At 35.6% G+C, this 72,089-nt stretch overlaps 3 protein-coding genes and 2 long non-coding RNA genes across 7 annotated transcripts in view; 3 read left to right on the top strand and 2 right to left on the bottom strand.

Moving 5' to 3' along the window:
- LOC123310001 (major facilitator superfamily domain-containing protein 6-like) overlaps positions 1–1,581 on the bottom strand; it is a 7,789-nt gene extending 6,208 nt beyond the window's left edge. The window contains exons 1-4 of one of the 2 annotated variants that reach the window (XM_044893355.1): positions 1,254–1,581; positions 912–1,198; positions 526–829; positions 299–477 (exon numbers count right to left, since the gene is read on the bottom strand). In XM_044893355.1, the coding sequence (XP_044749290.1) occupies positions 299–477; positions 526–829; positions 912–1,198; positions 1,254–1,308 (825 nt within the window). In that variant the 5' untranslated portion in view covers positions 1,309–1,581. Of the gene's footprint in view, positions 1–298; positions 478–525; positions 833–911; positions 1,199–1,253 lie in introns of both variants that reach the window. The other variant, XM_044893354.1, reaches the window with a different exon arrangement.
- A 15,344-nt stretch (positions 1,582–16,925) lies between these two features.
- LOC123310370 lies at positions 16,926–18,206 on the top strand. The gene has a single exon (XM_044893836.1). The coding sequence runs from the start codon at positions 16,926–16,928 to the stop codon at positions 18,204–18,206; it is 1,281 nt and encodes a 426-aa protein (XP_044749771.1).
- Positions 18,207–25,976: 7,770 nt separating this feature from the next.
- On the top strand, positions 25,977–32,675 carry LOC123309969 (ATP-dependent RNA helicase glh-2-like). Of its 2 annotated transcripts, none has more exons than XM_044893288.1 (2): positions 25,977–26,566; positions 32,432–32,675. In XM_044893288.1, exons 1-2 carry the CDS (start codon positions 26,044–26,046, stop codon positions 32,605–32,607), a joined length of 699 nt encoding a protein of 232 aa, XP_044749223.1. In that variant the 5' UTR covers positions 25,977–26,043; the 3' UTR covers positions 32,608–32,675. The 2 variants fall into 2 exon arrangements, with proteins under 2 accessions (XP_044749223.1, XP_044749222.1); XM_044893287.1 differs by having other exon boundaries at positions 25,981–26,578.
- A 2,819-nt stretch (positions 32,676–35,494) lies between these two features.
- On the bottom strand, positions 35,495–39,037 carry LOC123309540. The gene is made up of 2 exons (XR_006537267.1): positions 38,633–39,037; positions 35,495–35,581 (listed from the first exon to the last, which is right to left on the bottom strand). It is a non-coding gene; the product is annotated as an uncharacterized LOC123309540 (long non-coding RNA).
- A 9,950-nt stretch (positions 39,038–48,987) lies between these two features.
- LOC123310535 lies at positions 48,988–49,923 on the top strand. The gene is made up of 2 exons (XR_006537370.1): positions 48,988–49,054; positions 49,435–49,923. It is a non-coding gene; the product is annotated as an uncharacterized LOC123310535 (long non-coding RNA).
- Positions 49,924–72,089: the final 22,166 nt, after the last annotated feature.

Raw genomic sequence — 72,089 nt, 5'->3', positions numbered from 1 at the left:
AAATCAAAAAATAGAGTAGACCTGCCTATTATTCTTTTGTTCTAGCAGTAAAGCAAAAAATATTCTCAGAAATTTTAGATGTGCTGTAAGCTCAATCATACCCATGTTCATGGAGAAGCATTTTCCCAAGACCAACTCCAACTTCTTTGTAGAAAGGAGTGTTTAATAGATTGTATTATGTTTTTTTATTCAGAGATATTTCCAGTAGGAGTTTATAGTGAACAATATGTCTTTTCAAAGGATAATAGCAAACCCATGAATTGATCAATATCATGAATTGTTGGAGAACATAACTTACATCTAACTTCACACATGAGAACAGGTCGAGTGTAGCAAAAATCAGCATAATACACACAGCTGGTCCATAACCTTCCATATTTATCAAAAAATTGTCCATAGCATAACCTGACAGGAGAGCTGTTAATCCATAGCCGATTGAGCCCCATATTCTTTGCTTTCCATAGTCATATTGGTCACCTTCAAGATATATTGATATTTTTCTTAAGGATTTTTCAATCTACTTACCAATAACATCGAAGCAAACTGCATCACTTATGGAATTTACAACATTAAAAGCAATGGTTCCAACAGAGAGCAGAATGATGAAAAACCAAAAAGATGCAGTCTTCAACAAAACCTCATTAGGAATTTCGATGGATTCCTTGCATCGAAATGTACATGGAAGTTCTCCAATTTGATTTTCATCTGTTGTATCACATAAAGATGCATTTGATGTAGTATAAGTATTTAAGTAAAGCTGATACTTTTCCATTTTTGTCAAGCATTCTGAAGTACAATCTACATCAATGAAATCAGTGCTGCTTGTATTCTGCTGAAGATAAACCAAACAATAATTCTAATTCTATTAGTATGATATTTAACGTAAAAAAATTAGAAATTTTTTACATTACCACTACATTATCACACCTATAGATGACATCCTCAATATTAACATTATAAATATTGTAAGTCCTTAGAGGTATAAAAATTATGCATCCATAACAAACTGCCATTATGAGTATAAGACCCATAAATATTGTCTTCCTGCAATTTCTATGTACATCCACTATTATCCCAAACAAAGGTTTAGCCAAGAGATAGATAAAGGGAAGTATACCAGTTACCATTCCCATAACAACTGAAGAAATACCCAACTCTTTTCCAAATACTTGGAGTTGTGGTAGAATAGGACCAAGTGCTGAAAGTAAACATACATGAATAAAAGATATTTCAATCGATTCTCGAAAATATACCAGCCATGAAAAAGAAAAAATGAGCTTTAATAGGTATCAATTTCTTTTCAACCATTGTGATATGATAATAAAAAAATATCAAATAACTTAGCAACACTTGTGGAAGAACTAGCGAGCAATGGGTATTCAAGGGGAATTCACCCAATGATTCATGTAATACGTCTCTATCATGATATCAGTTACTCTCTCGGTGAATTCTGCATAGTTATCAAAAAATTAATCATAATGAGACAAATCTCTGACTTATTTATATACTTCCTTTATTAATAAATAAATAACAATGTTGCTCATGCTCATTCATTTTATCAACGGATGTCAAAATAAAAAATAACATATAAGAAAAACTTAGGTTAACTCTCTTGATGACAAATATATTTCTATGGAAGGCACAGACAGACTTCTTCTTTGCGGCTACACGCTCTCGCGAAACCAGCACACCGACAATAAGGCCACTTTACTGAAAAGTTTTTCAACAAAATAATGTTGAAAAATGAGAGAGAAATGGAGAAAAAGCTCCAAGAACTGTTCGGTAAATTGAACTTAGAACTAGGAAGAACTGCCTCAAGATAAGATAGACTGGAACATGAACGGGATCAGCACTTAAAATTCTAGATAGGAGAAATAATATTAGATGAAAAACCTGTTTATTATAGCCCTGCAAGAAAATACAATCAAACCAAACAGACCGTTGACTTGACTCTCATGAGACATACATTCAGAGATCTGAAACATGATTTCAAAGGAAGATCTGACGTGTTGCAAATTGAAATAGTGACGATTGTCGCTGAAATAAATCGGCAAAGAGCATTTCAGGCGTAAATTTTTGTCAATAATCTATGCGCTAACCACCTGGTTGACAAGGTTGGACAGGAAAGTCAATAAAAATCCTAACGGATAGTCAAGCTACCATCAAATCTCTTGCAGCTGACAAATTCAATTCTGTACAGGTACTCGAATGCATGTCTAATCTCTCAAAATTAGGTCTGGACTTTATTCATAAAGGGCACATTGCAGGGTCAGAGCTCACTTACACAAACTCAGTATCGTCAAGTATCGTCAATGAAACACTCTGCCTAGAGCAGGACGAAACTATCCTCTGTGACTGCACGGCGGCAGACAGGGTCAGACTTAGAATCTTTGGGTCTCTTAAGCTGAATCTAGAGGAAGTCAAGAACCATTTCCCCTCTGACAGCATCTCTTTCTTTAGTAAGATGACACTGGAGGGAAAAGTTTAGCTCTCTGAACTTGTTTGTGTGGCACAATAGACCGCGGTGGCAGGTCTGATGGGTCCGACCAACACGCCCAACAATCTGTAATCCACCGAGCTTTCACAAATCAAAAGTGATTAGTCATCACAGTACAGGCATTCATGGACACTATCTGATACATGGATAGAGTCATTCGGGGCAACTGTGCGCACTTTTGCCTTTCAAGCCATACCTTGTTTCAAATGTTGAAGCTAGGAAAATTCAAACATATTCATAAGATAGAGAATTTTCTAATCTATAAGAAGACATCAAAAAGCAAACAAACAAAAACGTTTTCTTTCCGCAAAAAAGAATTTAATAGAGAAAGTCGGAGTGCGTTCACATGCCCCGTATTGCGGGTAAGTGTGCGCACCCTCACGGGGTAAGTGAACGCAGTGCTTAGTGAACCACACAATCAAAACAAATCACAAAATAATGTCATCAAAATGTAACAATATTAGAGAAATGCTGTTTGTTGTCAATACAGAAGCGCCTTTTTACAAGCACTGCATTATTGTTCGTGCCACAATTCTTGGTGAACACAACACTTGATACATTCCCCTGTTGGTGGCTCTTCATATTTTTCTGAACAAATAGGACAATATTGATCGAGTCTTAACCAAGAAAATCAACAATGTCATAGTTTATTCCTCACTGAACTAATACCCATATAATGAATCTATGCGCACACTTACCCGCGCACACTTTGCCCAGTAAGCCAAAATTTGAATTGACGTTCTTATAGAGTTGAGCAGCTAAGAGAACCTAAAATTTTTTATTATATATTTAGATTAATACGAGCATGATTGAATAATATATTGTTTAACACTGAGGGACTCGGAACTTGGACCTGGCAGAATGTGCAGAGATGCTAAAAATTAACAAGAAAACTAGTGAATTTGATTGATTGCAAATAAAAAGTTAAAGAAACGTGGCACGGCGCACTCCTATGAAAAACTAATATGGCGATTCTGCGCCCTTGCTTCACCCAAATGAACCCCTCTTTCATACATTGCATAGTCGAGATATACGCACTGCGCACACTTACCCACTCCGCTCAGTTACCCCGAATGACTCTATATTGGAAGAAGAAACAACTTTTTAGATCTATAATATATTATATTATAACAAACCCGAAAATATAAGAAGGCGTTGAAGGACCAAGAAATCATTCTATTGTCAATCCCGACTCTATAATAATTATAGACTGTCGTGAAATGCTCCAGATTGAACCTCATTCATAATGTAATAGTAAATTAAATTCCTTTTAGCTTCACAAATTTTATTTCATTTATGCTTGATGCGTTTCGGTTATCAAACTATCATCATAGGCCAAAACTGTAAGTTTATATAACGACTACACCGCGCCAGAAATGTTTCCGCTACGCCCTTCGAGCCGAAGAACTAAAGCGCAATTTGGTCTCTTAATATTTTATATAGAGGACTAGTAAGTCCATAAAATCTACCCTTATTGGTAGCTCTAGCTTTATTGGTAAATTTACCAATAAATAATAAATAAAGGTTAGCTTCGGCGGTACTGATATCGCAACCATTAATTTTTTGTTAATATTTTTTTCATATCAATTTCCTTACTGGCTAATACTTTTTTCGTTTTTCTTCTCAAGAAATGCGCACAGCGGGCTATATACAGCAAAAGGCGCAGTGGCGGGCCGGCCACAGTGCTTTGCTGTGTTTCCTTATGATTACATCAGTAGTGTGAATTTGTGAATAAATTGTATGGAACATGTCTACCACCCATTGATAACAAATGAGCAAAATTGAGCTCTAAAGGAATAAGTGGGGAACAATATATGCATGCTATATATCTAACTATAACTCGTTCATATTCAATTATTAATCTTTGAAGAATTATATGATGTTATATCTTAAAATTTTAAAATGCCTTTAGCTGATTTGGTAGAAGTGCATAAAGGGGCATAAGGTTCTTTGTGGGACTCCTATTAGGATCTCTTTTTCCGAAGAGAGAATTTTTTCCCCATTTTCACATAAAATGACTGATTGTTTACGATTTTTCAAGTAGCTTTCAATTAGTTTGAAGGGCAATCCTCTGATTCCACATACCTCCAGCTTTTCCAGAAGTATATTGTGGTCACAGAATTTTTCCTAAAGGAACCTATCAGCCAGGAACACATAGGTGAAATCTTATAGAAACGAAGAGCAAATGCTATTTTCATTGAACTCCAATTTAAATTAAACGCCCATGAATGGAACTCGTTTCAATTTTAGCTTCATTCAAAGTGTAACGCTAAACAAAACGACAGATAATTTCAAATAAAATGAGGGGTTTTTTCTCAGTATTTTTTAACACATACCTACCTTATATGAACGCCACTGCTTTTGAACAATTCCATTGCAAAGTATTCCTTGACGCACATTTCTCACAAAATTAGTATTTTTTCACAATACATGTTCACTTAAGATGAATGTCATTCCTAGGACACTCTTACTGTTAGCCCAACGAATAATTTTTAATAAGTAGTGGGTAAGTATATTTTGAAGACTGAATAATGAACTTTTGCGAACCATTTTGAGCGTTTTCTTTTTCGGAATCGATTAAGAAGAACAGTACGAAGCATCTATAGAAAGAATGATTCTTCTGTTCTCGTTTATTATTTATCCATTGAAAACGAAATCACTCCAAACGGCAACTGCAACTAACATTATTGTAGCATTTGAAAATAATCGAAACAGCAAATTTTGTGCATTCAATTTATTTCAACAAACAAATAGCATTACCAGGGAAACCGTTATGATAAATCATAATTTTTAGAAAATCAGTAAATATCTCTGCAACGTCCTCTGCTGTCGGCGGCCTGTCCTTCTGGACAGTTAGAATGTGCAGAAATTATGCGCCTTCCTTCCATCTTGGGGTTATTCTCACTATCATCTGTAAAATCAATCTGAGTGTTAAAGAAATTTCAAATTCAAAGGACAACAGTTATTGTATATAATAACTGTTGTTGATCAGATGGACTCAAAATATTGATATTTTTATTTTGAGTTAGGAAAATACACATGATATGATCATATTTCGTGAATAAACTATAGAGAATACATTATGAAGTATATGTCACATGAAATAATTGCATGAAGATGCACAAAACTTCCGCCGATATAATCTATCTATATTAATAAAAGAGGATTTATGGTTTACTTCAAAATGCTTTATTGTTCAAACGATCGCACCAAATTGGACAATTCTTTTTTTGTTGTGTTTATTATTGTTAGGGCAAGGTTTATATAACAAAATATTCCCAAAAAAAATTGTACAGAACAGAAAAAAAGGCATTCCTTTTTCTTACGACCAATCGAGCAATCACGATGAGTTAGTTATTATTATCTACCCTAGAAATAATTTAAATGGCAAAACTAGGTTTGCCGGGTCAGCTAATTATTTATAATTTTTAACAATTAAACTGATAGGCTTCAATGTTTTTTGATGACATCTGTCGATCTGTCTGTTATGGGTGTGTTCATAAACTTACTCCGAGAGTAGAGTATGAGTTAAGGTTTATGCAATTTTGATTTGCTTGTCCTTATTTGTGTTCCAAATTCATTCCGCATAGAATTTCTCAAATTTATATAAATTCTTGTTCATTCAATATTTTACTGAATATGAAGTATAAAATATTCTTACCATTCGCCATGGCGAATCCCATGAAAGAAACTAAAATAACAGCAAAGAAAGCAATAACGGCGGTGAACTTCATTTCGATAGTTTCGTGAATGAACCTTTGCTGAATACGAATATATTTCTAAGCTGATTAGCTAGCTGACTTTGTTGTTTCCGTTTTTTGTTAAGATATTTATAGGGAAAAATCCAGGAGTGAGATAACTTGAGCAATTTTTCATTATAATTCCGCGAATTTTATGATAGGAATGTTTTCATATCAATAATGAGAAAATTCAAATGGGAATTTCAATGAGTTTTGTTATAATTTGCAATGGAAAACTGAAAATAGTAGAACCGAAATGGAAATTTTAATGGCCTCTCAAAGTAGACAATATATATGCACATAGATATTACTTCAGTTCATTGAACTGGAATTTATGATTTTGAAAATTATGTACAAATGAACTAGGGCATAAAATGTGAACATGGGCTCCGACTAAGAATCTCATGTTTTGTCAGTTTCATTTAGAATATGACTCTCGAACAATGAATTTTCACATCAAACATATTTTTTTTTTAAAGCGTGCTCGTTCAACCTCTTTTTTGCACGCATTCCAAGTTGCAAAGAGTCACTTTTCCAAACGATGTCTGCTATTTCAGGGAAAGAAATACCAGGAGTTTTTCCCGCACACAACTGTTAAAAAGTTATGGTCCATTTACACGGGTATATTATCTCTTCTCTTTTTATTCGAGAAATGGTATGCTATACTCGCATGCGATAGAGGATCTGAAATAGTTGAGTAGTAGTTGACGATGCTGAATCGGGATTAACTCGAGCGTCGTGGAGACCTAATGGATTTTGACGATTAGAAGGTAAAAAGCGGTGGAGAAAGCATCTGCAGGTTTCGAAAGATGAAGAAAAAAATCGTTAGGCCAAAAAAAGAATGCAGTCGTACTTATAATAACGAAGTTGTTTTTTTTTTCACCCTTAGTACAAGAGATAAAAAAAAGTTAAATATGGTATCGTATTTCCAATGAAAAAGTACCTTTTTGACTAAAAAGGTAAAAACGAAGAAGTACCAGAAACAGCCAAAGTCAAGCAATTTGGTATACGCTGTACAGTACATTCATCGCCATATATGTCAAAAACTTTCAAACGTAGAAAAAATTACTTCGGACAAAATTTTCAGAAAATGTTATGCCCTACAACTTTGATAATGAATGCGAAAACAATTTGAAGCCCAGGAGAGGAGATAATTCAAAAAAACTGATTTTTTAACCTTTTATGGCCAATTTTTATTGTTTCGGTTTGCTGAAACTGTCAGATTATATTTTTTGTTATTTTTGAATCATTAGTTTCAAAATATAAGAAAAGAAGCCACAGCTCGAGAATGTACACGTGACTTTTTTTGCAAGTTTGGCGCCCTCAAACATTTCGTCACGCTTAAATTGTCAGATTAAGAGAATATATACTTTTCAACATGTAATTTACCATATATATCTTAAACTGACACGCTCGAGTATGTACAGGATGAGCAACAACTTTTGAACACAACGAGAGGAAAATGAATGTGCCATTCATGTCGTCATTTTTCCAGAAATTAATAATCCATCAACTGCATTCCTCTTTCTTCTTCTGTTTTTGAGTAATAGGCCAAAATTTATATTTGGGCGATTTCAACTTTGCTCATTATCCCCGTTTATGTTTGTGCTAAGATGATGAAAACATTGTTGAGACACATTTTTGATAGCAATCCAGTGGCGTACTATGATTTATTCCAACAGGTTTATTTGATGAGCTATAACATTAAGTTGTGTTTTTGTATGAAAACTGTAGTTTAAAATGACTTAGAAAGAATCGTCATTTTTTTACCTTTTCAAAAATATATCATACATCGCCCACAGTCTTTCTGATTCATTTTGAACTACCGTTTTCATAAGAAAAAACATATCTTTATATAGCTGAGCAAATATACCTGTTGGAAAAAATCATAGTACCCCACTGGATTGCTTAAAAAAAGTGTCTGATTAATATTTTCATCTCAACATCCTAGCACAAACAGAAACGAAGATAATGATCCAAGTTGAAATTTTAATTGGGCCCTATAACTCGAAAATAAAGGAAGATAGAGGAATGCAGTTGATGACATTATTAGTTTCTCGAAAAAAAAAAGAGCGTAATGTGCCATGCATTTTCCATTGGGTTGAAAAAGTTGTAGTTCAGGTACAATGATTTTTTTTTACTAGTCTTGACAGGCTGTCCTAGACAAATACCCCTATATTCAGGTCTAATTTTTGGTAGAGGTACATTACAGGGTCCAAGGTATGTCCCCTTATATTAATCTGACACGCTCGAGTAAATCCCGAATTTCCCTCTTGGGCTCCCCAACTAAAACTCGGAGTTGTCATTTTTGACAAATGTGAAATTAATTGAGAGAGTATAACACACGCCGATAATTAAATCAACCAGAGTTACGATCTAAATCGAACTAACAAACTACCATCACTCAAGGTATCAACAGAAATTTCATTTCGTCGACATGCAAAGAGTAGATACTGACCATGGTTTCGGTCTCATTTGACCTCGTCAGAGTAACATACTCCTTCGTCAACGAAACTGTAATGAATTGGTGTATTTATACATCATATCTGCCACTGATATCGAATAAAAAGAGCCGGCATTCTATAGTTTCGTTGATGAAGGACCAACATCTACTCTTTGTAGACGAAATGAAATTTCTGTTGATACTCTGAATGTGATACAGCGAATTTTGCGACAATTAATAATAGTTGTCCTCTGGGCAACTAATAAAAATTATGAACCCATCATCAGAAAATAGCGTTTCATGGCAGACAATCAAAAAAGAGAAACTTTCATCTCTTTCCCCTTAATTATTGGGAAATCATAAGTAATATTCAACATAATTCAATTGAGTTATTTTCGTATTCCTTCCTAATATTATTGTTCAAATCCATTCCGATCCCACGATTTGAACAATAATTCAACATAATATTCACACCAATCAGTAAAAACAAGGGAGAGCCTATCGAGTGGTCATCAAACGGAAATTGAAAAATCAGGTCAAAAAGTGAGGAACATAATCAACATAAGAGATCACACGAAAAAAAATCCACTCTCTCAATTTCATGTAGACTTGGAGTCGAGGGAAAACAACAAAAATATTTATAAGATGGAATTACTTTAAAACAGAAAAATCACAATAGTGCCAAGAAGAAAACGAGATATCATACAATGTACTAGATGTCAAGAATATGGCCACAGAAAAACCTATTGCAACAGTTCATTCATGTGCGTTGAATGCGGCAAACAACACGATTCGTCGAAAACATGCTCCGAACCAAAAACAACACCACCTTGTGCCTTATGTGAAGGTAGTCATCCTAGAATAAAACAAGGCTGCGTGTTAGCGCCTTTACTGTTCAATATTTTTGCCATAGCTGTCTCGATAATTTCTGACATGAGTATGCCTGTAAGAGGTGTTGGAATAAGATTCAGATTTGATGGAGGCGCTCTGAAGCGCCTCAGAGCAAAAACCCGTTCAAAGTTTATCACGGATCTTCAATATGCAGACGACTGCGTACTTATCCCTAGCAGCCCAGAGGATCTACAGATAATGCTAGACACCTATAAACATATATACGAAACTTTAGGCCTTAGACTCAATAGCGATAAAACCAAAATCCTGGTAAGTCCCCCAGAAAGCCTTCAAACACATATCAGAGGGGAGAATGAAACCCTAGAACAGGTCGAGCAGTTCAAATACTTGGTAAGCTTCATAAATACTAGGGCTAACCTAGACACGGAAATACACAACCGTATCAATTCGGCATCATGGGCATTCTGGAAGCTAAAGGACAGAGTGTTTCAAAATCACGACCTCAATGTGAAGACCAAGACAGCTGTTTACAAAGCAGTCGTCCTCCCAATGCTTCTTTACGGAAGCGAAAGCTAGACGCCCTACAGGCGACATATTAAACAGCTTGAACAAACGCAACAACGTCATCTGAGGCAGATAATGCACATCAGATGGTTCCACGAAGTTTCGAATGCAGAAGTCTTGCAACGCGCGAGTTGTACAACAATTGAGACTCAAGTAACGAGGACCCGACTCAGATGGAGCGGCCATATTCTGAGGATGCAAGGCACAAGACTCCCCAAAATAGCTCTGTATGGCGAATTCACAGAAGGAACCCGGAAACCAGGAAGCCAGTATAAGCGGTTTAAGGATACACTACATAAATCCATAAAATCAATTAATGCCAATAATAACTGGGAACAACTAGCGTTAGACAGGTCACAGTGGAGGTCTTTGGTACAAAGTTATAATGGAGACTCGAGAAGGATACATCGGCGGCCAGATCTGGTTGGTGACTATCTATGTCCGGAGTGTGGAAGGATCTGTAGGTCACGGTTGGGGCTCTTCAGTTACAGGAGGGCACACAGTCGCAATTAGCCCTAAGAAATTATAAGTCTGTTCTTTTTTTGTCTTTTTGTAGATTTATTCCCGGTAACGGGATACGGCAATGAATGAAGGTAGTTATCCTGCAAACTGCAAAGGTTGTCAAGTCTACAAACAACTTATACGAACCAAGAATCAAACTATTCGAAGGAGTGATAGACAAGAAAACATATCCGAATCCACTACCCCACACCCAAAATACAACCAGAACATCGGCGATATCCTACGCAGTTGTCCAATTAACATATATCCCAAAAATCGGAAACGCTTGAAAAAATTTACTAAGAATTTATTTACTATTTTCAACTCTTCCGCCAGCCCCACCACGCAAACTGTCAGATAGAGTATCTTAATCTAACACGCTCGAGTATGTACACCTGAAGATTATTTTCACATGTTTGAGAACCTGCAAATGCTTTCCCCACCGCTGAAAGTGCATTCATCATAGAATCTTTTTTTCTTTCTACCATTTGGGTAATCATCAAAATCGACTAGGTCTCCTACCAAACTCGAGTAAATCCCGATTTATCATCCTCGGCTCCTCAACTAAGAGAACTATACATATAACTATATAGTTCTCTATAACTATAGAACTATATGAGATTTTCATCAAGTATTGGGTACATCAATTAGATATTTTTAGAGAATTAAACATACCTACTGAGTTTTTACTTTGAGTTAATCGTATTACTGAAATAAGTAGATTCAACCTTTTTATAAACCTCGATTCAATCAAGATTCGTGTCTTTGACGTATGAAAATTAGAATGAATTTTGGTTAAATCTTCGATAAGAATCGCCTCAGATTGTCTGGATTCTCGTAATCTAACTCAATGAAAGGAATGCTTTTCGACTGAAAAAAGAATTATACGATTTGCACTAGGACGAGTCCTTAAACCACGACACGTGTTTAGCTATCACAATAGCATCTTCAGGTGCGTGTCGTGGTTTAACAATGTTAGCAACAAACATATACCAAATTCAAATTCAATTATGAATTTTCATTAAGTATCGAGCCCATTAACTCAATTGGCGTTTTTTTCACGACATTGGAATACATCATTACCGAATCTGCTAGAAACTTTTTTTGAAAGAGTATACGTCAATGTCATCAATCCTTACATATTTTCTTTTCGGGGACATGAAATGATTCAAGGAAAATATAGGTCCTTTCGTTTGCATAGAAAGTGTAGCACTTTTCTACACTCGGTGTAATTTACACTCGATTTTAGTATTCGTTTGCTGATTGGACTTACACTAGTGTAGTGTTGTGTGGTGTGAAATGGAAAATTTTATATTAATGACACGGACGTCACAGTAATCTACTTCAAAATGGATATGATTAAATTTAAAATTTGCGATAAGTTCATCACTTTACAAGAGGATGAAAAAGTAACACATCTGAAAAACGTAACCATATTTCGAATTCGAATTGTTAGTCTATGAGCGTGACAACCTAACGTCAGTGTTTTTTTTTCCATTGAACTCTAGAAGAGTTCAATTTTTTTTTTCATTCGTTGCGCAATTACACCGAAAATCAGCTGATTTAAAGTGCAGTGTAGATTACACTACACTGAGAAACAGACGAAAGGACCTTATTACGTTCAACTTCAGTCACAGAACATTATTAACCTTCAGGATTCCATAGGCTACTAGACGATGAATTAATTTGAAGGCACGGTACGTCTTGGAATTGTCATAAACACAATTGCGCTGCAAAAGTGTCAACAATAGACTGTGAAGATTCACCAGTAATACAAATTTTGTCCTTCTTGGAACTCACGAATTGAAAAAAACCCACAACTCACGACAATTCTCTATTGAGTTGTATAGTCTTCTTTTTCTCATAATTCCTCTCAGATTGCTGAAACGCTCAAAATGAAAATTTATAGATATCTATATACTAGGTACTGAGCACGTCAACGCGACAATACCTGTCAGAGGCTACATCTCGGAAGGTTAGGCGATTTCGAAAAAAAAATATGAAGTAACCCTACAAATTTTCATTCAGGAATCCAAATTTTTTCTCATTTAGGCTACTATCGAACACTCTGGTGTTACGATAGTTTTACCTACATTTGGATACATCTGAGATCTATTACTCTGGATCTAACGCACTGATAAAACATAATTTCCGAAATTTTAACGGCTTTTTAGGCGAAATATTCGGTTTTATTGAATGATGAATTCACAATATAACTCAACAATTTCGATTTTTTTTAATAATCAGTATTTTTCCATACATTCATTATATTCTCTAACGAAAACTTGTCCTGGGGAACAATTGGGTCTTATATCAAAAATATGCTTTCCTGTTTTTGAGGTTTTATTCATTCTTACTGGTTTGAAAGTTTGTTCAACATATTTCGGTGTTAATGTGGTTGGATTCAATTTAGAGGGGAAATTATTAGTAATAGGCGTATCTATAGTTGAAACCCTAGAAATATTCGAAGATATATTTTGGTTGATATTTGCGAAGTTAGATTTAGAAAAAAAAATTATTTTTTTGTCCAGGTTTTGTTGAAGACAGTTTGATTTCTTTTTCGGTCCAATTGAGGATCCAGTTGTACTCAGAATTGGGCTCTTTTCAGTCGATAGTTCAGTCGACAGTTCTCTTGAGAAATTGATAGATATCAACTTAGGTAGCACTGTCGTAAATGTTGGTTCTGTTGAGATATTTTCATGTTTTTGTTGTGTTTTATTGGCTGACATCACACCGTCTACAACTTTTATATTATGGACTTCAGTATTTTCCGTTACATTTTCCATCATTGATGCCGATCCAAGAAGATTCTGGAAAAGGGAATAAAAAATCAGCAACTCTAGTATCGAGATCATTTTAACACCGCAAAGTACGCTGTTTACTGTGAAACTGATGTTTGCTTGTGGATACATTATCTCTGTGACCTCGAACTCAAGTGTTGAATATGAATTCATTTTGGGAGTGACGCAATTTATTCATTTATCTGCGTTTAGATGAAGGAAAAAAGGAGAAATTCGAAAGTGATGTGAATTAGGTATAGGACAGCCAAACATGAATGAAATTTTTGACTGCTTACGAAGGAATATTCATAAACAATTTGAAATATTTTGTTTCATTATGTTCAATAAAAATTCCGAAAAACGAATCATGAAATTTGACGTCCTGGAACATTTTTAGAAGCATACACGAATATCTAGGAAGGCGTAGAAGGCCTCATAATATTTTAAAAATACTGTTCGCGCAATTCCGACTTCAAACTCGGAATATTATTTTATTCACGAAATATTTTCAAACATTTTTGTGTGTGCACTTTTGCAACGCCAAAATACGTATCTTTCAAAATCTACGAAATATTTTCGAAAAATGTTCACGCCAAAATACACCTTTGTTGCGATCTTTTACACTTTTCTACGTTGAAATGAATCATTTCCCGAAATACAGGTTGTTAATTTAAGAAATATTCATATTCATGTATCATACCTAGGTATAGGATTTATGATGAATTGATGAATATTTAAACAGAGGTGTTCCTTGATGTTATTGGAGTTTTCTTCTATGAGAGGTCGTAACAGCTATGGAGCTATGTATATGACAACCTTATACAGAGTGCTCTGTAACGACTAGTATAATTTTTTTATATTCCAGATGTTTTACAGAAAAACTTGCAGAAACTAGAGCAGTGGACAGTTTGTCCACTATATTTATAGAATAATGTATATGATACTCACTCAATAGTGATTATTTCACCTCTATGCTGACTTTGCCTTGGATATGTAATCCAAAATATATATCTATATAGGTACCTATATATTTTTTAAGAGCTATTTTTTGTAAGATATGAAATAATAAAAATGCATTCGTAAATAACGAAGTTGCTTTTTTTTTCATTCTTTGTAGAAAAGATTTAAAAAAAATGAATATAGTGTCGTATTCCCAGTGAAAACGTGCCTGCGAAGAAAGTTTTGATCTCGATTGAAATTTATTCTGGGAGGATTCTGCATCTCTTCATAAACTTTTTAGGGTTTTCACTCCCAATCTCTGAAACAAAATCAATTAAAATTGAAATCAACGATTTGCTCCTGCGTAAATTCTTGCACTAATTTGTCAGGAGCAAATTAACTAGAAAAAATTGTTGCCTGACAATGAACTCAAAATAAATAACGTTGAAATTATAATTCTAAGTTGTAACGTTTCGGAGTCTATATCAGACTCCTTCATCAGACGGAAAATCTATTTTTGAAAATCTTCTGAATTGTGGCTTTTGTTTGACATTAATTATCAACACACAGAAACAAATCGTTGATTTCAATTTTAATTGATTTTGTTTCAGAGATTGGGAGTGAAAACCCTAAAAAGTTTATGAAAAGTTTTGATCGTTTTATATATTTTCGAAAATGAAGATATAGCACATTTCCGAAATCGACAAAACATTTTTTCACAAAAATCGAGTCCAGGACTCCTTTCAACGTTTTTACCTATCTAGTCTACACTTTTTCGAGTTTAAATTGAAGCTAATCAGAATCAAAATGACACTGGTCAAAATCAAATTGGCAACATCAATTTCAAACTGGCATTAGTCAAAATTGAAAATTGACAATGAACAAAATCAAATTGGCGATTCTGAATTTGAATTCTCCATTGGAATGAAAAAATTTTATTGAATGATACCTATATCCAGTAAAAACGTGATAGTTAATTAAAACCATTCGAGAATAACGAATTTTCTCAAAAAATTATATCTTGCCTATCCAAAGCAGAAGGAATGAATCTTTGGATATGATTGATGAATTTTGCAACAATTAACAACCGTTACCATGCCAATATTGTTATATGACAATATTCTCTAATCTCTGCAAATTCTGGATTTCACCATTTCGTTTCATCTACAAAACAGACAGGAAAGATAACCACAATTGAGCTTTTTTTCAATAATTTATCATGAAAAGGGACTAGGTACTTCAGACCCTCATTGTTTTTCAGAATCAACGTTTATTACTGTCTACTGTTGTTTGGATAATTATACACTTCATTTCGCAAACTATGCAAAGATTAGAGAGAGACTCTGAATACACTAAGTAATAATTTGATTTTGACCAATGTCATTTTGATTCTGATTAGAGCCAATTTGAACTTGAAAAGGTATAGAAGTACCAGAAACACCCAAAATTAAGCAGTTTGGGATACCCTGTACTTGTTAAATAACTCATCCTATGGTGAAAATCTTGTGATTTAGTTTCCCATTAATATTGCATATTTTGATAAATATCACATATCCTGCATTTTTAACCATCTTTTATGCTCATACTAAGTTATACAACTATCTATATTGTTATCGATATTATCATTGAGTTAATACTCAATGATGTTATGTACCTACGTCATAAAGTTTGTCTCAATATGAGTGAAAACATTTCATTGTTGGTTTAGGTCAGAAATTCTGGTTGTTAAAACCTTGAGTCGAGTGTTTCCCAGCTTCATAGACAAATATGGCGTAGTAGAATTAGAGCACGTGTGTGCATTTGACAATTTACCATTAATTAAATATTCATAGTCTTACATAGCTTACAGTCAATTAGTTCTTATCGCTCAGGGCGCGGAATTGTAGGAATTTGAGTAAAAAGTTTGGAAGATCTAATTTCGGTGGCTGACGATAAGAATATTCGAATATAATGAAAATCGATCGATAAAATTGTTTTGAATGTCAGCAATACATTTTCATCTATCAAACAATATAGCCCTCGATATAGCCTATATTGAATTAATTAACAAGGAAATAAACAAATTATCACATGAATTAAAAAACATCTTGCCTTCCAACTTATTACAAAGTTGGCACCTGACCATAGACACCCATGCAGATAAGATCTTTAAAAGAATAAAAATTAATAATCAAAAAAAACTCAAGAACCTAATAGAAATGCAAAAACCATTTACAAAACAAGAACTGAATAACTGTGTCAAAAACATGACCGACATTAAAATACCAAAAGATGTATTGAACATCATAAGTTTCGGTCCCAAATTTGCATATCCTCTGACTAAAACAGAGTTTGAACAGATGATCCCAACTATAATCAAGGATACTGAGTACATACTGCTGAGGTCAGACATAGAGTACACGGAACAAAACAAAATCCGAGCTAAACTAATCACGGCCATCAATAATCAGAAGCATTATAATGATAACAATAAAAATAAAATAATCCCAATCAATAGAGAATTGAAAAAAACCAGACAATTCTTGAAACAACACCCAGAAATAATAATTACCAACTCGGACAAGGATAAAACCAGCGTTATATTGACAACAACTATGTACAAAAACAACATGCATGACATCTTGAATGACCCTGCAACATATAGAAGACTAAATAACGATCCTACTCTGAAAACACAAAGATTAACTAACAACTTAATATCTCAGTTGCACATACAAGGACACATAAGTGAATACAAGTCCAAAAAACTGAAAAGGTACAATAGCATTCCAGCTAAAATCTACGCCCTGCCGAAGACACACAAAAAAGGTCCCTTAAGGTTCCGTCCGATCGTGTCAGCAATAGGATCTCCAACATATAACATCTCTAAATATATACATGACATCCTTGTACAAGTAGGCAGCACATTACCCTATAATCTGAAGAACAGCTGTGATGTCAGAGATCAAATAACACGAGTCAACATACCTGACAACTTTATATTGATGTCTCTAGATGTTGTGAGCCTCTTTCCATCAATTTGCAAAGATCTAATAATTGAAATAATTAACATAAAATGGAGTACAATAAAAGCGTATACAACCATTTCCTCAAAAAGTATGTTCCGACAACTTATAAAACATATTTTTGAGAATAGCTTCTTTCAATATGAGGGTGAACACTTCCAGCAGCTGGATGGATGCAGTATGGGAAGTCCAAGTAGTCCAAGCCTGGGTAATCTCATAATGGACTACATAGTGCACAAAGCCTTGGAAAACAAAGAGGACATCAGAATTGAATGGATCAGATACTATGTAGATGACACAGTCCTTATAGTTCACAAAGATGACATCCAAAAGACAATGGACTTGTTCAACTCCATTCATGCCAAAATTCAATTCACAATGGAGCTGGAAGAAAACAACAGTTTACCTTTTCTAGACCTGTTGCTGATAAGAGAGGATAATAAAGTCGTTACTGACCTATATATGAAACCTACCAGTTCCGGCAGAGTTCTGAATTTCCATTCCACTTGCCCGATGTCTCACAAGGTCTCTATCATTACCAGCGCAAAATACAGAATCCTTAAACTCAGTGACAAAAAATTCCACCATAATAATTTTAATAAAATCAAGAAATTACTGAAAATGAATAATTACCCAGAACAGCTCATTAACAAGATCTTTTACTCCAGCAATCAGATAAAGTACAAAGATGATGATGTCAAATATTATAAATTTCCTGCAGTGGGCACAGTTGACAAGAAAATACAAACAGCTTTGAAGGGACATAAAATAAAACTAGGCTTATATAACCAGAAGAATAACTACAATCAAATATACACAAAGCTAAAATCTAAAACAGATAACATGCAGGCACAAATCAGATGTAGTTTACAAAATATCCTGTAAGCAATGCCCTATAACATACACAGGTAACACAAGCCAATACTGCTACATGCGAGCGAAACAACACGCTAATAACATTAAAAACAATCAGTGGCGTAGCTTGCCTTAGAGGGGCCCTGTATCAAAATCTGTTGAGGGGCCCTAAGGAAGGGTGAAGTAAAAATAAAAGTGGCAAGAAATGTTCGATTAGTATCGAAATGATTATATGTGCTTATAATTGAAAGTTCTAACTCATACTTGAGCCGGTAGAGAAATAATATACAAACAAATAACATACAAACAATATAAAATAATATACAGACAAATAATATACAATAAACAACATAAAATGATAAACAAACAAATAAATTGGCACTAAAACACCAACTTCTAACTTCGAAAAAGGTTCCTTATTACAATTACCATCCGGATGCTGTGCTGGAAAACGAACATCACAAGCTCTACTGGGATCGCACGGTTCTCACAGACCGAAAAATAACCCACAATAGACCAGACCTCATATTGCTCAATAAGGATGAGGACAGAGCACTATTCATAGACGTGGCAATTCCAAATAATACCAATCTTCTGGATAGGCACACTGAAAAAATTTCAAAATACAGAGATCTCGAGGAACAAACCAGAAGACAGTGGAAGCTGAAAGATATCAAAACCATCCCTATTGTCATTTCATCTACAGGCCTGATACCGAAGAAACTACTAGAGAACTTGAGGAAACTTCAGTTGGACGAAAATATCTATAGAGTCATGCAGAAGGCGGTACTGCTCGGAACGGCGAGAACTGTACGCAAGTACATGGGAAATTCAGAGGAACACCGTCTGCTCCGACAGGAAGTGCGGGTGGAGCAGGAATCCAACCTACAGCAGGGAGGCGAGGAGCGACCCGGACCCGACCACCACCACGAGCCCGAAAACCTGGAAAGGGCTCCAACAGAGCTTAATCCTTTTGATATCTGAGATATCTGGGATAAGTGAATTTTCCTCTGGAGAGGAGTGTAAAAGCCGCAAGGCTAAAGTCATAAACAAACAATACAAAAAATTTAAGATACATTCTTCTACCATTTATTTCACCAAATCTATTTATCAAATCAGCCATAGCTGATGACGATTTCAGTTTTTTAAGTTGTTCCCACTCTATTGACAATAACGACATGTCTGAAATCTGTTCCTGTCCCATAAAAGTCCTCAGATAATTTTATATGAGTTTTAATTTTGAAAAACTCCTTTCAGCGATTGCAGTTGTAACCGGAAGGGTCAAAAATAAAAGGCATACAGTAATATCGTCCGGAAAACTGGATGCAAGGCTATTGCATTTTATCAGGACTAATTCTAAAAGTTCTTTGATGGCACGAATTTTCTGAATAGCAGATTTTAAGTATTCGTATCTATCTGAATGATGAATTCGGTGTAACGAACGGGATTTTGAAATGAATGGTTATCTTAGCAGTTATTCTCGAAAATGCTACTGTAAAACCTGTAAGAGGTTTTGGATAACATTTTCAGGAATTTTTTGCTTACAGACATTCGGGGGCCCCTAATGCCTGGGGGCCCCGTATCACTGATACCGCTGATACCGCGGTAGCTACGCCCCTGAAAACAATAAAGAAACCACAGCACTCGCAAAGCACGCTAAGGACTTCCAACACGAGTTTGATTTCGAGAACGTGAAGGTAATGGCAACGGAACACGTCCTAGAAAAGAGAGAAATCTTGGAAATATTGGAGATTCACAAAGACAAAAACAGCTGCAACTTCAAAACAGACACAGCGAAGTTGAACACATTGTATAAAGTCCTACTGAGTTGACATTTCATATAGTAAAATATAAAGAAGAGAAAAAGGGTTAAATAGAAAAAGATTGTGAGGGGTGATCGAACATACGTGGGCGGCATCCAGCGGGCGGAAGTGGAAGCGACGGTGTACTGATCGTATGACAACAGCCAACTGTTTGAATAACGACCTAATAATGACATTTCATTAGGTAGAACGTAGTCTGACTGCATAGCGATGAAAAATAAATCCTTAATTTAAATTAATATAAAACTTACTCCGTGTACTCGATTCATGATTCCGAGATTAAGAATTTTGACAAAGGTGAAAAATAAGAGACTGTAAGTGTTTCCCAATAAAACCTTGTAATACCGTTGTACCTGTGAGGATGTTATTTTGATATAATTGTGTAATTGTGTTGTCGTGTATTTTAATATTGTATGCTTTAATGACTTAAATTTTAATGTTGTACATGTTAAATTTCTGCAAGTTTGTAATTTCCGTATTTTCAGCCTCTGATGGAGCCAAAATAAAGTTGGCGAAACGTTAGGTGAACTCCTAGTATATACTTACCTGCTACACCTGTCCTAGCAACCCGCTACAATACTTTCATTATATTGAATTAAGTTCAATATATCAATGAATACACCGGCTACTTCAGTGTGGGATTTTATTTTTGAGTCGAAAACCAAGCGCTTTCTGCCTTATTAGAAGTCCACCATCATATACAGGGTGTACTTAAAGGTAAGGCTTTTTTTTAAAGGTAAACTGGTCAAAATAAAGCTTTTTCATTAAAAATCGCCCATATAGAACTGAAAACAAAAAATCGAAAATGATTAGTGAAATACGACCCTAGATCATTCGTTATCTGAAGTATTACGAAGGAATGGAAACAAATTATCTCCTGATTCTAACTCAACCATGTGGTTTCGTTTAGGATATTGACCTGTTCGATTTTCCCGTGAGAATGAAAAGATCATATTTGGTTTGAGACCGAAAAATTATTGCAGGGATGTGTTCAAGAAATTGCAAATTTTATGATTTATCGCGAACAATTTTTACTCGTGTATCGTCAGGGGCGCGCCCTGACGCCCTGACGCCCCCGCGTCCCATCCGCGGATGGGACCACCGGCGGGAAACCGGGAAAATTCCCGGTGGGCCGGTCGATTGTTGGGCCAGAGGGCTGGTCAGTTCGTACCATTTTTTTGTCTTCGGCGGAACATATATTACGTCGATATTTTTATTTTTTACAAATATTGAAAAACAATTCAAAATGAATGTTGGGAAAACTACCAATAAATATATGTTTCAATAAGTTTTGGAAATAATATTGATAAAATTAAATTTTTCCTGAACAACTGTCATAAACAGGGTGGCTTGAAACCTAATGAAATACAGAAGTTGCAAAAAACTCTACAAGTGATTGTATGATTATTATGCTGAACTTGCCTTATACGAATGTTTTAAGTTGTCAGTCCATGGGACACGGGGTGTGAAAGTTAAGTTTAGTTATGTGATATTAAACCTCTGTTTTTAATATCACACTACCAAACTTTACTTTATTACTTTATTTAATATTATTAACAGTAGCAGTTAATCATTCATTTCAGTCGGTTCTTGCGACGCTCTACGTGTTTGATAACGCATATATAGTTTAAAGTGTGTTAACGAAGAAAAGTGAACATGGCCTCTTCGAGTGACGGCGAATATTCGGAAATGGAAGTTCTAGATGATGGTATACATGGAAAAAGGTACAATACAAATGAAAAAGAGACAAAAATCCTACATCTCCAACGCTGAAAAATCCGAAGAAGAAAACATTATCATCTGCACAGGATGAATCAACATCGGGAACTCGCGTGAATTATAATATACCACATGAAGGGAATCCTAAAGTAGATACACATGTTCGTGCGAATCTCCCGCTGAAGATAACAACACAAAAAACTTCCGAAAATTCTAACACACAATCAAATAGTACACAAATACAGGAAAGCATTAAGCAGCCCACACACCGAAAGATTTTCAAAAATCTTTTCCACATTAAAATTGAAGCAAGCACAACAAGAATTCAGGTAGCTGATATGTGGACCTCGATTTTCCCCGACAGCCAAGACATAATCATACAAACAAAAATGGGTTTTTTAATTAAATCAAACAATGATAAAACGAATCTTATGAAAATCTTAGAACATCTCAAAAGCCAGGACAAAATACAAAGCTACACAGAAACCACAAACAACATAATGGTAAACAAAAACCCAAAAACAACGGAATCCTACTCGGCTGTAATTTCTAATGTCGAAACAGAAATTAACGAAACTCAAATATGCCAACTACTCAGCAACCTCAATATTAAACATCGATACTGCAAGCGGATAATTTCAAGGAAAACCAACAACCCATCATTATACATCAGAATAATAACAGGTGACGTACACTCCTACGAAAAACTGATTAATGAGGGTATATTTTTTAAATGTAAATACTACAGAGCAAACCCAAGTCTTCCGCCAGACCCACTGCCGATTCCATGTAGTAGGTGTTCGCAGTTCACTCACAAAACGGAGGATTGCTCTTCCCCCATAAAATGCAGCAAATGTAATGGAGAACACAGAGACCACGAATGCAAAACTAATCTTCCCCCAAAATGTGGAACATGCGGCTCTCCAGAACATGTAGCATGGTCAACTAAATGCCCCAAAAGACCCACCAAACAAATAGAAGGTATTCCTAACGTAAAAATTCGGTCAATTAACAAGAAAAGTGCAGAAATAGACAAAAAAAAAACGAAAAACAGTAGAATACATTCTTACTACACTATACATGACCACATAATAGAAACATTCATAAATAAGATTAATAAACCTAAGAATACAGATAGACAGCAACTTATATCAAAACTCCAGTACAAAATAAGTACCATTCCAATCTTCGTTGGAAACCGGCTGTACATTTTGATGTTCGATCTGGAGGCAGAAGTTAAATCAGTAGGCACAGAACCTACGGAGGGGGTTCAAGCAGAAAGAATAGCACACGATGATTAAATGTTTATATGCTAATATAAACAGTTACAACAACAAAAAAGAACTTATTAGGCACTACATAGAAAATAACTCCATCCAATGTATGATGATGGTAGAAACCAAGACTAAACTGAAACACAATGTAAAGTATAAAAACTGGGACACAATAATCAAACATGGTAATATATTGAACGAAAATACTAGAGGAGGTAGCTTAGTACAGGCAGAAAAGTTCATATCAATTGGGAAATCTAACCCTGCACACCTCAACAATCCCTGGAATGAAGTACTACACTTCACAATACCATTCAAGGCCGAGCGGATACATATATTTCTGGTGTATAGTATATACATCATTCTAGCCAGTACATCGAGGAAAACTTACTGGTGAAAGCATCTCAATACAAATACTCCATGATTATTGGGGATCTAAATGTAAACAATCGAAGAAAAAAACAGCTGAAAAACTTTACAAGCAACTCCGACTTTGTAGAGATATGCACTCCACCTACGTTTTTAATGGAAAATAACAAGGGCACCACTCCAGACAGATTCCTGTGCACCAAGAACATCTTACAGAATATAAAGAATGTGCAACTTACTCCAGACTTAGGCTCTAATCACCTGGCAATCGAATTCTACCTAGACCTTGAATCTAACCCCCTAATATACCCAACGGAAACCAGGTACGACTACTCTAAGTGCCATATCGGCAAAGTTAATGCCGAAATGTGTCAACTGTTGAAGTCTGGGCTACCAATCACCACGAATTACATCACATCGTTTACTCAAAACCTCTCGGAAATAATCAAGAAGCACTCTCCAAAGATTCAAGTCAAATATTACAGCCAGAAAATTCCAGCCTATATATTGAGGCTAATCAAGGTTAAAAAACAAATTTATAGGGAAATAACAATAAATGAAGATCCATCCATGAAGGCTAAATACAATGCACTAAATAAAGATATTCACAAACTCATCAACCACTACCGCTCACATAAATATCTGGAAACCTGCAGAGAAATCAAAGAACAAAAGGGGAAAACATACTGGAAAACCATTAAGAAACTAACCAAATACAACTTTCACAATACCACAGACACCATTGAAATAAACGGTAACGCCATCACAAATGAGCAGGACATAGCAGACGCCTTCGCAGATCACTTCCAGAAAAATTTCAAAGTTTATTAGTTAGTAGTTATTATTTTCTCAAATGGTCAAATATCCATAATGGTTGGGGAGCCGACGATGCTAAATCGGGATTTACTCGAGCGTCGGGGACACCTAGTGGATTTTGAAGATTAGCTGGTAGAAAGAAAACAAGGTTCTATGATGTGTGCACTTTCAGCGTGTCAGATTTTTATATAATGAATCTCGGCAGACATTTTGACCCATTGATCTGACACTAATCAGGGGGGGTTTCTTAATCTGACACTTTGAAGATGATAATAATGCTTTTTTTTCGAATATTCCCCGGCCTGTAGCTTGAATCATTTTTGTATTCATTATAAAAATTGTAGATAATAAAATTCAACACGACTTTTGTCTGAAGCAATTTTACCTACTCTTAACCGTTCTCGAGTTAGAGGGCGATAAAGGCGAGGAGCTTAGCCACACATGCGAAAGGGCAAGGTCAATGTAGAATCCCAGTCTAATTTACATTAATCCAATTGTCAAAATGACAAGGTATTTCTATGATAATAATTTCGAAATTAGTCACGAAAATTTCAGTGTTGTCTCTGACTGAACCTTAGAATGTAGTATTTTCCAACGAGTGAATTTTCGCTTCAGCATATATCGCTAAACACCTCTCATTAATCGATATATATCTCAAAAACGTTTGAACGAAGAAAAAATTGTTTAGGACAAAATTTGTATATAGCAAATGTTATGCTCTACAACTTTTATAATGAATGCGAAAAAGATTTGAAGCCCGGGGGAGGAGATAATTCAAAAAAACTGATTTTTGTTACCTTTATGTCCAATTTTTATTGTTTCGGCTTGTTTTAGCAAGTCAGATAATATTTTTTCCGTTATTCTTGAATCATTAGCTTCAAAATAAGAAAAAACGCTACCGCGCTCGAGAATGTACACGTGACGTTTCTTTTTTGCAACTTTGGCGCCCTCCGAGGCGCCCTTCCACACATTTTCGACACGCTTAAATTGTCAGATTAAGAGAATATATACTCTTCAACATGTAATTAGCCACATATATCTTAATCTGACACGCTCGAGTATGTACAATGATCGTTTTTTTTTTTACCATTCTGACAGGCTGTCCTAGACAATTCCCCTTATATAAAGGTCTAATTTTTGGTAGAGGTACTCTACAGGGTCCAAGCTATGTGTTCTTATATTAATCTGACACGCTCAAGTAAATCCCGAATTTCCCTCTTCGGCTCCCCAACTATTAGTTAGAGTTCAAGTAACTGTTGAGAGTTGGGTTCTTACTGTGTATTCCGAAAATCATTCCATAAGGAACCGTTTTTAAGATATAACTCATATTCAAATTTTTTTAAGGAATTTCAACAGCCTGTTTCCTGTTTCTTTTCTCTAGCCGAATTGGAAAAATGGTAAAAAGAAAAAGTGTTACTTTTAACCTCACTATGTATAAAATTAGAAAGACCCTGCAATAATTAAATAATAAAAAAAACAGATCGAATTTGAGAAAATTTTGAACTTCATATCTGATTTTTACATAAAAGTAAAGCCCCTTGGCTTAGAAACGCCTCATATCTAATCGTTCATTTTTCCAAGATCTATTCTTTCGTAGAATCGGATTATAATAAATAATCAACAAAAGAAGGATGTCATTGCCATGCATAACGAATATGCCACCAATATTTTCGACGAACACAGATTTGTATTATTTCTTGAATTTCGATTAACCATGATCTATATCTTATCTTCCATTTAAAGTAAACAAGAATGCGACCTAATGAACTCACTCAGAAGAAAATAAAATTACGTCAAGTCATATAAATATACACTACAATTACACACAAAAATCCTCAGTTCTCACTCACAATTAAATCATTCAAAATGAATTCACAATTACTCATTTCCTTTGCATTGTGTGCATTTCTTTTTCAATTCACTAGTGGCGGAAAGATTATAGAAACAGTTAAGGAGGACATTCATAAAGCAGGCGAAAATATTGATTGTGCTTTTCGAGATATTGGAACATTTTTGGGAATTGGGAAAAGAGGACCATGTGAGAAGGGATCGGATCAAAAAGGTAGTACTGATAGTACTGGATTAGGACAAGGAGGTACACAGCGTAACAATATTGGACAAAGTGGATTCGAACAAATTGGTTTTGGTCAGGGTGGATTTGGGCAAGCACCAGGCGTAGGTGGAAATGGATTTGCACATGGACATGGACAAGGACAAGGACAAGCCATGCATACGTCGGGAGGTTTTGGACAAACTGGCTTCGGACAAGGATATTCTGGGCAAAATAATAATGGATATAATTCATTAGGACAAGGAGAAATTGGTGGACTGAGCAATACACAATTGAATGGATATGGACATAAATCTGAAAGTACTACAGGTTTAGGAAGTAAGGATGATCGTGAGTACTCATTGTCAAGATGTAAAATATAAATTCATGAATGAGAATACAGAAAAAATCATAATCATGCTTTTGTCCAAAAGAAATTCTAAATAATAGACTTTATTGATAATAATTTTCTCATTTTGGGTAATTTGGCATGAATAATGATCGTTCGTTCCCTCTAATACGTAGCCTCTTTATAAAAAGAATCTGAGAAAACCCTTCATTAAAGACATGCTCTTTATACCAGAATTCCGTTCTTCTTTCTTGCACTTCTATCTTCTCTCTTCTTATCATCTATTGAAGTTCTTGAGTTGGCATTTATCCCGTCTTTTCGTACATTTTTCTTGTAACATAAGAGTTGTTTGTTTTCTCAACAGTTAGTTGAAAAATTCTCCCACGAATATTCATAATCGTCCAACAACTAATCATCTGGGAAGGCAATTTCCTTTTCTGTGATAAATATAAAGGACACCAAGCCAATATATTAGTGAACGATCATTGAAGACTATATATAATTAACTGGGCCATGTACAGGTTGTCCCAAATTCGGTATCGTCTGATGAGATCTCGGAAACCAAGAAAGCAAGTGCCAGCAGATAGCACTTTTCCAAGCTGGTATGTGCCTGCCCTCCTACGATGCTTCGTTTTTATCAGGACTTTTTACGCGATTTACGATTTCTGATTAAGCAAAGTTATATTTTTTCATTCCATTTTGACGTTCAAATACTGTATCATTCAACCCAAAGCAATAAGGCTAAGTTCACATTTATCCATTCAGCTAAGCAATAGTTATTTTCCTATCAAGTCCTGAAAGTGATACTTGCCACACGAATGAGCCGTTGAGCAGTTGAGACTCGAACTTTTTTTCCAGCCCTCGCTATCGCTAGGGCGCAAACTCGTCCCCGACTGGTAAATGTTACTTACATCCCTTATAGTATAAATAACTATTAATTCACATGTGAAATGAAGTAACATAAAAGATTATAGAGTAGAAAGATAGGAAACGAAGCGACTAAAGTGATGTGAGCGCCATCTGTGTTTCAAAAGTGTTTTTAAGTTCCTAAGGCCGGTTAAAATATTTTGTGAGATTTCAGATGGCCCTTTTGATCAGAGGTTTCGAATGTTTTGATTCTCGTAGAACCGCCTTTTTGTTTATCAAGCTCGTTCTAGTTGGTGATATTGAAATTTTTCGTCTAATTTCTTTGTGAAAACATCAGAATATCGTTCGAAAATTATACCTGTGTGAAGTTTTTTTAATTGTGGTTCCAAAAGTTCTGTAAATAATATGTGAGTAACTGAAATGTGTATGCCATGATGGTATATTGAATATTGGTTCATATTAATTTCTGATATAAATTGTACAGATTCCACTAAGTTTATAATACCTATCAAAAAAACGTATTGCGCACAAATAACATCTTTGTTCTTTAGCAGATCACAAGAGTTGTCCTAGTCAAAGCTCTATTCATTGTTCATAATTTCAAATTTTGTAAATGTTTATAAGTTGCAAATTAAAATATAGCACATCCGACAGAGTATTTCATTGACATCAATTGATTTCAAGCAATGTTCAGATGAAAACTATCATCCTAGTCGAAAAACAAAACCATACTTTTGTTTTGTCGCTCAGGATGTTTATATTTTTTCTTTGTGCAGCTTCAAAGCGTCTGGCAAGAGTTTTGGCCCATGGAAAGTGTCTGTCACTTATGATATAACTTCGGAATAATATTCTTCAAAACATATATAAAAATCAGCCATGTGAAAATAAATTAAGTAACACTTATTATTAGTTACCTTTGCCACCTGGTATCTGCCCAGGTGTCACTAGGCAAGCTCTACAAGTTCGCAGGTATTCAAAGCACATGAGACTCTACTGAGAGCCTAAAGTTTCATCTGTCTGAAAATAAGTTATGTCTGGCCGCTCTGGGATCTTGGACTAACTGGATAAATGTCATATTGCTTTTTTTGCTATGGATTGAATAATGCCTTAGCAACAATAATCAATTGAAGCGATACTTTTCATATCATTCCATAAATTAGATAATTCTCTGGGAATCCTAATCAAAATGAAATTAAATTTGGTATACAAAAGTTATAAACGTTAATGTTAATTTTAAAAAGAAAAAACCTACTCCCCTACTCGCCCTTCGAGTTTTATTCGTATATCGTAGATTTCAAAAATATATAGGTAATCTACTGTTTACTTCTGAACGTGGTTGCAAATATGAATTGCATATTGAGTTAATTAATCATATTGGGATACTTCACCAATATTGATAGAAAGCAATAAGAGAAGAATTGAATTATATACATAAAAAGAAGAGTTTAGAATTCTAAGCATGGATACTCCTAATAATTATTGACAAATATAATAGTATTTTTCCCATATTGATTGGTGAAGTTATTCTCCAACCATCTAAATATTTTTTTTTCTGGTCTGGCAACTTTTTCAAGCAACAAAAAAATAATATTGACTACTTGTCCATTATTTTTAATTTCTATGCTTCTAATTCAAAACTGTACTTTATTCGCATCAAGTTCTATGCTCACCTAACTCCTATCGGTAAAATCAGATCTGATTTTGATATTATCTTAATAAGATATATTGACTCGATAATTCATTTTTGTAGTCACTATTTCAAGATGATAATAGTTTGTTTTTAAGAAAACATGCCAGTTGGTTCTACGGACATCTAATTTGGGACATCCTGTACATATCTGTGAGTAGATTGTAGATAGCTGAAACTCTAAATTATCGTGTATCTCAGAAATGGATGAGCATAAATCAGCATCCTCTAAAAAATAATGGTACCTATCTATAATTGCTTGAGCTCGACTAAATTATTGCCTCTTACACATGGTGTTCAATTTTTTCTGGATTGGTCCCAACTTTCATGTGGCAGCCTGTATTCTATATTATTACTTTTCGGTATTTTCAGCATGTCAGTTTTATTCTTTAGATTTAGAATATTCCCATCCAAGAATATGATGAATATATATTAAAAAATTATAGAACTTAAAACGGACTATACGATTTTCACAAAATGACTTTTTAAACCAACGACACGTGTTTGAATTTCATAATAGCATCTTCAGGTGGGGGAAGGTAAACACCTTCACCCACCTATATGAAATATTTGATAATGAAACAAAACAAACAAGCATTTTTTTCTACTCCTGAGAATCTGGAGGTATAATAATAGTTTCCGGAACATTCGGAGAAATTTTGGGGCAGAAATCAGACTAGAGCTAGTAATGATGGTAATTTCCGGAAAGTTAGGGTAATTCGAGGGCAGGTAGCAATCGGAGGATCGGTCATAAAACAATATAGAAAATGAAACTTTGCATTAACTTTTTATTAGTTTATAAGAGCCTATTTATCCCTCAATGTTATCGAAAACTATCAGCTGCCCTTAGATTTTAAGGAAGTTTTTTATTTTGGCCTTTTTTTAAATTCAAATTTTATATATTTTTTTGTTTATTTTATGTTAGCGTCTATACTGATCAAAATACTACTAATAGTTGAACACAAATATCCAAAATAAATTCATTAATAGAGAGTTATTGAGGTCAATCTGGTCATTGAGTAAATCCGGTTATAAATTACATTGATTGATTTTCAAATTTTCTACAAGATCCAGCTTCTGACTTTTAGTTTCTATACGTAAAATTTGGAAGTCTTCGTTGAAGTTGTGCTTTGCATTCAACAGATGCTCAGCAAACGTAGAATTTCCAGTGCCTTTTATGAAACAATTTCTGTGTTCTAATATTCTCTTCTGAAATTTTCCACCTGTTTGACCTGTATAAAAAGATGGACAATCACTACGACAAAGTTTATAAATTCCACATTCATCTCCCTTATTTGTTCGATTTTCATTATTCTTTATGTATTTTCCTAGAGTATTTTCCGTTTTAAAAGCTAATTTTATACTGTACCTCACCAAAAGTTTGGTATTTTTTCAGGAATCTTCCCTAAAAAATTATAAAGTTGCTCCACTGGAATTCTTTTCACTCTCTAAAACGATATATTTAATACTGATGCTTCCTCATTCAATATAGAATACCCAGTATAATAAAGATTTAAACAGCACCAACAAAGGTTCTACAAATTTCCTGAATTATTTCCTATTGTTAAATTCGCAAGTTTTTCTTTTTTTTTCGAAAAAGGCTGGTCCGGAAAGTATGCAAGGGAGTATCTATAGTGGCAAGAATGACAAGGGAGTCGTCACTACACACCCACTATTTTTACCACTACACTGGCCAGATCTATTTCAGTCTGCATGATCAGGCCCGGATCTACGATTTTTTCTGACCGGGGCAAAAATTCATGATGGCGCCCCCCCCCCCCTCTAAGGTTCGTAGGAAAAATCTAATTGCACATTCGTCATCGCTTTCAACCCGAATTATTTTTTTCACTAGTTCGAGGTCGTATAGATTACGAATATGCAATTAGATTTTTCCTAAGATGAGTACTTTGGAAAAAAAATCACTCTTATTTTTTTCCCATTGTTCCATCAAAAGATATTTTTTCTCATTGTTCCTTTAAAAGTTATTCTTTTCCCAAAATACTCCCAAAAATTGCATATTCGTAATCAACGACCTCGTACTAGTAGAAAAAATGACGTTCGAAAAATAAAAAATAATAATAATAAATTATTCCGAACAAAAATTTATTTTTTCAGCTACACATATCGACCCGGATCATTTTACATATTAATTCAAGGTCGTAGATCACGAATATGCAATTAGATTTTTGGAGGATCAGTATTTTGAGGAATGAATCACTTTTGGTGCAAAATTTCGGAAATATTGGTCAACTTTGAGGAGCTGTAGCAGCCTAGCAGCTAGAATGGCACTAGTCATATGCTGTTTTTTTGGTGATGAATTGGTTCTTTGCAAATATAAAAAAACCACACTTTATTCATCTATCACGAACAGTTCAGATTTTATGAATTTTTCCGCGACGGTCCAAAATTTCCGATTTTCCATCGACCATAACTTGAAAAATGATTTCTTTTTAAATATCTGTTTGCATATTCGTGTTCTACGCCCTCGAATTAGTGTACAGAATGAATTCGGTTTTGATCGGAGACCAAAAATATTCTTCAAAAAATCGCCCACTCTGTATATATTTCATTTTGTGAAAACATTTTAAAAAACTCAATTTCGTGAAACTTTTGTATAAAACATTTTTTTGTACCTCTCTTAGTAACAAAGTTAAAGGGGGGCTCAAATTATGGTGAAAAACTCGGTACATCTATGGAAAATTTGAAAAAATTTCAATCTTACCGATTTCCACCAAAATTGGTGTTTTTACTAGGGCATAGATTACGAATATGCAAACAGAATTATGCTGAAAGGATTAGTTTTTAAGTTATGGTCTATAGAAAATCGGAAATTTTGGCCCTTAGTTCCAGATGAGAAGGCGATGAGTCGGCAGGCAAAGAAATTACTGCTTGCGAAGCAGTGTGAACATATCAGATCTTTCAACCTATTTCACCCAAGTGTGGCGGTCATTCGTAGATGACTGAATAATATGAAGTTAATTGATCCCTCATTGATTTTAAAGATTTTAGGCATAGTGATGGTTTATCATGTTTCCATTCTACATTTTCCATTTTAGCACTATTAATATTTTTTCTGAGAAAATCAAAAGTGAAAAAACTTTAACCTGTGGTTGATTTTGGCGCCCCCTTGAGCTGGCGCCAAAATCCAACTACTCCGACCAATTTTATAATAACCCTGTAATATAATTAAATTGTTACAAAGACAATTATGTTCTTCATTCAATTATAACTGCCCCAAGGAACACCCTTGTCTCTATTTCATTATATTCCTCCTTCACTAAAAAATTCATTCTATTTTCAGCTACTGGAAAAAGTGGTTTGGATATGAGATTCGAAAGTGGATCTAGTTCAACAGCATCACCAGAATCATCTACTAAAAAGCTTGAAATAAGTGGAAGACGTATTATATCAGCTCACTCTAACTGTCCTGCTGGATACGTCGCAGACTCCAGAGGACGCTGTAGAGAAACATTCTGATTTTTAAATTTTTTTGATTTATTTATGTTTATTTGTTTTGTTTTTATATCATAATGGTATTATGAATACGAAGGATTTTAATTTTTCTCCTATCAAAATGAGAACTAACGAAAGTGTTTTTTTCTTTCTGGATCAGCTATATAGTACCTATATACAAATTCAAATCGCTTTCGAGAATGGAAAGTGACGAAAAAGATGAAAATGATAATCGTACAAAGTTATGTCACACTACTCACACTAAAACAGAATAGAGATAGGAAATTTCAAACACTAACTACGAAGTGAAGTCATGAATTTCTTAGAATTCTTCAGGATTTTTCATGACTTCAGGTTTCATCAATCAAAAAACTCTAATTTTACAACAAAATAATAATGTTTCTAATGAAACACACGTCTTTAGGACTCACACACACAGGACTCAAAATTGATACATCATATTAGAAAATGTATGGGGCATTCTCAAGACAAAAATTAATTTTAGAATAGAAGATAGCTAGTGTTACATTCTGAAAACCAATATACAGGGTGGGCCATCCATAACTTTCCACCTCGAATTTTGAGCTTTGAGATGGAATAACGAAAAAACGCTCAGACAAGTCAAATGTTGTTGAAAGGGGTACCAATGAGGGTGTTCAAATGAAACTGATATCACTACCCCTCTAGCCGCAACCCCTATCAGCTCTCATTTTTGAATAGGGAAAAGGAGTCGAGCAGCACCTTATTGGAAATTGCAGGAAATTTCCTGCATTTTTTTTTCATCGCTTTATTATTATACAGGAGAGACTCAGTATTCTATCAATAAGTTTCACACGCCGAATTTGGATCTTTGAGGTGGAAAAAACGCTCGGACGGGTCAAAAAATGAATTCGATATCACAACCCTCTAGCCACTACCACTTAGAGCAATTCTTTTTGAATAGAGATAATAGGTCGTAAATCGTGCGCTTTCGTTAAAATTGAAATAATTGCTGTTAGGGTAGCGGCTAGAGGGGTATCGAATTCATTTTTTGACCCGTTCGAGCGTTTTTTCCATCCCAAAGATCCAAATTCGGCGTGTGAAAGTTATTGTTATTGATAGAATACTGAGTCACTCTGTATAATAATAAAGCGATGAAAAAAATATACACTCATGCAGGAAATTGAATTGCCTTTCCAACAAGGTACTGCTCGATCCCTTTTCCCTGTTCAAAAATGAGAGCTGTTAGGGGTTGCGGCTAAAGGGGTAGTTATCATAGACCTATAAAACACATGGACGTGCCCTTCCAGTAAGTTTCAATAGCCACGAGTGCGGCCAACATGAGATGGAGCTAGTATGGGCAAAAAAACGTTCCTTAGAACGCCTTAGTGCTAAGCGCATACGATTTATTTCGATTTTTTTTATAATATAGGGAAAATAAGAAATGAAATTTGCTTAGAAATATTTCGATCATTGATTATAAACATAATTCTTTTAATTTAGGTATTAATTTCCGAGCTATATTTGTATATTGGCGCTCGTTAGAGATAAAAACAAGTACCTATAATCGAATAAAAAAAATGGAACGAATATTAGTATCGTTTAGATTGCGTTCAATGATCCAATTAGAACTAAAGAGCACAATTTTTGTTTTCGCCTATTCCTCGGAAAATACAACAGATAAGTTCATGAAAAGTTTGTGAATAAATTGATTTGAACAAAAACAATTGAGCACATTTTTAGCCAACACTGATTTCTTGTTGGTTCAATATCTGAAAAAATATTTCATTGATCAATATTGATCAAAAGGTTGAAAAATAGACATTACAATCAGCATACTAAGTAATTTTTCAACTGAGGATAATTTTTAGGAAGCATATTTATATTTTGTCCCAATGGAAAAGCTCGCATTTTGGGCTTTTATTTTCTCTTCTAATCTCAAGTGCTTCTTTAGTATTATTTTATCTAGATGAGAAAAGAATTGACATACATTTATTGATTTGAAATGAATATTTCAACTATGATATATAATAAATCGATTAATACAAGTTACTATACCTGTGAAATTTCACTTAATCTGTCTTTTCAACTCATTTCGTTCTATTAATTGCACTCTACGAGGACACCATTATTACTTTCATAATATAAAAAGGATACGACATTCAAAGTTGATTTAACATTGATGAGAAAATTCTGAAAATTCCGATAAGTGCAACCGAGTGTTTTCCCCATACTAGCTAGCTCTATCTTATTTCGGTCGCACCCCCTCTCTCTCTCTACGCCGTGTCCATGTGTTTAATATGTCTATGGTAGTTATATCAAACTCATTTGAACACCCTTATTTGTTCCCCTTTCATCAAAATCATATCAAAAATAATAAAATAATATCAAAGTCTATACTCATTGGTGATATATTGATACACTACACCACTACACTACCAGTTAGCCATTGATGGTGAAGCCATCGAGCCCGAACCAGTATAATCGGCTCGGTCCGATGCATATTCCACCGTGTATAGGCAAATTTTGATGGAGCCCAAGTCATCATATCATATCATGAATTTTCGATCGAGCAAATTAAATATCCATCTACCCATTCTCGGTACAGTTTACTCGATTATATCGGTATATTCCGCACTGTGAGAGGATATTTTGGCATATCATATCCAATTGGAAACTAGAAGGCGTTATGATAGCACCTTAGGTCCTGTATTGTTTTTTTTTTCAGAAAATTTCAAATGCTATTCTTCAAGCCATAATAAATCACACATCCATTTACCTGTCAAAACCGCAAGCTCATATCTATTATAGTTCCGAAAATATTGGCATTTTATCATTTATCATTTTATCATTGTTCAATACGTCCAATAAACCATCTTAAGTTGGTACACCAAAAGAACTGGATTATCAAGTCAAAGAAAATGCAATGAAATACAGAGGAAATTATGGTTTAATTCGTCAAAAATTACACATAATGGAATTTTCAACACTTTTTACTTCTTTGAGGTATCGGATGTGCCTGAAAAAAAGTATATGATTAGATCTTAAGCATTCAATGTTACGATTTCAAAAAAAAAACATTGACATGGATTTATCCAGTTATGAACTGAATCCAAGAAATTAATGATTCCTTATGGTCGGAGACTGAAGGAAATATGTATTGATAATATTCCAACAGAACTATGTGCAGTAGCGCAACAGTATTATTGACTATATAGTTTAATGGTCTGTAATCTGTATGTAATAAATCATAAATGATTGTAACATCGCAGTTGGCTTTGAATTATTTTGTGCTGCTGACTGCTGCTTCATATTGAAGGGTTCTGAACTGAACATCATAGAATTTCAAAATTGACGCAATCTACTTATATGATGTTACCATCATCTGATGACTGTTTGCGTGGCGGAGCTGGCCGTACGGAACAGGTGAAAATGGTAAAAAAAACCCTAATCTGACAGTTTGAAGATGATAACAAGGCATTTTTTAAAAATATCTTCCTTCTTGAACCTCCTATCGTTTCCGTATTCATTATGAAAATTGTAGATAATAAAATTCTGTACAACTTTTGTTTGAAGCAAGTTTACATCCACTTTACTGTTACTGTTAGAGTTAAAGGGCGAGAAGGTTAGCCACACATGCGAAAGGCCAAAGTCAATGTAGAAACCTAGTCTAATGTACATTCATCGCCATATATCTTGAAAACGTTCAAACGTAAAAAAAAAATTGCTTCAGACAAAATTTGTAGAAAATAAAATGAATGCGAAAATAACTTGAAGCCCAGGAGAGGAGATGATTCAAAAAACCTGATTTTTGTGACCTTTATTATGGCCAATTTTCATTGGTTCGGCTTGCTGAAACTGTCAGATTATATTTTTTTCCGTTATTCTCAAATCATTTGCTTCAATATAAGAAAAGAAGCTCGAGAATGTACACGTGACCTGGTGGGACCTGGTGGGACTGGCCTTACGGAAGAGTTGAAAATGGTAAAAAAAAAATTTTTCCAGCGGGCCCAGATTTTTGGAGGATATGTTAATCGGACCCAAAAGAAGCTACTTTTCAAGGGACTGACAATTTGGACGTGACGCAAGGTCACAGCGGTCCTTTGAAAATGTAAAAAAAAATCGTTACTTGTACATACTCGAATTACTTTTTTTCCAATATTTCCCTCCCTGTACCTCTTATCGTTTTTGTATTCATTATGAAAGTTGTAGATAATAAAATTCTGCACAACTTTTGTTGTGCAATTTTATATACTCTTAACCGTTCTCGAGTTAGAGGGCGATAAAGGCGAGAAGCTTAGCCACACATGCGAAAGGGCAAGGTCAATGTAGAATCACAGTCTAATCCACAATTGTCAAAATGACAAGGTATTTCTATGATGACAATTTCGAAATTAGTCACGAAAATTTTAGTGTTGTCTGTGACTGAACCTTAGAATGTACTATTTTCCAACGAGTGAATGAAATTTTATAGGAACTACTCCTGCTTTTTTCCATAATCATCACCCTAAAGGTCAGTTCATATTATCCGTCCGTCTCGGTTCAGTTCAGCTCCGCCAAAATATCTTTCAATGTGTTTTATATGGACTAATTCATACTATCCGTCTCCGACCCTTCAGCACCTATCGGCACGCTTACGAACATCCGACGGTATTCTTCCAGAGAATATTTTGCGGATGGGCTGAAGGGCGTGGTTGGACTGAACGAGACTGAACTTATAATATGAATAAGCAACCGCTCAGTTCAGCTCAGTCAATCGAGGCTTTTCCTTTGTCGTGAAAGCTTCTTTGAACTTTTCTTTTGTATTAATTGCGACATTTTTCACAGTATACAGGATGATTCATAACTATTGGGACATAGGCTAAAGGCAGATTGTTTGGACCAAAATATGGCGATAGGACCAATTATACCTCAATAAAATATTGCTGTGAAAAAAAGATAGAGGGCGTTAAAGTTGATTTTTTTTTCGTTTTTTGCTAATAATTTCACTGTATATTTTTTCATCCGTTTTTAAGGAAAACACAATTGAACAGTTCGGAGCATCGGAAGGGGATTTGAAGTAACGACTTATTTATTTTATTTATTTATTTCGACGATAAAGCATAATAAAAAACAATGTAACATAAAAAGAATAAACTTAAATTGAATGTTCTACGTTTCCTCCTCCTACTTCTATGCCTTTTCTAATTCTTTCAATAAAGGACTTTCGAACTTTGAAGAAAATATTATTCTCCCCCCTTATAAAAAATTCAACTTTAGCGCCCTCTATCTTTTTCCACAGCAATATTTTATTGAGGTATATTTGGTCCTATCGCCATATTTTGGTCCAAACAATCTGCCCTTAGCCTATGTCCCAATATGAATCACCCTGTATAATCGATATGACTTCCTGTTCATTCTAAAATAGCCATGATGTGTGGACCAATTTTTTTTATAATGTCCAATATTCACCTTCAACTTTCCTCTTTTCAAATATTGGTTAGACACCCAATCTTTTTACCAACTTCTCGTTCCTCTTCATCTTCGTCTAACAATAATGCAAAAGCACATCATTCATTCAGGCGTAATTGCAGCAATTTTATTTTTAGCAGAAGTTAAAGGGTTCACGTCCTATGAGATAGGGCACGTAAGAGAAACAACGAAAATAATAATACTGATAATTTAACAATATTTTTTAGGGTTCTTGTACTGTTTTGACCAAAATGAAAGGCTTCATGTGTCAAGTGCTGGTCGATTCGAATGCAACCGAAGATTCACGACACACGAAGCGGAAGGTGACTGAGACGATCGTGACTGATAATATGAACGCAACCTCCGTCAACGGCTAATGATCCTTCCGCCGGCCTGAACTGAGCGGAACGTATAATATGAATCGTCTTCGCATTTGTTTACAGACAGCCTACATAATGTGAAAAATTAATGTAACATCTGATACTATGAGGTTACAATGAAAAAAATACGAAGAAAAGCCTTTGACAAACATGATCTATCACATACTTTATGTAACATGTTTATCTTCGTATTACGTCTCGATTACATAAAATTTTCGTTAAGGAACCAGATTGCTCACCTTATTTTTCCTCAAGGAAATAACTTAACACATGTTCCTCTCACGTTCACGTAAGGATAAAAGCAGTAACCATACTGACCAGGGCTACCGACCCTTACTGGCTTAGGATCAACTGGTACACTAGTGGCAATGGCCACCAAGACTGCCAATACTAGCAAAGTAACGATGATATTGAAAATAAACTTTCCCATTTTATTCTGATATTGTACTAGCACTTGATCGACAACAAGTCTAATTTATATGAGCAAGGTATCTTATCTTTTGTATTGGTTCTTAGGAATGCACGTAGAATTCGAATAAAACAATCATATCTTGGGGATTTACAGAGTATTCATGAGATCTCATTCTAAGAAATCTTACCTACCCACGTCGTTAAATACGAGTTCATTGACGGACTGGACTGGTTTCGATAGACAAGGATCAACAGAGACAACTGTTGTCTCTGTGGATCAGTTTCAATATATGAAGTTACCAGAATATGTACCAAGCGAAAAATGCAGTTTCACACTAATTACTAATACTAATTCATTATTTTTTCAACTCGACCACTATATGGATCCAAAACAGTGTCCACAATAGAATGTGTATACATTTTATTTAGGTACCTACCTTTTGTATAAGAGGATTCCAATTGTACCGGAATAGCAACCTGGAATAAGAGACGAGGATGTATTGATATCTAGTTAGCCTAGATCAGTTCCATGCATAAAAAAAATATTGCGTGACCATAACAAGGAACAATAACTCATTAGAAGTGTCAGTGTGAAGTTAGAGATAAGAAAAGTAAACCAGAGTTGCGCAATAAATTAAAAGATGTCCACCGAAATTGTGAAAATCGAAAAATTGGAGTATCGAGCAATCATCAAGTACCTGTTTTTAAAAGGGTTAAGCAGGTTTTTACGAAGATATGCTTAATAATACCCTTGGTGATCGACGTCCTTCGTATGCGAACGTGAAAAATTGGACTGCAAGCTTCAAAAGAGGTAAATTTTCTATTGAAGATGATGACCGATCGAGAAGGTCAGTTTCTGTTTCAGTCCCCGAAAATATCGATGCAGTTCATGACATGATTTTATCACACCGTCGAATTGGGCCAAAAGTTAAAACGGATATCTGAAGCAGTGAATATTTCATACGAACGCTTTCATCATATAGTTCACGTCAATTTGGACATGAGAAAAATTGCTGCAAAATGGATCCCCAAATGTTTGAATGCTGACCAAAAGCGTTCAAGGTAGAATTTCAATTTTCAATTTCAATTTATTCAGACATAAATTCCTCCATACAATAATGCATCAAGATCATAATACACATATATTATTATCCCCGCAGCAAGCCAGACGCACCTAGGCAGAATGCCTGTATTGTGAGTGTCACATCCTGCCAGGGATCTGCAAAATGTGTTTATAGGTATATCCTCAAATAAATCGGGCTACAGAAAAGAGGAATAAATCTGTTGTGAAAGGTTGAACAGAAATAAAAGCAAGAAGGAAATTAACCTAGCTACAGGTTGAGTGGTCAGAGGAGGTGCACACAAAAATTTAACGGAAACCAAAATCAGAACAATTTCAAATGATTAGAGTCAGCAATCAAATATTTCTTCACCTCTAATTTGTACTTACGGACTCAGTTTTCTCGTATTAATGGGAGGCATATTGAAAAGTTTTGGTCCGAAATAAAATAAAGATCTCTGAGATACATTTTTCCTAAAAAATGGGATTTGCATGGACCGATTCCTTGTGGATCTAGTTGTCTTAGATGCAGTAGTAGGTAAACGTAAATTTATTTGGCATTGAAGAACATCCAAATAAGACTATGGTAAGCATAAATTGTTCTGAATTTAAAAATTTTAGTCTCCTTATATAGGATTTCTGTCGAAAATAGTCTGCTTTTTTTTATAAATTATTTTTAGTAACGTGTTTTGTGTAGTTTCAAGAATATTTATCACATTATCATAAGCTCCGCCCTATGCTACTTTGGCGGTATGTGCTGGGGTGAGTTCACGCCATTTGAAGAATGGCGTGCTCTTGGGGTGATTGTTTCGTCCCACTGCTAGGGTCGGACTCATCAGGTAGGTTAATGAACCCTAGCAGCTACCTACGACAATCGCCGAAGCAGCGTGGTTTGTGCCTGCTATAAACGCCGGTTACGTCGAGGGTATAGAGTGTTGCGTCGCCGGTGGCGCCATCGTTTGGCGTATGCTGCACCGCAATAGACGTATATGCTACCCTGTGATCGCAACCGTCGTGCGCAGTGATGCCATCGTTTGGCCACCCTTGGTACCACCATGGTGAGATGAAGTATTCTTCTACCATGGGTACAACTACGCCGCCACAACACTCCCCCACCAGCGGCGCTGACTGGGGAAGCGATGCGATACGGTAGGCAGGGTACCGCCGTTTACGAAGATGGGGAAGGGCGTCTAAAGTAGCGTCAGAAATACCAGAGATGGGAGCGTGCATTGTGAGCGAGCTATTGTCTCAACCGGTCTGGCCTTCTGGGATACGTCGTTAAGACGGCCCTCCCTCATCACGTCGGGGTCACCACTTTAGCGGTATGTGCTGGGGTGAGTTCACGCCATTTGAAGAATGGCGTGCTCTTGGGGTGATTGTTTCGTCCCACTGCTAGGGTCGGACTCATCAGGTAGGTTAATGAACCCTAGCAGCTACCTACGACAATCGCCGAAGCAGCGTAGTTTGTGCCTGCTATAAACGCCGGTTACGTCGAGGGTATAGAGTGTTGCGTCGCCGGTGGCGCCATCGTTTGGCGTATGCTGCACCGCAATAGACGTATATGCTACCCTGTGATCGCAACCGTCGTGCGCAGTGATGCCATCGTTTGGCCACCCTTGGTACCACCATGGTGAGATGAAGTATTCTTCTACCATGGGTACAACTACGCCGCCACACTACTATACAATATCTTAAAATTGATTCAGCAAGTGCAGTGTAGAGTAATTTCAAACATCTGAAGGTGAGTATCTCACTAAGTACATAAAATTTATTCATGAGAGTTTTTAATCTGGAGGTAACATAAGATATATGGGGGGTTCATAGCTGAAGTGAACCAAGTCCATGCAGCCTAGTTTTGAGATAAATGGCTCAGAAGTTGTTTATCACCAATTAATTCAAAAGTGACTTCTTAGATTTTAAAAGGTTAGAATTTAAGCATATGATTACATTCATCTAAAGAAGTCACTTGAAGGGTACAGGGAAAGAACCATCGATGTCAATTTTCCCTAGAGCTGAGAAAAACGCATTTTGAACTCCAAAATCCGTTCATATTATTTGGAATAATTATCTGCATGCCGTTAACTTATTTATTGATATTATTTGGAATATGAAAAATTATTTAGGTACTATTGTTCTCGAAATGAACATAATCAATATTAATGAGGATAAATTTATTCAGTGCCGTAAAGGCGATATCACTCTTCATTATAATTAATATTAATATACATAAAGTGAGTGCGTTACATGAAATGACTTAGAGATTTTTCTTTCGTATATTGATCGATATCGATTAGGCCACTTTTAAGACCGTTCGCAACAGCCGAGAATTCTCTAGAAAATTTACTCGAGATTTCATGCGCCGTGAATACTTTACCGTTACATACGCACTTTCGGTAGAACTCTCTGTTCAGTTGCATACAAAATAATCTCTGCGTTTTCTTACCAAAATTTGGTAGAGAATTCTCGGCTGTTACAAACGGGCTTATCCGTATTGCAAAATAAGCGACACGCCCTGCGGAGTAACCCGGGTATGAGGATGAGGTATGACTGTAACGATAGAAATCGGGCACTAAGGAACACCTCGATTCGTATAATAATAATATTAATAATAATAATAATAATAATAATTTATTAATCCTTTCAGATACCATAGCGATATATAGGACAGGTCAAAGAGAGAAGAAAAAAAAAAAAGAAAATTCACAAATAATAATACAACTATCAACTTAATTGATCTGAAAAAAATTCTCTTGGCTCATAGTAACCCTTAGAACATAATAGCACCTTGATTTCTTTCTTGAACTGTCTATCATTCAACTTTTTAAACCTGCTTGGTAGATGATTATAGAGAGAAATTCCGGCAAATTTAGGTGATGCCCTGAATTTGGTAGTTGTGTGCATTGGTATACTCAATAAATTGCCATGCCTTGTTCTATAATCATGAAAGTCTGAACATTTCTCCAATTTGGATAAGTTAGCTCGCACGTACAACAGACAATTCAACATGTATATACACGGCAACGTTAAAATTTGAAAGTTCTTGAAGACGTCTCTGCAAGAATCTTTAGGCCTCAGACCAAATATTAGGCGAATAATCTTCTTCTGCGTGACGAATACACGATTACTCTCCGATGATGCTCCCCAAAGAAGAACATTGTAGTTCAGATGACTGTACACCAGAGAGTAATACACGCTGATTAGGGTCTCAATTGGAAGTGACTCTCTTAATCGGTGTAGTGCGTAGTAGGATTTGTTGATAGTCTTACACAAATGATCCAAATGAAAGTTCCATCTCAAGAAGCCGTCGACGTAAAGACCTAGGAACTTCACACACTCCACGGTTGTTATACTGCCGCCCGACATATTAATAATCAGCGGTGTAGACTGTCCCATTTCCCGATTCTGGAACTTTATAATCTGAGTCTTACTGGAGTTCATAATGAGCGAGTTTTTACGACACCAAGCTTCAAATCGCTGAATAAGTTCTTCACAAATTCGTATGAGATCATCTATACTTTTCGCTCGTACTGCTATGGATGTATCGTCCGCAAAAAGAATTAGTATGCATGCAATTAGGTATTCCGGTAAATCATTGATGAATAATAAAAAGAACAGTGGTCCCAAGACTGATCCCTGAGGGACACCCAGGTTACAGAAATATTTTTTGGAAGAACAATTGCCATAATCTACAAATATTGATCTATCAGATAGATAACTGAGAATCCAGTTGAGGAAAACTCCCCTGAATCCCATCTGATACAGTTTATCCACTATGAATTCATGCCTCAAGCAGTCAAATGCACGTGAGAGGTCGAAAAAAACTCCCATTACATGATCACCCTGATCGAGGCAAACGTGTACAAACTCAATGAACTCGGTACAGGCAGTCTGCGTTGATCTGCCCACCCTGAAACCGTGTTGATGGTTAGACAAAATGGAAAACTTCCTCAGATACCCGCACATGCGCTGATAAACAATTTTTTCAAAAATCTTAGATAATGGACTCAGAATTGAGATCGGACGATAGTTCGCTATGTTATTTTCAGCATCTCTTTTGTGTATTGGTATCACTTTGGCAAGTTTTAAAATTGATGGGAAGCACCCAGAATCAATCGATTGATTAAGGAGGAAAGTTAGGTGATCAGCTATAAGAGGGGCGATCGTTTTTAATATTCTAATTGAGATGCCATCATGGCCCATGCTTCCACTATTTTTTAAACATTGAATTGTAGATAGGACTTCATCACTCACCACTGGAAAGAAGAAGAAGTTATGGGTAACGAGTTTTTGCAACGTACAACTGTCAGACAGGACATCACCATAATGATCACGAAGGGACCGCTCATTTACCTCCGAGAAGTATTCACCGAACGCCTCACAAACCCCTCGTGGGCAAGATATTACTTTACCATCCAATTGAAGAGAGATGGTTTTATTATTCCTGGAGCGAGAGTGCAATTCATCATTAATACACCTCCAAACAGTTTTATTCACATTTGTAGACATAGCAAAGATGTTTCTATAGTATTCTTGTTTGAAAAAGTTTAACTGACGATTATAGAGATATTTGGCGTTTTTGTACTCATCTCTAATCGACGATGAATTTGAATTCTGTACTAGCCAATGCAATTTACGTAAGTTATCTCTTGATCTAATAATCTGCGAATTGATCCATCCTGGACGAGATGGCCGAGAATTTTTATGTATCTTCATGGGGCATGCAATATCGATCAAAGACTTGAGAGTATTTAAAAAGCTATTAAAATTATCATCAACAGACTGACCACAATAGGTGCTATCGAAGTCAGTTTCAGCGATGAGGGAAAATAGATAGTTCAAGCTGCCTTGTGAAATCGTTCGAGACGGTTGAGTACGTAACGAGCAGGATTTGACGGATGCATTCAACAAGTACTCTAAAAAAACTGCCTTATGATCACTTATGAGTGGTTCCTTCACAGAGACATGAAACCTATCACGGATTACATTTGTAGCAATATAGTCTACCTTACTGACCGTAGTAACGCCGTGTTTGTTGGTGAATATTCTAGTTGGTTCACATGAGCCAAGATTCAAACCATAACTTAAAAACAATTCATCCAATATTTTCTTGCGATTGTCATTCAAAAGTAGGTAGTTAATATTAAAATCACCACATAAGAATAGTACATGGGAAATAGTAGTACAATAGTGTAGGACGTATTCCAGTGTACGCAGAAAAATCATCAAATCGCCGGATGGAGGTCTATAGACACTAACTATACAATAAATTACATCTCCCAACTTTACTTTAACAGCACATAGTTCACAATGCATCGGCACAGATAGCTTATCTATATTTAAAGGGTGAGTTTCGTATACTGGACGAGCGTATATCGCACATCCTCCATGTTCACGTTCAGATCGGCAATATTGAGCAGCGATGCGATAGCCAGCCAGATTCATATAGAGGATCCTTTCTGGTGGACACCAGTGCTCAACGACGCTGATAAAGTCAGGACCAGTCAAATTAAGAAAGACCTCGATTCGGGTTATTTTGCTGATAATGCTTTGCACATTTAGTTGTAATATTCTTAACTTATTGGTGGATGTAATGGAGTTCTCCGTAGGCAAGTTGTCATTGATCCCGTTTTTCAGTGACCAAGTTACGGGATCGTAGAAAAAATTTGTTAATCAGTATCCCCTCGGGCCAAAATGATGGTTCCATTACAAGAGACTGAAATTCAGATGGAAGAGTTAACTTGAACGAGGAATACATTTCCGGTTGCTTCGAATTCAATTTTTCGATGTGCAAATCAGTGACATTATCTCTCAAAAAATTCTGTAGATCTTCGGTTGTAGTTGAAGGATTAAGTCTCGATACGTGAATGTGAGATAATCTTTTCTTAGGAACACCCACAAGAGCTGTCGAACTCGAGGAACCAATTATCGGTTTGAACTTAGTCATCTTCTTTGCAGGCTCTCTTTTAGGTTTATTTAACTCATCTGCAGATCTCTGCTTTCCTTTTCTTTTTACGATTTTCCATCCTTCATTGGTATCAGTTGTTTGTGGAGGTAAGCTCTCCTCAACAAGATTTACACAGGCAGTGAGCTTAGAATCATTTGGAACAGCTGTAGATATGCCATCGTCTGTGGGAAGTAAAACATCCGACGATGTGCTAGTCGAGGGGATTCCCGATATGTGACCAATATCATCTGGGGAATCTCGTACAACTGATATGATATCTGTTTCGGTGTTTTTGTCCTGCTTCAACATTCGTATTTCCTTGATAAGGGAAGATATTTGTTTATTCTGAACTGCGATAAGATTTCTCAATTCCAAAATTTCTGAATGCAATGGTGTAACTAAATTATCAACAATTCTATGGATGGTAGAGAAAAGTGGATCCTCACCCCCTGGATTGATTTGCTGAGGCTCGGTTGGCTCAGGATTTGAACTACTGGAATCGGTACAACCATCACAAAACCACTTAGCAATATTACCATTACCACGCATTTCATTAAAAAGTTCAATGGTGATGTTCAGGCAATTTAAATGGAAACTGTTTCCACAAATCCTGCATTTAATAGAATCATCGTAACGACTTATCTTATTCGAACATTGAGAACAAACCAGTCCGCGTACGGGCGACATGTTGAATCGAACATATATTCCTCGTACTCCTCGTAATTCAATCGAAGTGTAAAAATCTACCCCACACTCAAATTGAAGAGACCTATGAAATGATACGTCCCTCAACTCACTTTTTCTATTCAAAAACAGTGCGGAGGTAACTAAAATTCACATCAAAACACTTAAAAAGGATGGAGTTGTATTTTTCTATCTGTATAAAGTGTATCGCACTATCGACAAGAAGGCTATGGGTATTATGAATAATTCCAAAGCACACCTGATGCTATCACCTGCTTGGTTCTTGGTTAGTTGGTAATAATACCTATACCAGAGATATATATCTCTGACCTATACACTGTTAATTGAATTAACTGAGTAAAAAGTCCTTATATTCCCTTTTAGTCTATGGCTGTATTCGGATTCGGCTTTCTGACAGTCCGAGGTATGGAGAGTAGAGAGAAGGAGAACGATCGCTGCTTTGAGACCACAGATTTTTTGTCCCCTAAAATATGTACCAATAGGGTAGTTCATGCTTTTGCCAACAGGCGCGCTGGCCATCACGAGAGTGCGAAATTTTAATTTAAACAAATTGTAGTTGGCTGAGTGAACTGTTTCCCTGGTGACAGATGATAGGACTATTATTATTTTCGATTTTTGATAAGAGAACAACATATGACCATGGTAAAATGTTGAAGCGTGCGCTAGTGTAAGAGTGTTTTGGCATCGGAAAGAAAAGGAGAAGAGATAAAATTTCCGAGAGCATTTTCGAGAGAAAATTGGAAAAAAACCTTACCTCAAGAATCGACTCCGAATCAATTCGTGTGTCAAGAGCACTTTTGAGATGAAGATATCAAAAAGATGATGGATTCATTATAAACGAAATAGAAATTGTCATCCCTCGTGAGAAATTGACTTTTCTGAATAAAGGTAAGCGCACATACAACGGCAGCGGACGGATGGTACGGATGGGAATGAATTACTTTCAATGGAACTGAATGGAGCAACGCACATATGTGCGGACGGCAGGCATCGCATCCGACGGAATTGAGGAACGATAGTTGAATTCCGACCGATGCGTGCTGTGCCGGCCGATCCCGACATATGTGCGATACCAATCGGAGATTGCCGCGGCATCTGCGTCATTTTTCAAGTCTCTACATGCAGCGGCTTGTACGGGTAGTCATACGAAATACGAATTCACGGCAGAAGCATGAGTTTTCAGGAGAACTTAATACTGCGGGTACAAAATTATAATGAATTGTACAATTTAAGTGACAGAAATTATAGCAACCATTTTTTTTTCGTCCTTCATCAAGTCCGGAAATAAATGAACATATTCTCCAAAATCCTTCCTTTTTTACATATGTCATGTATCCACATTCGTCTTCGCTTCCTTCGCTTTTGAAACTCTTCTTCCTCCAGAACAAAAGCTACTTCCTCACCGCTTGAAGACATATTCGCAACTAATCTATTCCTCCGGCGATTCCGATGTTATATGTGCGATACCTTCATAAAAATTCCGCCGCTGCCGTGCCGTTCCTTCCATGCCGTCCGTCCGATGCCGATGTATGTACGCTTACCTTAAGAATATCTAACCAATAAAACTACATGGTTCAGAAGTAAATATTCTTGAAGAATTTTGTTGGCATAACATAATATATGGTTTATATCGGTTCTCAGCTGAGTATTGGAAACAGAATCTACTCTAATACCTAAGTGATAAATCTGAGATTGCTACCTTTTGTTGTCTTGATGTGTAGTACTCCTCACTACGGATTTATATAATTTTGAAGATTACGGTAAACCAACTCACATAGCTGCTTTCAATAAACAATGATAAACAAAAGTAGGTACAATTTTTTTGATCAGTGATTTCTTTTGAATTTCATTGATTTCGACTTGCATTTTATTGCATATAATTCAGAGAACTCATAGCTAATATAGATTTGAAGAAAGGTATTTGAAAAATCATCAGAAAAACCACGATGACACATAACCTAAAATAAAATGAAGGCTGTTCATTTCAAATTGACGCTTGAATCCCCACCCCTTATCGATACCCGCTGCAATCGCAGCGACACCTATCCTACGTTTCCCGTTTTCGGGGACCCATTTTTAGTAGGTCGATCGTTCTCCTTCTCTCTACTCTCCATAGTCCGAGGACAGTTCTAGGACTGCGCAAAACTGTTGCGCCCTAGTATTGAATCCGAAAAGCCGAACCCGAATACAGCTTATTTCAACAACAAAACACGCATCCAAAATTAACACTCATAAAACTTTTGAAGTTATGAAAACAAAACAGCAAAGATATTACTTCAATTTTAATAACTTTGAACAACAGCCATAGTTTCGTAACTGTAACGCTACTGGGACAACTGGGTACATAACTGACAATAGAGCACAAGCGTCGAACAAAAGAAGCAGCTAGTAAAGACAAGAGTATTCTGTGGCGGTAACCTCCCGCCGAACAATCTGTTCTGTGACTTAACCTAACCTTTTTGGCGACTTGTGTTCTGTTTTGTAGTTTTGTGTTTATAGTGTTTATGAGACTTGGATAACTCAGCAATTTACATACAAATGGTAAAAATCAATGTTTCACATATATTTCAGTGTAGTCCTTGTTTGTCTTCTTTAATTTGAGAATGCCAGTGTAATATACAATCACATCTTGTTATCATTTAAGTTTTCAAATCAACCATGCCTCCTTCGGGCGATGAAAAAAAATACCCATCCCCCATCTGGCAAAATCTATCAGTTGTTGCGCTTCAATAATCTGAAAAATTATTTTTTTTTCTACAATATCCGCATTATTTAATTTTTTGTCGAATAAGGCAGCTGTTGAATATCTATGCTCATGTTTTAAATCAGAATTGAATAACTAGAAAAAAAGTACCTCAGGTAATGATTTTCACATGTTCCAGTGTATGCTTATAAGAAATTGACAATGCCTTTTGTTTCAGATCATTTGTAATGTTCATGGAGAACTGTGAAATGGTGGAACCTACATAAAGGATGGAATATAATGATGTACATATCATCAGATTACTGGAAGATGTCAGGGTCTGTGAATTTTATCTCCACTGGGATATGAAGGTATGATACATTAGCATACTTGATCTTGATTATTATTATTATAACGGAAACAGAGAAGAGGCAGTAGCCTATAAATCTCATACAAAATGAAAAGAAATGACACTTCAAAAGATAAAAAGATGAAGAAATAAAATGCAGCAATCCTATGCACATAGAAACTACAATGAGTCTAGTCTGTTTTTAAAAGAGTTTACACTCTCAGCGCAAACAACACTGGCTGGTAGTGAGTTCCACTCCGCAATCCCGCGATTCGGTAGAAAAAACTGATGATAAGTCTATCCTCTTTTTAATGTATGAAGGTAGAGTTATAGGTTTGAGTAAATGTGTATGGTTGTATTCACAAATTTACTCCAAGAGTATAGTATGAGTATGCTCAGAGAGCATACTCTGAAGTAGAGAAGGTATGTTCGTGAAAAAATTAATTTCCATATTCATATTTATTTATCAGGGTTAACTATGTCAAATACAAATTACTTATAGTATTTTATTAAGCACCGTGACTGGTTTCTCATCAGAATAATCTATGCATCTACAGACCAAATCTGCTCACTATAAGAGAAATTACAACTAGTTCCAAAATCAAAAGGAAAAAACAATGCAACCTACTACTCATACTAATCTCATCAGGGTTGTAAATTCCAAAGAGATGAGATACATGATCTGCAAACTTGATGACAAATATATTAACTTGAACTCTAACTTTAAAACTTCGAAAAATAATCTGAAAACATTCTATAAAGGGTACACTAAGGATTTATCAAAATCAGCTGACTGTCGTTGCCTTGTAGAGTACCCTATAGGATAGTCCAAGAATATAGAAAAAAATATGTATACATATTAATATTAGATATAGTCCATTCAAGAATGATTGATATCTCCGGTGGCTATGGAAAATCGAATTTAAGTTGGTAATAGCCCATAAGTTAAGATTTTGTGTTGCGGAATTAAGGTTGGCATTGTGAATGAACAGTGACCTATCATATGCGAATCTATGTACCGAGCCACTGAGCGTCGAAAATTTGAATTGTGTACTGCTGTTTATGTCCTTAATTTATTCGTACAAATTGTAAACATTATTGTATCAATTCTGAATACTGATTAATATGCTCTGAAGTTGAATATTTTTTTATTTTCAAATGCTTTTCTGGGTTATATTTATATATCCAGTTCTGTGATTAAACTACAGAAATTGTTGAAACACTTTCGTGACTTGGACTTTCAAGACCTACTGGGATGTCAATCATTCTTGAATAGACTATATGTATTTTCATAATATAGTGTTTGTAACGTACATTTCACCAAAATCTGGTTGTGAATTTAAAATTAGAGTTGGAAATGATTTTTTATGTTCAGTAATTTCAAATTTTTCTAAATAATCTACACAGGCGATCAATGCCTGTGTGTAAAATTTCAGTGCCTGTCTCTAGTACAAACTGATAACCTTTCTTAAATAAGTGATTGCTAAAATGAGAATCATATTTCTCTGTTATTACAAGTAAAATATTACACTCAATCTAAGATGTGATGCATATTTTTGATTTGGATATGCAATAGTCCATGGAAATAGAGCTAATAAATGACATATTACTCTCCAGTCTTTGACTAACTTAGTTGATTTACAGCCGTTTTCAATAAACCTATCTATCCATCGTTTCACTTACTGACAATTGGAAACCATTCAAAAAATATATCTACAGATAGATCATAGAAACGGAATCAGATGGCTTTTCTATCTTCAGTAACTGAAAGAATGGATAGATAGGTTTATTGAAAACGGCCGTAAACCAATAAAAATCTCTTAATATGTACCAGTAGAATGTTGTAACACAATAGTTTCAAAAGCTGCCAAACATTCAGCTGCTTTAAGAAATGGTAACGTTTTTCAGTCTCAGCTCATTAGCTTCAATATCGAAAATGTATATTTCCTCCCAGATTGTGTTTTCTCACACAGTGTAATTTATTCCTATGGCTTCATTGGAAGAATTCTGATTTTCTAATATATATTTCTGATTTGGACCAACTGAAGACTAGAGTCATTGAAAAACTTTATCAAGAATTCTTCTTTATGTGTCCTTTTTGCCAATCTCAAAGACTTTTCTTCAGATTTCCGCTTTGTTGAACCATCCAACAAACCACCAGGTAGATTTAAAGTGGGTACAGCTTCAATATTACGAGTATTCTTTGGGGAACAATTGAGAAGTCTGTGTTTCAAAGGTACCTCAAAACACCCCTCTTCAAAATGAATTGAACAAATAGTCACTGGAATAAAACCAATTGGAATGAGTTTTTCGAGATAATTGATCAGAACTATTGATTTTGAAAATTAATTCCAAAACTTACCATTTTTCAAATTTATTTTGTCTAGATGGTACATTTGCTTTGCACTGAATTGAAAATTTCCTCATCAGATTGCAAGCACTTGGCCATTTTTCTGGATTGATTGCTTCACCTGGAATGCCAAAGAGGTATGGATTGCATTTGGATACTCTGGTCTGCTTTCTATATTTTTAGTTTCTAGAGATTTCCTCATCTCTTGATCCAATACAACCGGAACTGCTCTATTCAATTTTCCCCTCAATAATATTCTCGAATTTTTATTGTCGTTTTTTAGCCTCTGGATTGAGCTTCTGATACAAATCTAAATTTGAATTTTCATCGATTCTCTCTAATGAGAGAGTTGTATTGACGTCAGCGACGTTTCCAGCAATTCTTTTCAAGTCGTTTCATCAAATTTTAGTTTTGATGCACTTCATGCTTTATCTCTTTTATCAGTGAGGAACTCTTGCCTTCTTTAAATCCTTTGAAGAGGAAAGAATAACTTTTTTTTTAATGTTCATTTCTGTCTGTGATTCTGTCACCGTTTTATTGATAATCTTTCCGAATTTCACAGGTGTAAAAACTCCTCGGTATTCTTTTTCACATCAGGATTTCTATTTTCGATGCAGTGTGCTATCCATAGATCCCCAAATTTTTCTGTGAGCATTCCCAGAGCAGAGGCTGTAGCTGGAGTGTCAAAAAGGCTACTTTCTTCGTTGAAAGTTTCGAGTGTATTAGCAGGCTTTCAGAAAACAGCTGAAATTCGTGGGATCATATAAATCACAAAAAAATTTTAAATTTATTTTGTCTAGATAGTACCTAAATTTGCTTTGCACGGAATTGAAAATTTACTCATCAGATTGCAAGCACTGGAAACATGAGTTAGTCGCTTTTTATCATAATTTTCCTTGAATGAAACAAACAAATGTTCTGTTTCCTCTGTTTCTGAACATAGTAATTCCATACATTTACTGCAGGAATAGTATTTTTTCAATTTTTTTACGAGGAATCCTGCAACATATGCCACAGCCTGGGATTCACAAATATCCTCTTTATTTTAATTCGAGGGTGGTGCTATTTTATCTAGTTCATTATTATCGATGCATGAAATGGTCACAGGCAAGTCATCATGAACCAAAAAGGAACCCAAGTTGTGCATTATGCCATTCTCATCATTTTCACAATTCTTGTTCGATTTAGAAATTATCCAATTATTGATTACTGCAGTTTTATATGATGACACGAACTGATAATAGTTCGGATGGGAATTTGTTGTCCCATAATATCGAATAGCAGCAAAAAATTTTCCAGAGGATGTTGATTGAGACAACTAGTTCCCAAAAATTTGAATCCCTTGTCCCTACAAACATCCTACAACTTTTTTGTAGCATTTTTCTTGAATGAAACAAACAAATCTTCTGTTTTAGTATTTTTTCAATTATTTTACAAGGAATCCTGCAACATATGCCACAGCCAGGGATTCGCAAATATCCTCTTTATTTTCATTCGAGGGTGGTACTATTATATCTAGTTCATTATTATCGAGGCATGTTACAGTGGTATTCTGTAACTTTCGCTATCATAACAAACGATCACGATAACGTTACGCAAGGAATCGCAAGCGAAGCGGGTATGGTATTCTGCAGAGACAACCGCGACGCGACGGTCAACTAGAAACTAAATCTATGTCCGATTTTATCTTCCATCTCTTTCTAACATTGGCTTTGGCAATATATAGGTGGCGCTGGAATAGGCGGCGGAAGAAATGGCCGGAAATTTGAATCTCCATTAGTCCATATCGCAGTTAAATATTTCGATTTTTGCGAACATGAGGAGAAAGCTCTCATTTTTGATATTCAAGACACATATAATATCGACGAAAGTATCTTGAATAACAAAAACGAAAGTTTTTCTTCATGTGCAAAGTTAATCATTTTTGACATTTTTAGGAATAACAAAACTCTGTATTCACAAGAATATGTTTATTGACATACACACACATATTGGTACATACATATACAACTAGTAAATCCAAGAATTTATTACAATTGGTGCATAAAAATTGAAGATTATAACATATATAATTCATTAAACTTTGAAATTTTTGAAAACCATGAAAATTAGAGCCATGAAGGTCATAAAGGTAGACAAGAATGGCGATCGAAATGGGTGATGATGCAAAAGCTGGTCGAAGAGAATTAAAAAAATAAATTAAATCAGGAATGAAGCAATTTTTTTATTTTTTTTTCATAGGCCTTTTTTTTTTTGGCATCTGACTTTACTTCTTCGCACTTCCTTTTGCACCACCTAGGAATGCCAATCCTACATATTGCAGCAGTCGTGATGTCCCTTATGCGATTTTTATGATCAGGACATCCTAGATCCTCAAAATTTATGTCAGATCTAAGTACCCCAAGTGCGGTTACTGCTACTTTAGGATGGGATGGGGAGTCATTTAAAAATTCCTCCAACCTGTTAAATCCACATCCTACAGCAACAAAGTACCTTTCACTTGGGTACATTAAGACTGATCTTTCATCTGACCATTCTTTATTCACTCTGAATAAATTTTGAGGCTCTGAACTGGATGAACTGATCATATTATCGCATAAGGCACAGCATATGTGTTTTTTGAGGGCCTTCAGAATAGCTCCTGCCACATATGCTACCGAAAAAACACCAGGGTTTCCAGAAGAAACCTCTCTCGATATATTAACCAACAGTTCCTCAGGTGACGTCTGCAACTGAGGTATTTGATCGGTCAAAGAAGCATCTTCTGGAACTTCCATCTCCTCCCTCTCAAGGGAAATATTGAGGAATGATTTCAAATTGCACAAAAGTGTATTTTCGTCATCCTCACAATTTCTCCCCTGAAAGCTTTGATTAACCCAACCATTGAGGAGTTGTGTTTTCAGGGTTTCAATGAATTGCTGCACTTTAGGATTCTCATTGGATCCGCAACCATACCTTATTTGCCCAAACAAGTTCTCCAATGGATCTTGATTCAAAGATCTGGTCTTCAGGGAAATGAAACCATTGTTCCTTAAGTATTTCCAGATCATTTGAATCGCATATATAGATTGGAGCCAACCTGTTTGGGAAGGTGGCATAGATTTTCGGATGCTGCCATTTTTTGTATACCTCATGAACTGCCAATTTTGCACCTTCTCGTGTTCCTCCTTCCAAAATTTCAAGTGAGGGGAGCCTAGCTTCAAATGTCCCCTCAGCTCCTTTCCAAAAGCACCTACAGCCGCTTTCCCATTGAAGCTGTCGAACAGCATGTCCACTTCCGTAATGAAATTTGCCGTAGCGACAGCTTCCGAGTCCAGTTGCCCTGAAAGATTAAGAAAAGATTATTAGAGTTGGTTAAGTTAGGATGATGAAATATATATTACCTCCACTGACCAAAGTGAATACGTAAGCTGCAACTGTATGACTCAGTACTTTTGCAGCTACATTCACTTTTATTGCATACTGCAATATGGGTTTCAAGTAAATCTCCTTGATTTTGCAAAGACTTCTGAGCACCATATTTTTGGATTTGTCTATTTCGTAAGCTTTAACCACATGTTCAAATTTCGTTATTTTGGTTACTGTGGTTTCACCAATTTTCAGCGGAATTTGGACATTATGCTTACGAAACAGAGAATATGAGCATTTTAACAGATGTGGTGGGTCGAACATGCAAAAAACTTTTTTTTCTTCAAAGAAGAAAAAAGGTGTCTCCATGGTAGCACCAAGTTCTTTCACTCACCTCACATTGCTGGGACCCATATCGCAGATTGTAGCAACAACATCGACTTTGCAACAACATTGGCTTTGCTGCTGAGAGGACTGTTGAGATACAATCTTTCAACTCTGCAGCATTACAACCCCCGTGGCTGAAAAAAAATGCCACTGGTTGCTTCCAATTTTTGCCCAACCCTACCAGCATAAATACCAATGCTTTGGTGGCAAGCCTTCTACTGAAGCTGAATCCTCCAAAATCTTCAAAACCAAGAATTTTATCTTCCCCACTATCGTACTGGACAGCTTCTTTAATGTCCATCTCATCAAAAAGAAGGACACAGCATCTTTCTTTACCTTGGGAAAGATTTTGATCAATTTGGTCAAAAATATTTTGGTTTATGCCAACTTTGAAAGAAACCTTCTTCAGCAAATTAAGAATAGTATTTTTGCTTGGCAGGGATGCAAATTTTCGGAGGAGATTGTAGCAACGTGGACTCCTCTTGAAGAGAGATAGTGCCAATATTTTGTCTTCCAGGGTCCATCTTCTTCCTTTAACACTTTTCACTCTATAGTTCCTAATTTGAGACATCATGAAATTGGCTGTCAGTGATGGCACATCCTTAAAAATATTTTTCACAACCCTTTCATTTGAAATGTCAAGGATATGACAGCAACACTGCTTTTTCTGCACAACGCCTTCACCTTCCGCAGTTGATCCTCCTTTCTCCGTAGTATATCGACTAATTTCTTCTTTCTTGGTGTAGAATTTGAAAGATGGAAATTGTTGATATTTCTAAATTTACGGGATCTCCTACACATTGGAGTCTGTGGCAATGCCGAAGTACTCAGAGTGGGATCATTGAGATCTGAAAATAGACAAATGATTTTTACATTTATTCATAATAAAAAAAGTTTTCTGACACACCTCAATACTTGATATGTAATAATGATCACAAATTAGAAAAAGCATTCTGACTTTAATAAGCCAGAAATTGTCTAATGACAATTCTTACATACAAAATAACTAGAAGTTTTAAGATTTTCATTGAAAGCAAAAACCATACCTGATAATGAAATTGATGCACCTGCATGTATCTCTTCAGTTACAGAAGCTTTTCGCTCATTAACTGGAACTAATTAAAAGATCATTGAAGTTGTAGTTTATAAGAGAATCATACATTTGATTGAATTGTAGAAAACATGGAACCATTTAAACTAAATTAATATTTTATGGAAATGAATATAATACCTGATGATGGGAATGTGGAAGTACTTGATACAGCAGCATGTTCCTCATCAGTGTTAGGTTCTACCTCATCAGCTAGAACTAATTGAAGAACAATTAGAATTGTATTTGATTAGGGATTTACACATTTAATTATAGCATCGAAGATAACATGCAACCATATGAAATAAATTGATATTTATAGGAATGAATATAAAACCTGACGCTGGGAATGTGGATATACCTGATGTACCAGCATGTTCCTCATTAATAAGGGAAGGCATGCTTTCCAATGTATTTGCTGAAACATCGAAATAAGAGTTAGCATTGTAATATATGAATATGATAATATGCAACGTTGGACGAAATTAGTAATTTTAGAAACAAAATTAATACCTGCAGAAGAGGAGATTACCCAAGCCATGGGAATAGCATTTCTATTCAGTTTCTGTAAAATTGAATCGGTGAAAGCTTCCCTTCTGAAACGATTGTTGCAAATTCTGTGATGCTTTCTTACAAAAATATACATTTACTCAAATGATCTTGGGTTTAAATAAACAATTTTAAGTACCTTGCAAGGGTTGTATGGAAAACAAAATAATCTCTGGACTTCTGACTCAGAAGCCTCACATATTACACTTTCTTTCGACCATAATAAAAATTAAAAACTAAATTAAATCACTTGCACGAGGCGTTCTCTAAGGAAATTCAAATTGATTCTTACAGATCAGATAAACAGAGTCATGCGCCATTCCGCTTCTTCCATTAATTTTTCTTCTTCTTTATCATTCTGTACATAGACATTTCAAATTATCCAAAAAGCGTAGGTAGCGCCCTCTGGAAATTGCTGGAGGAGATGGTTAAAAAGGATAGACTTATACAAGTCACACAGAACAGAGAGAGATGCAGCATCATTCTTAACTTCGGACAAATTTTGGCCTGGAGTTGACCGTCTCGGTTGTCTCTGGTTAGAGGTTATATGTACATTTTTAAGCAGAATCAAAGATTATAGCAGACTGAAGCAGAATGGATCTGTAGAGAAAACGATGGTTTTTCAACATATTGGATCAGAAACTTTTACATCCAGAGTTACGAAATCGAATTTATCACAATAATATCTAATACAGTATACGAGAACAGTTAGTGCAGGCATTTTAAATTTGAAGTACACCAACAGCAATATAGTTTTGAATTTCAGTACTGAAAGCATATGAGCTAAACGAAAGGTAGAAAAAATTTCGCTACATAATTATCCGACCCACGGGCGTAGCCAGGGGGGGGTTTTGGGGGTTCAAACCCCCCCCGAAATAATAAAGTTACATAATATTAGTTTCAAAAAGTCTCAATTTATATGTCAAAATCAGAAAAATTTCATTTCAAAACCCCCCCCGAAACTCAACCCTGGCTACGCCTATGATCCGACCGAAATATACCTGTGGGAATGAATGCAGTGGGATAACGAAAACTGCATGACATAAAAGTTTAATTGAATATCATGATTTGTATGAGAAAGACAGATGAGTAAAGATGAACTTTCAGGAAGTATGTGAGAGGGCTGTATAAGTATAAACATAAGATGTCTAATTGATGAACAAGTATGATAGTGTGAAGCAATTCACTTTTTCGTGATACATTTAGTAAGTATGATATTTCGCACTTCTAGTTCTATTATTTCAATTTTCAATAACTCAGGAAGGCTGGGTATAGGTATAAAATAATTTTCCATTATTACATGTGCTCCTTGTTAACTTATCTCGAAACATAATCAGTTCTCATTGAAATGTTTAACACATACCCTAGAAGATTTAGCAAAAGAAAATTCACATACGTAGTTGGTGTATTTGTCAACAATTAACTCGAAGCACTTTATCAAATACCTGCGTGTACTTTGTAAAATAAGGAGAATCTAGAAAAGGGGACAATCCTAGTATGCAAGGTTCATCAACATAATTCCAGCCTGTTCTCTTATTAAAGTTTTTCAAGAATGTTTTCTCATTGTTAAAATAACGCAGTCATATTGGTCCTTGTTCTTCTTATGCCAACAGTTCTTGCCCAACAGTTCTTGGCATTCTCTTAACTCCTGCTTCAATCGAACACATTCTGTTTTCCAAATCCTATTGGATGCTTTTAGTTCCCTATTCTCTTGAAGCAAAAGCTCGTTCTCATGGTGTGATTGCTTCTCTGCAATTTCTTGAACATTCTTGAACAATGCTGTGTTTTCTTCGCCAATCCCTAGAACTTCCTGCATATTTTTCGAAAATGAACTATTTTTCGGAACAGCAGAAGATTTTAAGTATTGCCTTCTCTTGACACCCAGTAACTCATGGTACAGATCTTTTTCATAATCCTCCTCAACAAAATGTGCTCTACATACACGCGGGTTCTTCAGAAATACTGCCCTTTGTATCTTTTGTTTGACATTAATTGTCTCGGTTAACACTATGATGGTCTCTACCAGTGCATCTGAATGTTTTGAAATCTCCTGCATTGCCTCCAACGACTCTGCATGCAGTTTCTTTAAGGTGGTTATATCATTTTCCTTTTCCCTGCTTTTTCTTTTCTTCGAATCATTTTCGGGAACATCCTCTGTTATCCTCATTTCTCCACCACCACTTATCGATAATGGTATAAGTGGAGTGGGATGGGCCCATATCTGACGTTATACTGAAAATTTTCAGACCAAGTTTTTCACTTTTTTTGAATATATCAGTTATTATACTCCTAAATACAGCCCCATTCACTGAGTCCGAGGTGAAGTAATATGCTACAACCTGTTTCCAACGGCTAGTAACACCACCCAGCATAAATACCAAGACATGGTTAGCTGTACCTGTGTGATCTGGAAGTGTTACATCCCCATACTACCCTTGTTTATATAACCCCCTAGTTATCCAATGATTCGGAATCGCTAGACTAATAAGGTGCTCCCCTGGTGCGGAACAAAGGGGAAACAACATTTAGAATGAACGAATTCCGTTAGGTGCCGACAATGTTGCCAAGAACTACTAATATTTCCGTTGTTCTCATTAAAACTGATGAGATACAAAAACTAAAATGAAGTACTGCCATTATTTCTTATTTATATAACAAGGGTTATGCGGTTAATTTCTAGAGATTGTTTATTGAAAATATTAGGAATGCATATAAAAAATTCAAAAATAAAACGTCCTCAGTATGGACAAAAAGGTTACTCTTTGGTATGGACCTACAGATTAGAAATTATGATACTCGACAGTTTCATCACAAACATTCGAAAGAATAATTATTGCTTTAAGATGATTTGTTTCGAATGTTGATTGTAGCAAACAGTTGTTTCGTCTGGATGTAATAACATGAATTAAATTTAGGATCAATCCGCATATTACTGCGTTGACACATTTTGCCGTTGATTGAATTAAATACTTTAATCAACGATTTTGCTAAGAAAAGCGGAATATAAGTATCGGATTTCAAAAGGAGGATCTTCAATAATAGAAAATATGAACCAAGATTATGAACATCCAACTATGCTTTGATGTAAAATTAGTTGTTCCTTTATCGAAGCCAACTCACTGTGATAGACTGATACTGAACTTTTTTTCCTTTAACTCAAGTAATGTAATAGGCTGAACGACTTTGGTAGATGACCAATAAATAACAGTTATTGAAACAAAAAATATATTCGGAGGTCTATTATATAGAAGCTTCTTATTTTTTGACAATAGTTTTATGAAAATATATTCCATAATTTTAATTCTAACCTAAGTTATATGATTTTTCAAACATTAACGAATGTTTTATGAGAACATATTCACAACCCACAAGAAATAAATCATAAGAATTATTTCTGGCAAAATGCTTTTCATGACTATACCTACTTCAATAAAAAAAAGGTTGAAATACTTTACACATTTACATTTATTAACGAGACGAGTATACACTATAAATGGTCGAATAATCGATGTATTCTATTTGTCTCTTGGAGTAGATTTTCCCTTACTTACTTCTTCTCCATTTTGATAAATTTTCTCAGATGACCCCAGGTAAATTAAAGTAAAGAATTTGAAAAAATGATTTATTTACTCAAAATAATGGTTATTTTTTCATTTTTTTTCGTAACAGGTTTTACAGAGGCCGAAGTACTGCCACAATATTTGTAAAGCAATATTCGTATCAGTAGCTTCAAAATGAATTCACGATGTGATTTACATTGATTGAACCAATTTGGAAAGGATTTTTGTATTCTTTTACTGATTGAATGGAAGATTTTGGTTGAAACTCCTTTGCATATTTTACGATTTTTATGAAATTTAACAAATAGCTTCATTGCCTTGCCAATTATTTCATTAAATATCTCAGATGGTTTGTATAATGATGCTGGAGCTTGTAAATTGTAAGTTTTGAAAAATATAAAACTATCAGAAGTCAATGCAATTTCTCCCGAATCAACCAGCGTGGAGAAATCATGGCATTTGAATTTTTCCAAGCATTTTTTTGCCAGATAGCCTCTAAAATACTTTATAGCATTTGCGTCAAGTGATGCCTCTTCTGGGTTGTTGGAAGATCCAGATTCTACAGAAGACGCATCGGAATCAGATGGTGTACCATTTTCTTCATCACAGTCATCAAGGGGAAAAGTAGGCAATTCATTGGCGATATCAGAAGACGATGCTTCCTCATAATTACTACTTTTTGGTGGCTTCATTATATTCATCACACAGTTGGCTTTGAAAGCGGCTTGGAAGGTTTTAACTGTGGGATTTCTTGAATACCCACCTCTCTGCCGATAAATCGAGAATTGATTTTCTAGCACATCCTGATTTAATCTACTCGTGAGAAGGAGCCTTATTCTAACTGATCATTGAACAGCATTTTCACTTCTGTGAATGTGCCATCGAAGCAAGGTGGTCTACTCAAGGATCCATTTTTTTTATTTTCTTTAAATTACTCATTAAATGGAACGCATTATCTAGCGCCTCGAATACTTTTATAATGTATTTTTTTTTGACCTTAACCTCTGACTGTTAAGTGCATCAGAACATCTGTCCATCATTTTGATGAAATTGGCTGTATTAAGAGCTGTTTCCGATTGAAGCTGCTTAGTTTCAACACAAGTTTTGATAGCTGCATACATACTATGGTTGAGAACTTGAACAGCCAATTTCACATTCATTTTTTGGAATGCATTTGGCTGCATATGAATATCCGTTAACTTTGGTAGTGCTCTGCCAGTTTCACTTTTTACGTCAAGCTCATATGTCTTTGTTACGTCACTGTAGGATATCATTCCCATTGGACCTACAAAATTTCCTTCGAGCAGATTATTTCTAACACTTTTGATGAGATGGGGGGCATCAAATATTGTGAAATATTTTGTTTCATCTATGTGAAAATAAGTTTTTTCGCTTGTAGCACCCAAATCTCGGAAAAGTTTTTGATTGCTACTTCCTTGGTCACATATGACTGCCAATGGTTTCAGACCAATTTGCTTCAGCTCTTTCAAGTTATTGAATAATATATTTTTCAACTGGGAACCTTTCACCCCAGCATTAGAAAAATAGAAAGAAACTGGAATTTTCCAGTTAGAATAAATACCTCTGACCATTATGACCAATGCTTGCTTAGCCAATACTTCTCTTCGTCCGAGCTCTCCTAAATCCTCATATCCTTCAATTATATCCTTTGCTTTTGAGAATTCAAGGCATTGTTTTATTGCCATTTCATCTAGCAAAAGGACACATTCCTTATCCCTGACTTTCATCGAATCCACCTTGATTTTTGAGAATTTCAGTAGGTTCTTGTTGATTCCTGGTCGAAAACGGCAACTTTTCAGCCATAAGGATATACTGCTTTTAGAAGGGAGTACGACACCCATTCGTCGTAAATATTTGTATGTGCTTGGTGATTTGTAATATAACGACAAACTGACTACTTTTTCTTTTGGTAACCAAGGTGTTTTCGGTTTGTGGTATAATTGCATACGAGTTAGAGTCTGAGCAAATGGACGGAGGGATGATATGGGTCTTGGTGTGACAGATAATTTTCTTCTTTTTCTCATCACCTTGCCACATTTCTCATCCTTATCACCCTTCAGAAAACATGTTATCAATGTCACGAAGAGGTGGCTTTGCAAGTCTAGCTGCATTCCAAATTCGTGATTCTTTGAAAAACCTTTTCTCCAGTCCTGCTGGTCAAGTTTCATGGCAAGAAGATTTTATCGATAGAAGAAACTAGATTGAAATCGAATATATGCTCCAAATATTCCAAAAACATTCAGATTATGTTGTCCATAAATGTTTCATTGAAAAAAATAAATAAAATAAGGTGTACCTACTTGTTTTATTCATAATTTTTCCAATATCATCCCATATATTCTCTCTCACAATGCCGTCCCTATATGATTCTAACCTTACATCATATAAGGGCGGGTTTCTGGAAATTGATTCTATCCACCTTTGCATTGACTAACCAAATTGACCAACCAATCGAATTATTGCAGCCAGTCTTTGGCTAAATATCTGAGCCGCATTTTTCACCTTCATCTTCCTTAATTTATTTTCATAAATATGCTCATCAGTCAAATAAGGTAGAGCCTTCAAGCCATCAACTGCCCTGCTGTCATGCTCATATACATATTCAATATGTTTCCATTTGGCCATTTTGGTTTCATTACCCTACTTATAAATTATATTTTTTTTTAATGAAGTTCCTCAGTCCCTTTAATAAATGTGGAGGGTCAAAAATAGGGTGAATTTTAAAATCACCTACTTCAAAGGACCCATCTCTGTATTGATTCATATTTCCACGTCTCAAGTACTTTTCTTTTGTCTCATGTATTAGATTCCTTATGGTATTGGCATTATATTGGTCACAAATTACTGTGATAGGTTTTAGGCCAATATTTATCAGCTTTTCTGCAATTTTTGTTAATAAGTGTTTTACTTGAACGCTTGTTGCACCACCAATACGCGAGAAGTGGTAGGAGATTGGTGATTTCCACGGCTTTTTTATTCCTCTAACCATAAATACTAGAACATGGTCCGCCAGGGAACTTGTTCTCATACTTTCCCCCATATCTTCAAACCCTTCTATAAATCCCAAATCTATGGGGTAGACTCACTAGGTAAAATAAATATTTTTGCCAAGATTGAATATGACTTAGCACTTTGCTTGTATAGGACCAATGCCAACAATTTTTCATCAAGTGTGAATCTGCGGAGTTTTTTTGACTTCTCACATTCCCTAAGCTGACATTTTATGAACATAGAAGTCAAATAATTCAACTTGTTGCAATCAACTTCAAGGTGATTTTTCTTAAATATTTCAGCATCAATAAGTCGACATCAGTCAAATGTGATAGAGCCTTCAAGCCATCATTTTTTTAATGAAGTTATTCCTTAGTCCTTAGTAATAAATGTGGAGGGTCAAAAATAGGGTAAATTTTAAAATCACCAACTTCAAAGGACCCATCTCTGTATTGATTGATATTTCCACGTCTTTTCTCTTGTCTCATGTATTAGATTCCTTATGGTTGTTCGTCGTCAGAACCGGTCAAAGGAATAAAAATGAGGACGAATTTTCCGCAACAATGGTATTGGCATTATATTGGTCACAAATTACTGTGATAGGTTTTAGGCCTATACTTATCAGTTTTTCTGCAATTTTTGTTAATAAGTGTTTTACTTGAACGCTTGTTGCACCACCAATACTCGAGAAGTGGTAGGAGATTGGTGATTTCCACGGCTTTTTTATTCCTCTAACCATGAATACTAGAACATGGTCTGCCAGGGAACTTGTTCTCATATTTTCCCCCATATCTTCAAACCCTTCTATAAATCCCAAATGCTCATTGAAATGGAGGCTGGGCATTATTGACATTTCGTCTAAAAGAATGGCCACATATTTCTCTGAGGATCCATTTCCGCAGTCATTTCTTTCAGATACTCAAAAATCACTTTATTCACACCTGGCCCTCCAACAATCTTTGAGAGAAGTCTTGTCAGGGTAGACTTACGGGGTAAAATAAATATAATTGCCCAGATTGAATATGACTTAGCACTTTGCTTGTATAGGACCAATGACAACAATTTTTCATCAAGTGTGAATCTGCGGAGTTTTTTTTGACTTCTCACATTCCCTAAGATGACATTTTATGAACATAGAAGTTCAATTTGTTGCAATCAACTTCAAGGTGATTTTTCTCAAACATTTCAGCATCAATAAGTCGACATCTGAAAGACTTCTTTCTATTCCTCTCCAACATATATTTTTTATAAAGTGATTCATGGCTTTATACATTTTTTTCTCTTTAAGGGTGAAGGTTCGCCTTGACATCCCAGATTGTTTCAAAAACCGATATGGGGTCATTGGAAAATTTTTATCACCTGAAACAAAAAAACATTCTTTAAAATATGTAACACTAAACTCAGAATAATGTTTTGGACTTCATACACCAACTTAGGATGAGATTGAGTGGAAATTCACATACCTCTTTTTGCATGAAAAATGTGAATGTATACAAAATTTCAAGGAGATTTGGAATGCAAACAAACATTTGAGAACATGGAAAAAAATATTTCAGATGGGAGGTAATAAACTAAAAAATGCTGAATTGAGAATCATCATCTCCAGAGAAATGGCTGAGATAAGATTGAACTGAGTCCGCTGCCGAATCACTCGCTTCCGGATTCCTACTTTGTTCTTGTTGATGTTCTGCCAGAGATCGCTTGTGATTAGTTCGTTGTAGATCCGCAGAATGAATAGGTTGTTGTTGATTTTGATTTTTTACTTGGTTTTGATGTGTATATGGATTGTACCCTTGCTGCTGCTGAAACTGTTGTGAATTGTAACTTGGGTGTTGTTGGACTTGTGGAATGTAACATGGCTGTTGTTGAATATGATGCGGAATGTAACCTGGCTGTTGATGAGTTTGTTGTGCAGCGCAAGATTCGTATTTACTCATAACTTGCAGAATTTCTATTCTGCATTTAGTATTTGATAATTTTGGGAGAGAAGCAAGAGTAGGTACCAAAGATAGCAAAAACTGCCTGTTGTCGTCATTATCATGACAATCAGAATTCATCCTATTCATGATATAAGAACACTGGTATGCTATTGCGCATAGGAAGAGAGATGGAAAATGATCTCACTCGCACAATGTGACGTCACGCTCGAGACAAATTTCAATATTTACTTAGAGATCTCTAAATAAACTACTATTTCTCCAATAAATACCGGGAAACTAAGTAATCATGGATTGAGATATGAAACATATGAACCGAATATTCTCTTTCAGAGGAATTACAGAAAGGAAATCTTATCTGACTGAAAACGGATATTCAGTCAAACTTGTTTATATACACCATACACCATACCCGCTACTGATATGGAATAAAAGGAGCCGGCAATTCATAGCATTTCGCTGACGAATGAGTTTTGTTGCTCTGACGAGGTCAAATAAGACCGAAACCATGGTCAGCATCTACTCTTTGTCGGCGAAATGAAATTTCTGGTAATAATTCGAGCGATGGTAGTTTGTTAGTTCGATTTAGATCGTTGATTTCATTATCTGCGGATGTTGTGCATCTGAATTAATTTGATTATTATTTACCTGCCTTACTATGAAGGCGTGATCCATTTCTTAGTTACTTGTTTATATAGTTGGTTTTTCATCAAGAGTATTTATAAAATTTTTGAATTTTTTTTTTAATCCACAAGCATTGAAACATAAATAAGATATAGTATCACTGCTAAAATTTCTCAATTCTTACTTGTCTGTTTAACATATTTTTCAAATGCTTACATTTCAGGTTCTGTTTTTTCTATGATTAAACTTATTTTTATCCATGCAATTGCACCCCCGAATTAATTCTATATAGTTTGTCAATTGGGAACAACGTTTTTTAGGTAATTAGAAACTTCTACAATGTTAAAATATTTATTTATTTTTATTTGTGAATTTAGACATTTTTTTATCCAGTTTTCTTTGACAATTTTTAAAACTGATTCGCCTATTCAAATCTCTCAATCTTATATAGGTTCTAGTTCTACTTAAACAAAGTATGACCTCAAATGGTATTGATGTTTCACCAATTTCGGCTATTGTTTTATTGGCCAATTGATGAAATATCAATTTATCTTTGGACAATAAATTTCCATGCATCGTGTGAAATTCGACATCCAGTTTTTGAGTTATCTCTCATAGATCATCGTTCGGATGTAGAAGTGAACCATGCGAAATTAATGGTTTGTAACCAGTTAGGTTCCCCATTTTGCTCTAAATTCCTGGTATTCCCAAACTATATTTTTTTCTGAATTTATGGGCAACGAATCCAGCTATATATTTCAGAGATTCTATGTTAACTTGCTCTCTGGTTTCAAAATCCTGTAAAAGGGTTGAAAATTCTTCATTCACCTCTTCTTCAAATATTTCTGAAGGATCAACAAATGAAATCAAGGCTGCATTCTCCTCTTCGTGATTAATCACAAACTCTTCAACTGATTCGCCTATTCAAATCTCTCAATCTTATATAGGCTCTAGTTCTACTTAAACAAAGTATGACCTCAAATGGTATTGATGTTTCACCAATTTCGGCTATTGTTTTATTGGCCAATTGATGAAATATCAATTTATCTTTGGACAATAAATTTCCATGCATCGTGTGAAATTCGACATCCAGTTTTTGAGTTATCTCTCATAGATCATCGTTCGGATGTAGAAGTGAACCATGCGAAATTAATGGTTTGTAACCAGTTAGGTTCCCCATTTTGCTCTAAATTCCTGGTATTCCCAAACTATATTTTTTTCTGAATTTATGGGCAACGAATCCAGCTATATATTTCAGAGATTCTATGTTAACTTGCTCTCTGGTTTCAAAATCCTGTAAAAGGGTTGAAAATTCTTCATTCACCTCTTCTTCAAATATTTCTGGAGGATCAACAAATGAAATCAAGGCTGCATTCTCCTCTTCGTGATTAATCACAAACTCTTCAACTGATTCGCCTATTCAAATCTCTCAATCTTATATAGGTTCTAGTTCTACTTAAACAAAGTATGACCTCAAATGGTATTGATGTTTCACCAATTTCGGCTATTGTTTTATTGGCCAATTGATGAAATATCAATTTATCTTTGGACAATAAATTTCCATGCATCGTGTGAAATTCGACATCCAGTTTTTGAGTTATCTCTCATAGATCATCGTTCGGATGTAGAAGTGAACCATGCGAAATTAATGGTTTGTAACCAGTTAGGTTCCCCATTTTGCTCTAAATTCCTGGTATTCCCAAACTATATTTTTTTCTGAATTTATGGGCAACGAATCCAGCTATATATTTCAGAGATTCTATGTTAACTTGCTCTCTGGTTTCAAAATCCTGTAAAAGGGTTGAAAATTCTTCATTCACCTCTTCTTCAAATATTTCTGGAGGATCAACAAATGAAATCAAGGCTGCATTCTCCTCTTCGTGATTAATCACAAACTCTTCAACTGATTCGCCTATTCAAATCTCTCAATCTTATATAGGCTCTAGTTCTACTTAAACAAAGTATGACCTCAAATGGTATTGATGTTTCACCAATTTCGGCTATTGTTTTATTGGCCAATTGATGAAAAATCAATTTATCTTTGAATTTCCATGCATCGTGTGAAATTCGATATCCAGTTTTTGAGTTATCTCCCATAGATCATCGTTCGGATGTAGAAGTGAACCATGCGAAATTAATGGTTTGTAACCAGTCAGGTTCCCCATTTTGCTCTAAATTCCTGGTATTCCCAAACTATACTTTTTTCTGAATTTATGGGCAACGAATCCAGCTATATATTTCAGAGATTCTATGTTAACTTGCTCTCTGGTTTCAAAATCCTGTAAAAGGGTTGAAAATTCTTCATTCACCTCTTCTTCAAATATTTCTGGAGGATCAACAAATGAAATCAAGGCTGCATTCTCCTCTTCGTGATTAATCACAAACTCTTCAACTGATTCGCCTATTCAAATCTCTCAATCTTATATAGGCTCTAGTTCTACTTAAACAAAGTATGACCTCAAATGGTATTGATGTTTCACCAATTTCGGCTATTGTTTTATTGGCCAATTGATGAAAAATCAATTTATCTTTGAATTTCCATGCATCGTGTGAAATTCGATATCCAGTTTTTGAGTTATCTCCCATAGATCATCGTTCGGATGTAGAAGTGAACCATGCGAAATTAATGGTTTGTAACCAGTCAGGTTCCCCATTTTGCTCTAAATTCCTGGTATTCCCAAACTATACTTTTTTCTGAATTTATGGGCAACGAATCCAGCTATATATTTCAGAGATTCTATGTTAACTTGCTCTCTGGTTTCAAAATCCTGTAAAAGGGTTGAAAATTCTTCATTCACCTCTTCTTCAAATATTTCTGGAGGATCAACAAATGAAATCAAGGCTGCATTCTCCTCTTCGTGATTAATCACAACCTCTTCAACTGATTCGCCTATTCAAAACTCTCAATCTTATATAGGCTCTAGTTCTACTTAAACAAAGTATGACCTCAAATGGTATTGATGTTTCACCAATTTCGGCTATTGTTTTATTGGCCAATTGATGAAAAATCAATTTATCTTTGGACAATGAATTTCCATGCATCGTGTGAAATTCGATATCCAGTTTTTGAGTTATCTCCCATAGATCATCGTTCGGATGTAGAAGTGAACCATGCGAAATTAATGGTTTGTAACCAGTCAGGTTCCCCATTTTGCTCTAAATTCCTGGTATTCCCAAACTATACTTTTTTCTGAATTTATGGGCAACGAATCCAGCTATATATTTCAGAAATTCTATGTTAACTTGCTCTCTGGTTTCAAAATCCTGTAAAAGGGTTGAAAATTCTTCATTCACCTCTTCTTCAAATATTTCTGGAGGATCAACAAATGAAATCAAGGCTGCATTCTCCTCTTCGTGATTAATCACAACCTCTTCAACTGATTCGCCTATTCAAAACTCTCAATCTTATATAGGCTCTAGTTCTACTTAAACAAAGTATGACCTCAAATGGTATTGATGTTTCACCAATTTCGGCTATTGTTTTATTGGCCAATTGATGAAAAATCAATTTATCTTTGGACAATGAATTTCCATGCATCGTGTGAAATTCGATATCCAGTTTTTGAGTTATCTGCCATAGATCATCGTTCGGATGTAGAAGTGAACCATGCGAAATTAATGGTTTGTAACCAGTCAGGTTCCCCATTTTGCTCTAAATTCCTGGTATTCCCAAACTATACTTTTTTCTGAATTTATGGGCAACGAATCCAGCTATATATTTCAGAGATTCTATGTTAACTTGCTCTCTGGTTTCAAAATCCTGTAAAAGGGTTGAAAATTCTTCATTCACCTCTTCTTCAAATATTTCTGGAGGATCAACAAATGAAATCAAGGCTGCATTCTCCTCTTCGTGATTAATCACAACCTCTTCAACTGATTCGCCTATTCAAAACTCTCAATCTTATATAGGCTCTAGTTCTACTTAAACAAAGTATGACCTCAAATGGTATTGATGTTTCACCAATTTCGGCTATTGTTTTATTGGCCAATTGATGAAAAATCAATTTATCTTTGGACAATGAATTTCCATGCATCGTGTGAAATTCGATATCCAGTTTTTGAGTTATCTCCCATAGATCATCGTTCGGATGTAGAAGTGAACCATGCGAAATTAATGGTTTGTAACCAGTCAGGTTCCCCATTTTGCTCTAAATTCCTGGTATTCCCAAACTATACTTTTTTCTGAATTTATGGGCAACGAATCCAGCTATATATTTCAGAGATTCTATGTTAACTTGCTCTCTGGTTTCAAAATCCTGTAAAAGGGTTGAAAATTCTTCATTCACCTCTTCTTCAAATATTTCTGGAGGATCAACAAATGAAATCAAGGCTGCATTCTCCTCTTCGTGATTAATCACAACCTCTTCAACTGATTCGCCTATTCAAAACTCTCAATCTTATATAGGCTCTAGTTCTACTTAAACAAAGTATGACCTCAAATGGTATTGATGTTTCACCAATTTCGGCTATTGTTTTATTGGCCAATTGATGAAAAATCAATTTATCTTTGGACAATGAATTTCCATGCATCGTGTGAAATTCGATATCCAGTTTTTGAGTTATCTCCCATAGATCATCGTTCGGATGTACAGGGTGGTCCACGGGAACCTGACGGTTTTTAAATGAGTAGTACACATTTGTTTTTCAGCATATAACATTTATTTTTTCATGTACTTACAGCCAGTACTATGCCATTTAAGAAATCAAACCTTAAAAATAACATCTGTCAAGTGGTGACCATCTTGCTCGAAACATGTTGCAAGTCTGTTCAAAAACCCTTGGTGAACGCGCTCCAATAAGGGTGTGTCAATCGCGTGGACTTGTGCTCGAATCGCTTCCTTCAGCTCGCCTAACGTTCTCGGTTTCTTTTCGTAGACACGAGATTTGAGGAAACCCCACAAAAAAAAGTCGCAGGTTGTCAGGTCAGGTGACCGCGGAGGCCAAGGCATGTCCCCAAACCGTGAGATCAAGCGCTCTGGGAACATTTGGCGCAACACAACCATCGATACTCTAGCTGTGTGAGGGGTTGCCCCATCTTGCTGGAACCAGATGCTTTCAGCAGGAAGTCGTAGATTGCGTAACTCAGGTCTCAGGAAGGTGTTTATCATCTCAAAATAAATGGCTGCAGTCACAGTCACTGTGTTGCCGTTTTCCTCAAAAAAATATGGACCAATCACACATTTGGACGATACTGCACACCAGACCGTCACTTTCGGACTGTGTAAGGGCCGTTCATGAAGTTGCTGAGGGTTTTCACTGGCATAATAACGACAACAGAAATCATTGCGTTGTGGAAAGTCAGTTGGTTTCAGCTGCTGGACAATTGCCAATTTGTATGGGTGGAATCTGAGGTCATGTTTGACAATACGGCGAACTGTGGAACGACTTAGTCTTAATGCTTGCGCTTGTTTTCGCACTGAGCGGCATGGACTTGTTCGCAACGCGTGCCTCACCCTCTCCACACTTTCGGGGGTCCGTGCCGTGCGAGTAGGTCCTGGTGGCTTCTTTTTCATCACATTTCCAGTTGTTCGAAGATCGTTGACCCACTTCAGAATCGTGTTACGACTTGGGACAGCTCCATGACGGCCAATATTAAATTCACGCCGAAACAGTCTCTGCGTAGCCACCACTGATTCACCATTTTTGATAAAAGCTTCAAACGCGAACATGCGATGCCTCACACCCCA

The sequence above is a fragment of the Coccinella septempunctata genome, chromosome 3 (genome assembly GCF_907165205.1).
Source record: "Coccinella septempunctata chromosome 3, icCocSept1.1, whole genome shotgun sequence".
In the NCBI taxonomy this organism is placed as follows: Eukaryota; Metazoa; Arthropoda; class Insecta; order Coleoptera; family Coccinellidae; genus Coccinella; species Coccinella septempunctata.
This window is presented reverse-complemented; position numbering and strand designations above follow the sequence as displayed.

Coding starts and splice junctions, on each gene's coding strand:
- LOC123310370 (XM_044893836.1), top strand. CDS start 16,926: ATGCATGACATCTTGAATGACCCTGCAACATATAGAAGACTAAATAAC.
- LOC123309969 (XM_044893287.1), top strand. CDS start 26,044: ATGAATTCACAATTACTCATTTCCTTTGCATTGTGTGCATTTCTTTTT. Junction 26,579..32,431: donor TTTAGGAAGTAAGGATGATC/GTGAGTACTCAT, acceptor TTCTATTTTCAG/CTACTGGAAAAAGTGGTTTG.